Consider the following 71516-nt stretch of genomic DNA (forward strand, 5'->3'; position numbering starts at 1 on the left):
GCCTCTCAACTGCACGGTACAGTTTGGGTATGGCCTTTTGTGAAAAATAATTGCGGCCTGGTATCTTCTAGAGATGTCGCGAACCTCCGATTTTCGGTTCACGAACTTCCGCGGAAGGTTCGGTTCGCGGAAAAGTTCGCGAACCACAATAGACTTCAATGGGGAGGCGAACTTTGAAAAATAGAAAAAATTATGCTGGCCACAAAAGTGATGGAAAAGATGTTTCAAGGGGTCTAACACCTGGAGGGGGGCATGGCAGAGTGGGATACCTGCCAAAAGTCCCGGGGAAAAATCTGGATGTGACGCAAAGCAGCGTTTTAAGGGCAGAAATCACATTGACTGCTAAATTGCAGGCCTAACGTGCTTTCAAACATCTTGCATGTGTATACATCAATCAGGGAGTGTAATTAGAGTACTGCTTCACACTGACACACCAAACTCACTGTGTAACGCACCGCAAACAGCTGTTTGTGTAGTGACGGCCATGCTGGACTACTGCGCAACATGGCGAGATTGCTCTTCCTCGCTCAGTGATGTCAGGTAATGTGTGACTTCCTTCTCAACTTTCCATGGCATTGTTAAAAAGCTTACGTTTTGTTTTTAAATTACATTTTCTACTTGCTGTGTACTTGTTCAGTACCGAGAATCCTGTGGAGGCGGGCAAGTCTGCCATTGTGACCCCACGACCAGATTCAGCACATGTGCCATGCAGGGTATGTGTGTCAGCTTTCCCAAATTCAACGCAGCAATGAGATTGCTGCCGTTGTCACACACCACGTTGCCGATCTCAAGCTTGTGAGTAGGCCCATAGTGAGCAGCGCAGCAGGTGGAGTGGAGGGCCCCATGATAGGGCTAGATTGTCAGGCGAGGGGTTAATAGTAGTAGAGGGGAGGGGACGGGGCTAGCCCCCTACGGATTGCCGCGCGTAGAGCGCGGTGTAGTGGGGAAGGAGCGGCGGAAGGATAGGAGGAAGTGACATCAGCGGAGGCAGACGCGCTGGGGACACTGAGGCAGTAGGACGTGTTTTTCTCCGCTCCTCTGCTCGGAAGAAGAAAGCGCGTCATGGCGGACATAGAGGAGCTCCTGCAGAGGGTGAGGATTGAGGCAGAAACCGGGGCCCGCAGTGGGTGGCCATACAAATGTCAGCCATGGGAGCGGGACCGGCAACACGTACTAGTGAGCGGGCCACCCGCCCGCCAGACAGGTTGAGCCCCGCTGCGTCCCCGCGGCAGAGCAGGCGCGCAGGCAGCCCCATATCCACGCCGCCAGCTCCATCCTCCATACGGGTGGCCAAACAGAGTAAGGGCCGGCCCAGCGAAGTGGCAACAGGAGGCGCAGGGGACTCAGAACAGCCAGGCACGTCCAGAGAGCAGGTGGGCAGTGAACACCGCGGAGCGGGGCTGGGGGATCCGCAACAGCCCGCGCCAGCAGGCCCCAAAAAAGCAGCCCAGCCCAGGAGAAAAGATACGCAGCAGGGGCCTCATCACTCTTCCAGGCAGGGGGCTGACCTTGGGGTCGCGGCTGGGTCATCCCATGCTCAGGACAAACGCCTCGTCCAGCAAGCCAAGGCGAAAAACAGCAGAGGGAAACCGCCTCAGAAGCGCAACGCGGGCCAGCAGCCGGGCCGCAGTTCAAGCAACGCGGGGAACAACAGCTCGCGCAACTCGGGAGCGCGGAGCCAACAGTCCCCAGCCAGCAGCAGGTCGTCCAGCGCCCACAGGGGGTCGGTCACCGCCAACCCCGCCAGTGGGCCAGGAAACGCATCGCCAGACGAAGAGGAGTCTTCACAATCGGAGGAGGAGGAGGCTACGGATCAACCCAGGGAATCGGCTGGTCGGGACGGGCGTCCGGTGCAGCCAGGTGAGAGCAATTTAATTCCAGCTTTTCCTATTGTGCATGATGTGGGGGGGTACAAGGGGCCTGGTACCAACCGACCAAGTCGGAGTGGTAGCGGCACCACTGACAAGGGACAGTGCCATGTCCCCGGCCCTGTCCTTTGTCAACACACTATTGTTGGGGATTCGGGAGGCTTTGCAGGCGGGTGGCGGGCCCAGCGTTGCCCCTCCCACGTCCGCGTGGATTACACCGGCCCCGCTAGCGGGACCCCCAGGTCCACATTCCATACCGATCCTTGCCGCGGTTCCGGCGGCAGCTTCGGGGGCGTCGGCCACGCCGTCACATAGTGGGCCCATTGCCGCGACAGGCACAGAGGTTGATTCGGTGAGGTTGTCAGACTCAGCGAAGAGCGAGCTTTACCTGTGTCTTGAGGCCCCCTTAAGTACGCATCTCAAAAAGGAAGTGAAAGAAAAAATTTGGAGAGGGGAATACATCGAAATTTTTTCTTTGCTGCAGCTTTCCAAATTTAACTTGGATAAAGGAAAGCCGGACGAAAGCAAGAAGGAGGAGGAGGAGCGCAGGCGTTACAGGCTCATCCCACGAACCCACCAAAACTGGTCACAAGCTTTCGCCATATTGGCTAGTGTGATCGGGGATAAACAACCCGAGTGTTGCGCAGCGCTGTTTGGGTACCAGGACAGCATTGGGGAAGCGTTTAGGTCATACGGAGGCAACGCATGGCTTCGTTATGACGAAGAGTTTCGCCAACGTAAGGCGGTTCGCCCCGAGATTCGCTGGGATCATAAGGACGTCATCCTTTGGATGAAGCTTATGATCCCCGCGAGCAAAGGATCGCAGTCCTTTCAAGGCGGGGCCAGCAGCTCCAGCAGTTCAGGGCAGCTGGCCAGCAAACGTCCAGGGGTGTGTTGGAAATACAATGACAACACATGCAAATTCGGGAGTTCATGCCGCTTTAAACATGAATGTGGAAATTGCGGGGGCGGGCATCCAGGTTCCCGGTGCTACAAACAGAGTAAAAATAGGGGCGGCGAGTCTTCCAGTAAGAGGGAAGACCCCAGTGATTCTCAGAAAGATGGAACGGCACCTAAATAGATACCCGGATACCGACGCGGCTGAATTCTTACGCCAAGGTTTTTCGGAAGGTTTCCGGATTCCCAGTTCAGGAGCGTCTAGCTCTTTTCCTCCTTTCCGAAATCTAAAATCAGTGGCAGGCTTTACGGAATTAGTGACAGCTAAATTACAAAAAGAGGTCGGGCTGGGCCGGATGGCGGGGCCTTTTGCGTCCCCTCCTTTGGACAATTTGATTGTTTCCCCGTTAGGCATTGTCCCCAAAAAGGAGCCTGGCGCTTTTCGCCTTATTCACCATCTGTCACATCCCAGGGGAAGATCAGTTAATGATGGAATCGATCCAGGGGATGTGACAGTAGCCTACACATCTTTCGATGTGGCGGTGCGGTGGGTTAGGCGTTTGGGGCGCGGCACCTTGCTGGCAAAAACCGACGTTGAATCGGCCTTTCGGTTGCTCCCGGTTCACAGGGAAAGTTTCCATCTTTTGGGTTGCTTCTGGGAAGGCAGCTATTATATCGATTGCTGCTTACCAATGGGTTGCTCTATATCTTGCTCGTATTTCGAGAAATTTAGTTCCTTTCTGGAGTGGGTGGTTAAGGAGGAGTCCGGGGTAGGTTCAGTTATACACTACCTGGACGACTTCTTATTCATGGGCAAGAGCGACTCTCCCACGTGTGCTTACCTTTTGGCGACCATGCGTCAGACTTGTGCTAGCTTTGGGATCCCCCTAGCCGAGGACAAAACAGAAGGGCCCCAGACGGTGATCAAATTTCTGGGTATCACCATAGATTCAACGGCAATGGAATGCCGCTTACCAGAGGATAAGATTGTGGACTTGCAGAAGGTTATAGGTGAGGCGTTGATGCAAAGGAAGGTCACCCTGCGCACGCTCCAGTCACTATTAGGCAAACTAAATTTCGCGTGCAGGATTATCCCCATGGGGAGAATCCTCTGTAGAAAATTGGCAATGGCAACCGCAGGGATCTCCTCGCCTAACCATCATGTGCGTTTGAACAGTGAACACAAAGCGGATTTGAGAATGTGGCAGGTTTTCCTCGCTGAATTCAATGGGCGCTCGGTGTGGTTGGAGGAGAGCGTTCAGAACATTGATCTGGAGCTGTTCACCGACGCGTCGGGCGCCCATGGCTATGGGGCATTTTTCGCAGGAGAGTGGAGCGCAGCGGAATGGCCGGAGGACTGGAGACGGGCTGGCTTCACAAAAAATTTGTTGCTCCTAGAGCTGTTCTGTTCCCTATAGTGGTGTCAGTACAAATTTGGGGTGCCCGGTTATCTAACAAAAAGATCAAATTCAATTGTGACAATTTGGGGGTCGTAACGGCAATCAACAAAGTCTCCGCATCTTCCCCTCCGGTCATTCGGCTGCTGCGACACTTGGTGCTGACCTGCCTGCGACTTAACATGTTCTTATATGCAGTGCATCTGCCTGGAACTGAGAATGACGTAGCAGATGCGCTTTCTCGCTTTCAGTGGCAAAGATTCAGAGGCCTCGTCCCTGGTGCAGCACTATCCGGAATTCCTTGCCCCCAGGATTTGTGGGAAGTCCCGTTCGGAAAATAGAAGGATGGATGGCTCATTCTATGTCTGACGGAACTTGGTCATCATATTCGTCCGTCTGGGACCAATGGGATACGCTGTCTGCCGAAATGGGAAGCTCGACGTCGGATAGGTTGGGTCAGTTTTTTCACTTTCTTGTGCAAAATGGCGCGGCGGGGGTGTCACCCTCGGCTATATCCAAAAAGGTGTCGGCTTTGGCCTTTTTATTCAAGCTGCGAGGCGAAGTAGATATTACAAAGGATTTTCGGGTAAAATTAGCGTTGCGAGGTTTTAAAGCTAAACCAGTGAAGAGGGATGGGCGACGCCCGATTACGTTCGAGCTTCTGTCATCCCTCGTATCAGTATTACCGGAGATTTGCAGTTCGAGTTTTGAAGTTTTGCTGTTTACGGCGGCTTTTGTCCTAGCTTTTTTCGGGGCGTTTCGGGTGAGTGAGCTAGTGAGCCCCAACAAGCAGACAGCGTCGGGTATTAGGGAAGGGGAGGTCGTGTTGTCAGGTGGATCGTTGGAGATCTTTCTGCGCAGATCCAAATCGGACCAGTCCGGTAAGGGCCGGGTTATTGCGCTACAGCGCATACAGGGTTCCCCTTTGTGTCCAGTGGAGGTCATGGGCAGGTTTTCCCAGGCGCGCCCTGCGGGCGGAGGGTCGTTTCTTTGCCACTTGAACGGGGCCCCGTTGACCAAATTTCAATTCGTGGCAATTCTCCGGAAAGGCCTCGGGCGGGTGGGGGCCCCGCCGTTGGAATACGCTTCCCATTCTTTCCGAATTGGGGCCGCTACAGAAGCGGCGCGTTGGGGCTTAGATGACAGAACCATAAAGAGGATTGGGCGGTGGGAATCGGCAAGATTTCTCTCATATGTACGACCACACCTGGTTTGAGTGTGGGTCAATCCTTAACTGTGACAAGTATTGTGGTGGTGTTTGGGTGTGGGTGTTTTTCGCTTTTTGTTTTTGTTTTACAGATGAGGCTCCGCGTCTGGTGTGGATCTTGGGTCACTCATACGTGGCCCGAGGTGCCAGAAGAGCACGGGTCAGAGCGGAGGGTCGACAGCTGGGATTTCCTCGGTCACAGGCTGACATAAGATGGATTGGTGTGCCGGGAATGATGTGGTCTGGAGTGCTGCCGGAATTCCGTCGGTTCGTGGATTGGGATCGTGCCCCTGATGTCCTAGTCCTCCATGCGGGGGGAAATGATTTGGCCGCTCGGACCACGAGGCAGATCATAAAGGACATTAAAGCAGACTTTATGGCGATCCGATCGGAATTTCCGGCTACGATTATTGTATGGTCAGAGGTGATTGCTAGGAATACCTGGAGGTTGGCAAGATCGGTAGATCGGGTGAATAGGGCCAGAAGGAAATTGAACAGGGAGGTTTCCCGCTTTGTTACTAGGAACGGGGGGGGGGGGGGGTGGCGGTACGACACTTAGACCTGGAGACCGACACAGAGTCCTTTTTGGTTAGGGATGGGGTTCACCTCACGGAAATAGGGATAGATTTATGGGCATTAGCCTTGTCGGATGGCATACAGAGGGCGTTGTATTTGGGGGCCTCACAGGCGTAAGGTTTCACGCCTGTGGGGGTTGGCGGGGTGTAGGGCTCTGGAAATTGGGCACAATTAATGATGGGGGTAAGTAAAATCTCCCACTTCGGGTTTGTAGGTTGCGAAGGGTGTCTACTCAGAGAAATTTAAGGATTGTGCATGCAGCTGTCCCTGAGCCGGTCCATGCGGCGGGGGCCGGCAGATTGCAGGCTGCATTGCAGAGAAGGTTGTGGATTATGTTTGAAAATACCCCGGAGCTCTTACCCTAGCAGGTTTACAGTTCTTGTTACTTACTACACAGATTTATTGTATTAGGAATTGAGGGGCTGCTTTGGCCTTAATAAAATCCATTCTCTAAGAAGCATTCCTGTCTTTATTCTAGTACTAAGAGGTGGGGGTTTTTTAGTTGGGTAGCAAGGCTAATCTATGCACTTATCATGGGGTCAGCCATTGCTCCACCTGTTTGTTAAGAGCAGCCAGGAGAGCTGCTCCAGTGTGACTCTCCGCTTTCAGGCAAGACATGTCTAACACTGCATGACACCGTCGTACCTGGCATGCAGCATAGGCCCTGGGGTGCTGGGGCTGTGTAGCTGGAGAGGAGATCGCAGCACCAGCCAAGGAGGAGGAGGAGGATGACGACAGCGAAGCGGTGGTAGCAGGTGGAGAGGAGGTGGCTGGAGGCCTGCCTGCAAGCCGTGGAGGTGTGACAAGTCAGTCTGCTGCGCAGCCACGTACTACCTGCTTGCTGCCATCGGTCACCAGGTTGACCCAATGGGCTGTGTATGTAATGTAGTGGCCCTGCCCGTGCTTGGCAGACCAGGCATCCGTGGTCAGGTGGACCCTTGACCCAACGCTGTGTGCCAGAGATGACACCACTTGCCTCTCAACTGCACGGTACAGTTTGGGTATGGCCTTTTGTGAAAAATAATTGCGGCCTGGTATCTTCTAGAGATGTCGCGAACCTCCGATTTTCGGTTCGCAAACCGGGTTCGCGAACTTCCGCGGAAGGTTCGGTTCGTGGAAAAGTTCGCGAACCACAATAGACTTCAATGGGGAGGCGAACTTTGAAAAATAGAAAAAATTATGCTGGCCACAAAAGTGATGGAAAAGATGTTTCAAGGGGTCTAACACCTGGAGGGGGGCATGGCAGAGTGGGATACATGCCAAAAGTCCCGGGGAAAAATCTGGATGTGACGCAAAGCAGCGTTTTAAGGGCAGAAATCACATTGACTGCTAAATTGCAGGCCTAACGTGCTTTCAAACATCTTGCATGTGTATACATCAATCAGGGAGTGTAATTAGAGTACTGCTTCACACTGACACACCAAACTCACTGTGTAACGCACCGCAAACAGCTGTTTGTGTAGTGACGGCCATGCTGGATTACTGCGCAACATGGCGAGATTGCTCTTCCTCACTCAGTGATGTCAGGTAATGTGTGACTTCCTTCTCAACTTTCCATGGCATTGTTAAAAAGCTTACGTTTTGTTTTTAAATTACATTTTCTACTTGCTGTGTACTTGTTCAGTACCGAGAATCCTGTGGAGGCGGGCAAGTCTGCCATTGTGACCCCGGATAATGGCCAGGGAATGAGGGGTTTGAATCCGGTGTGGAGCTTGAGCAACGGCTACCACTACACATCCAACGAGGGCAGCGGGCAGGCATGCACGCCCGCCCGCCCCGAGGTAGTGACCAAAAATAACAATACAGGAGGAGGACTTTCGAGGCCCTGCTGTGTATTTGAAATGAATGTACTTTAAATCCTTTAACGAGAACCAGTTATGGCGGGCAAAGATGACACCACATTCCTTTCACGAGAATCATATGGAGGTGGGCAAGTCTGCCATTTGTGACCCCGGGTAATGGCCGGGGAAGAAAAACGGCTACCACTACACATCCAAGGAGGGCTGCAGGCAGGCATGCACGCCTGCCCCGAGGTAGTGACCAAAAATAACAATACAGGACTCAGGAGGACCTTTTGCGGCCCTAATTGAAATGAATTAACTTTAAATCCTTTAACGGGAATCCGTTATGGAGGGCAAGTCTGCCATTGTCACCGCGGGGAATGAAGGTTGGATTCCGGCCCGAAGTGGGAGCCTGCTGAGACCCATGCTGTAGCTGCCCTGACCGTGCTTTGCAGACCAGGCATCTGTGGTCAGATGGACCCTTGAGCCAGCGGAAGACAAACCAAGTCGAAAGCATTTGCCAAGAATGTTTTACGGAGGGCAAGTTTTTTTGCCCTTTTTTTTTACATTTTTTGAAAATGACAGATAGTTGTATTTTTAAATTGTTTGAAAGTTTACATGGTTGTATTTTTAAATTGTTTGAAAGTTTAGATAATTGTATTTTTAAATTGTTTAAAAGTGTATCCATTCTTCCTCCCCCAGCCACGAACAATACCATGAGAACGTGGAGCAGCAGAAGCCCCCTGTGACGGCTGCCGCGGTTGTTCTCCGCGGCTTGTCTTTTGAGGGGTGCTGCTTTTCCTCAGGTGTTCTTGCCAATCATAGCTGTTTGGGCCTTCTCTCCAGGTGCCTTCGTAAAGCAATTGTCCCTACGTGACAGTTGGCATTTCCACGGCTCAATTTTTGCTGGCAGAGACAACAGATGGCTTTGCTCCGATCTGAGACACACACGTTAAAAAATTTCCAAACCGCTGAGCCCCCGTGGGCTGATGGCGCTACGGTGGCATCAGCAGCTGAGGTTGAAGGGCATGCTGGCTGTCTGGCCATAGCGGGCGATACATGGCGCCGGACACTGCCCCCAGCTGTTTCTGAGGACGAGCTCCCTCTTGTATTGCGTTCCGGAGTTGGAGTCTGATCAACGTCTACCACCACACATCCAGGCAAGGAGGGAGGTAGGCAGGCATGCACGCCCGCCCCGAGGTAGTGACCAAAAATAACAATACAGGACTCAGGAGGACCTTTTGCGGCCCTAATTGAAATGAATTAACTTTAAATCCTTTAACGGGAATCCGTTATGGAGGGCAAGTCTGCCATTGTCGCCGCGGGGAATGAAGGTTGGATTCCGGCCCGAAGTGGGAGCCTGCTGAGACCCATGCTGTAGCTGCCCTGACCGTGCTTTGCAGACCAGGCATCTGTGGTCAGATGGACCCTTGAGCCAGCGGAAGACAAACCAAGTCGAAAGCATTTGCCAAGAATGTTTTACGGAGGGCAAGTTTTTTTGCCCTTTTTTTACATTTTTTGAAAATGATAGATGGTTGTATTTTTAAATTGTTTGAAAGTTTACATGGTTGTATTTTTAAATTGTTTACAAGTGTATCCATTCAAGTGCAAGTTATGCACTGACTGCCAGGTATAATGTGCAGTCACAGATGCAGTGAAAGGTATGCAGTGACTGCAAACAGCCGTTTGTGTAGTGACGGCCTTGCTGGACTGGTGCGCACCGTGACGAGAGTGCAGGTGATGGTGGCTTTTCAGCCCATATGCTCGCCCGGCTAATGTAGCTGAATGACAGAACAGTGACTGTTCAGCTGATCAAATTTGGTCTGACCACAACGAAGCAACAACCTTATTATCTTTTGTGTGCCACCCCCACCCGAGACACTCAAATAGCCGGCGGTCATTGCTTCATTGTGATGCGCAAGCCCCTTCACCGCGGCAAGGTAATGATCACGAAGGGGGATGGGCACATGTACACGCACCAGAAAAATTAGTGTAGCAGCCGCTGCTAGCAGCGGCCTTAAAAATTTAGGAATCCGCCTAGAGTCCTGGACACTGTTGGTAGTGGCGGAGAAGGCAGTCAAGCGATGCTGTGTGTGGGGACTGACTTAGTCTTCGGTCGTGCAGTAGCCCTCCGTGATCCATTCCTCATTCATTTTGATAAAGGTCAGGTACTGAACACTGTCGTGACTTAGGCGACTTCTTTTCTCAGTAACTATGCCTCCAGCTGCACTGAAGGTCCTTTCTGACAGGACGCTTGCGGCAGGGTAAGAGAGAAGTTGTATGGCAAATTGGGACAGCTCTGGCCACAGGTCAAGCCTGCGCAACCAGTAGTCCAAGAGTTCATCGTCGCTTTTCGCAGAGTCTACATCCACACTCAAGGCCAGGTAGTCGGCTACCTGCCGGTCCAGGCGTTGGTGGAGGGTGGATCTGGAAGGACTATGGCGAGGAGTTGGACTAAAGAACGTCCGCATGTCCGACATCACCCTGAGATCGCTGGAGCGTCCTGTTCTTGCCTGTGTGGACTTGGGAGGAGGAGGGTTACTGCCAGTGGTACCTTGATTGCGTTGTGCAGCCACATCACCCTTAAATGCATTGTAAAGCATCATCGACAGCTTGTTCTGCAAGTGCTGCATCCTTTCCGCCTTTTGTTGAGCTGCTAAGAGGTCCGCCACGTTGTGCCTGTACCGAGGGTCTAGTAGCGTGGCCACCCAGTACAGGTCATTCGTCTTGAGTTTTTTGATACAGGGGTCCCTCAACAGGCTGGACAACATGAAAGAGGACATCTGCACAAAGCTGGATGCAGACGTACTCTCCATCTCCTCTTGCTCTTCCTCAGTGACGGGACGCAACTCCTCTTCCTCCCCCCAGCCACGAACAATACCACGGGAACGTGGAGCAGCAGAAGCCCCCTGTGATGGCTGCCGCGGTTGTTCTCCTTCCGCCCCCTCTTCCTCCTCCACAGAAACACCTTCCTCATCATCACCATCATGAGAGTCTGACTCCTCTCCTTCCCCACACGACTCCTCTTCTTCCTCTTCCTCCCCCCTCTGTGCTGCCGCCGGTGTTGTGGAAACATCGGGTTCGTGTGTAAATGGCTCCCACGACTCCTGCTGCCCTAACTCTTCTTGTTCACGCTCCTCCACAGCTGTATCCACCACTCTACGCACGGCACGCTCCGGGAAGTAGGCGTAGGGGATCAAGTCGCTGATGGTGCCCTCATCGCGACTCACCAGTTTGGTCACCTCATCAAATGGCTTCATGACCCTGCATGCATTTCGCATCAGTGTCCAGTTGTTGGGCCACAACATCCCCATCCTCCCAGATTGTGTCCTTGTACTGTAATGATACAGGTACTGGGTGACGGCTTTCTCCTGGTCTAGCAGGCGAGAGAACATCAGCAGGGTGGAATTCCAGCGAGTCGGGCTATCGCAAATCAGGCGTCTCACCGGCAAGTTGTTTCTACGCTGAATGTCCGCAAAGCGTGCCATGGCCTTGTAAGAGCGCCTGAAATGCCCACACAACTTCCTGGCCTGCTTCAGGACGTCCTCTAAGCCTGGGTACTTGGACACAAATCTTTGCACGACCAGATTAAGCACATGTGCCATGCAGGGTATGTGTGTCAGCTTTCCCAAATTCAACGCAGCAATGAGATTGCTGCCATTGTCACACACCACGTTACCGATCTCAAGCTTGTGCGGGGTCAGCCATTGCTCCACCTGTTTGTTAAGAACAGCCAGGAGAGCTGCTCCAGTGTGACTCTCCGCTTTCAGGCAAGACATGTCTAACACTGCATGACACCGTCGCACCTGGCATGCAGCATAGGCCCTGGGGTGCTGGGGCTGTGTAGCTGGAGAGGAGATGGCGGCACCAGCCAAGGAGGAGGAGGAGGAGGAGGATGACGATAGCGAAGCGGTGATAGCAGGTGGAGAGGAGGTGGCTGGAGGCCTGCCTGCAAGCCGTGGAGGTGTGACAAGTCGGTCCTCTGCGCAGCCACGTACTCCCTGCTTGCTGCTATCGGTCACCAGGTTGATCCAATGGGCTGTGTATGTAATGTAGTGGCCCTGCCCGTGCTTGGCAGACCAGGCATCCGTGGTCAGGTGGACCCTTGACCCAACGCTGTGTGCTAGAGATGACACCACTTGCCTCTCAACTGCACGGTACAGTTTGGGTATGGCCTTTTGTGAAAAATAATTGCGGCCTGGTATCTTCCACTGCGGTGTACCAATAGCCACAAACTTACGGAAAGCCTCCGACTCCACCAGCTTGTATGGTAGTAGCTGGCGATCTAATAGTTCCGCCACGCCAGCTGTCAGACGCCGGGCAAGAGGGTGACTGGCAGACATTTGCTTCTTCCGCTCAAATACTTCCTTCACGGACAGCTGTGTACTGCTGTGGGCAGAGGAGAAGGAACCGCTCAAGGGAAGAGGCGGTGTGGAGGAGGGTGGCTGTGAAGGTGCAAGGGAGAAAGTGGATGAAGACGATGCACCTGAAGGAGGAAGAGGAGAAGGAGGGTGGCTTGTCTTTTGAGGGGTGCTGCTTTTCCTCAGGTGTTCTTGCCATAGCTGTTTGTGCCTTCTCTCCAGGTGCCTTCGTAAGGCACTTGTCCCTACGTGAGAGTTGGCCTTTCCACGGCTCAATTTTTGCTGGCAGAGACAACAGATGGCTTTGCTCCGATCTGAGACACACACGTTAAAAAATTTCCAAACCGCTGAACCCCCCTGGGGTGATGGCGCTAGGGTGGCATCAGCAGCTGACGTTGAAGGGCATGTGTGCTGGCTGGCTATAGCTGGTGATACATGGCGCCAGACACTGCCCCCAGCTGTTTTTGAGGACGAGCTCCCTCTGCTTCTATCATGGAGTCGTCTCCTCCTACTCCTCTCTGACTCCTCCTCTGAACTGTCCACCTGGTCATCTCCTCTACCGGGAACATATGTGGTATCCGTATAATCGTCATCATAATCCTCCTGGCCAGCTGCGCTTTCCTCAGACACCTCCTCAAGTGCACCAACTTCAGGTGGTCCACCATCACCCCCATCCACTATCCACCATACTATCGCCACCTAACTCAGACGTAGGAGGTGGTGTACCTGCGCCTTCTTGTTGTTGTTGCAGTAGTGGCTGGGAATCAGTGATTTCACCACCACACCCAAATAACTCCTGCGAAGTGTCAAATGCAGTGGATGTGGTGCTTGTTGTAGCGCTGGTGGCTGCGGGAGATGAGGTGTTCTATGTTAAATACTCAATCACCTCCTCACGATTTTGGGAAGTGATGGCACGTGCCTTCTTCTGAGCACTGTATTTTGGGGCAGGTCCGCACGAAATCACAGCAACACCACCTCGCACAGCCACAGACCTGCCGGTGCCTGGTGGCCTTTCTCTGGGTCTGCCTCTACCTCTTCCTCTACCTGGTTTGTCCATTTTGTCCATCTCGGGGTTATGCTAGCTATATGCAGTGAGGTGGGTTCTCACTCAACACAACAGGTAGTTAGATGCAGTGAGCTGGGTTCACTCAACACAACGCTAGGTATATGCAGTGATGAGGTGGGTTAAGTAAACACAACAGGTACTGGGTAGTTAGATGCTGTGAGCTGGGTTCACTCAACAGTAAAGGTACTTAAGATGCAGTGAGGTGGGTTCTCACTCAACACAACAGGTAGTTACATGCAGTGAGGTGGCCAGGTGGGTTCTCACTCAACACAACAGGTAGTTAGATGCAGTGAGCTGGGTTCACTCAACAGTAAAGGTACTTAAGATGCAGTGAGGTGGGTTCTCACTCAACACAACAGGTAGTTAAATGCAGCGAGGTGGCCAGGTGGGTTCACACTCAACACAACAGGTAGTTAGATGCAGTGAGCTGGGTTCACTCAACACAACGCTAGGTATATGCAGTGATGAGGTGGGTTAAGTAAACACAACAGGTACTGGGTAGTTAGATGCAGTGAGCTGGGTTCACTCAACAGTAAAGGTACTTAAGATGCAGTGAGGTGGGGTCTCACTCAACACAACAGGTAGTTACATGCAGTGAGGTGGCCAGGTGGGTTCTCACTCAACACAACAGGTAGTTAGATGCAGTGAGCTGGGTTCACTCAACACAAAGCTAGGTATATGCAGTGATGAGGTGGGTTAAGTAAACACAACAGGTACTGGGTAGTTAGATGCAGTGAGCTGGGTTCACTCAACAGTAAAGGTACTTAAGATGCAGTGAGGTGGGTTCTCACTCAACACAACAGGTACTTAGATGCAGTGAGCTGGGTTCACTCAACACAAAGCTAGGTATATGCAGTGATGAGGTGGGTTAAGTAAACACAACAGGTACTGGGTAGTTAGATGCAGTGAGCTGGGTTCACTGAAGAGTAAAGGTACTTAAGATGCAGTGAGGTGGGTTCTCACTCAACACAACAGGTAGTTAGATGCAGTGAGCTGGGTTCACTCAACAGTAAAGGTACTTAAGATACAGTGAGGTGGGTTCTCACTCAACACAACAGGTACTTAGATGCAGCGAGGTGGCCAGGTGGGTTCACACTCAACACAACAGGTAGTTAGATGCAGTGAGCTGGGTTCACTCAACACAACGCTAGGTATATGCAGTGATGAGGTGGGTTAAGTAAACACAACAGGTACTGGGTAGTTAGATGCAGTGAGCTGGGTTCACTGAAGAGTAAAGGTACTTAGGATGCAGTGAGGTGGGTTCTCACTCAACACAACAGGTAGTTAGATGCAGTGAGCTGGGTTCACTCAACACAAAGCTAGGTATATGCAGTGATGAGGTGGGTTAAGTAAACACAACAGGTACTGGGTAGTTAGATGCAGTGAGCTGGGTTCACTCAACAGTACAGGTACTTAAGATGCAGTGAGGAGGGTTCTCACTCAACACAACAGGTTTTTAGATGCAGTGAGCTGAGTTCACTCAACACAAAGCTAGGTATATGCAGTGATGAGGTGGGTTAAGTAAACACAACAGGTACTGGGTAGTTAGATGCAGTGAGCTGGGTTCACTCAACAGTAAAGGTACTTAAGATGCAGTGAGGTGGGTTCTCACTCAACACAACAGGTAGTAAGATGCAGTGAGCTGGGTTCACTCAACACAAAGCTAGGTATATGCAGTGCTGAGGTGGGTTAAGTAAACACAACAGGTACTGGGTAGTTAGATGCAGTGAGCTGGGTTCACTCAACAGTACAGGTACTTAAGATGCAGTGAGGTGGGTTCTCACTCAACACAACAGGTTTTTAGATGCAGTGAGCTGAGTTCACTCAACACAAAGCTAGGTATATGCAGTGATGAGGTGGGTTAAGTAAACACAACAGGTACTGGGTAGTTAGATGCAGTGAGCTGGGTTCACTCAACAGTAAAGGTACTTAAGATGCAGTGAGGTGGGTTCTCACTCAACACAACCGGTTTTTAGATGCAGTGAGCTGGGTTCAATGAACAGTAAAGGTACTTAAGATGCAGTGAGGTGGGTTCTCACTCAACACAACAGGTTTTTAGATGCAGTGAGCTGGGTTCACTCAACACAAAGCTAGGTATATGCAGTGATGAGGTGGGTTAAGTAAACACAACAGGTACTGGGTAGTTAGATGCAGTGAGCTGGGTTCACTGAACAGTAAAGGTACTTAAGATGCAGTGAGGTGGGTTCTCACTCAACACAACAGGTAGTTAGATGCAGTGAGCTGGGTTCACTCAACACAAAGCTAGGTATATGCAGTGATGAGGTGGGTTAAGTAAACACAACAGGTACTGGGTAGTTAGATGCAGTGAGCTGGGTTCACTCAACAGTACAGGTACTTAAGATGCAGTGAGGTGGGTTCTCACTCAACACAACAGGTTTTTAGATGCAGTGAGCTGAGTTCACTCAACACAAAGCTAGGTATATGCAGTGATGAGGTGGGTTAAGTAAACACAACAGGTACTGGGTAGTTAGATGCAGTGAGCTGGGTTCACTCAACAGTAAAGGTACTTAAGATGCAGTGAGGTGGGTTCTCACTCAACACAACAGGTAGTAAGATGCAGTGAGCTGGGTTCACTCAACACAAAGCTAGGTATATGCAGTGATGAGGTGGGTTAAGTAAACACAACAGGTACTGGGTAGTTAGATGCAGTGAGCTGGGTTCACTGAACAGTAAAGGTACTTAAGATGCAGTGAGGTGGGTTCTCACTCAACACAACAGGTAGTAAGATGCAGTGAGCTGGGTTCACTCAACAGTAAAGGTACTTAAGATGCAGTGAGGTGGGTTCTCACTCAACACAACCGGTTTTTAGATGCAGTGAGCTGGGTTCACTCAACACAAAGCTAGGTATATGCAGTAATGAGGTGGGTTAAGTAAACACAACAGGTACTGGGTAGTTAGATGCAGTGAGCTGGGTTCACTGAACAGTAAAGGTACTTAAGATGCAGTGAGGTGGGTTCTCACTCAACACAACAGGTAGTAAGATGCAGTGAGCTGGGTTCAATGAACAGTAAAGGTACTTAAGATGCAGTGAGGTGGGTTCTCACTCAACACAACAGGTTTTTAGATGCAGTGAGCTGGGTTCACTCAACACAAAGCTAGGTATATGCAGTGATGAGGTGGGTTAAGTAAACACAACAGGTACTGGGTAGTTAGATGCAGTGAGCTGGGTTCACTGAACAGTAAAGGTACTTAAGATGCAGTGAGGTGGGTTCTCACTCAACACAACAGGTAGTAAAATGCAGTGAGCTGGGTTCACTCAACAGTAAAGGTACTTAAGATGCAGTGAGGTGGGTTCTCACTCAACACAACAGGTAGTAAGATGCAGTGAGCTGCAGAGCCGGGACAAGGTCCTCCAGCACCCAAGGCTGAGACACCAAAGTGCGCCCCTCCATCCTTGCCAAACCAGCCATCACACACTGATTGCTATTAGACTAAGAGGCGCCACAGGGCCCACAACCTACCCAACACCTTAATATCTAGTCATATGGCTTGCAGTCACTGCCATGTATCCCCTTTTCTTATTTCTTTCTGCTTCAAACACAATTAGGAATGACAGCTGAATGAATTCTGCGCCCCCTCCTACACTGTGCCCTGAGGCTGGAGCCTCTTCAGCCTATGCCTCGGCCCGGCCCTGGTGAGCTGGGTTCACTCAACACAAAGCTAGGTATATGCAGTGATGAGGTGGGTTAAGTAAACACAACAGGTACTGGGTAGTTAGATGCAGTGAGCTGGGTTCACTCAACAGTAAAGGTACTTAAGATGCAGTGAGGTGGGTTCTCACTCAACACAACCGGTTTTTAGATGCAGTGAGCTGGGTTCACTCAACACAAAGCTAGGTATATGCAGTGATGAGGTGGGTTAAGTAAACACAACAGGTACTGGGTAGTTAGATGCAGTGAGCTGGGTTCACTGAACAATAAAGGTACTTAAGATGCAGTGAGGTGGGTTCTCACTCAACACAACAGGTACTAAGATGCAGTGAGCTGGGTTCACTGAACAGTAAAGGTACTTAAGATGCAGTGAGGTGGGTTCTCACTCAACACAACAGGTTTTTAGATGCAGTGAGCTGGGTTCACTCAACACAAAGCTAGGTATATGCAGTGATGAGGTGGGTTAAGTAAACACAACAGGTACTGGGTGTTATAAACTGTTCTTATCACCTTGCTTCGACACCATCGTCTCACAGACTGTGAGATCACTTGACTCTCCACACAGCAAACAGGATATAGACTTGCTCAGGCTTCTTTCAATGTTTCCGTTATTTATTCAAGTCACAGGAATACAGATAGATACATTCATCATATCCTAGCCATGCCAATCTTCATGTTGCGTTATAAGCTCATGATTAGACTCCCTCTTGAAGTCCATCAGGTACCTTCTTCCTAACTACGTTACACTAATCTACCTATGTACAGCAAACATTATATCAGATTACATAAAGGAATAACATGCTTAGAGGTCCAAGTCGGCCTTGCGAGCTAGTGCGGAAGGAAGAAGCAGAAGTGAGTTCTCCATTGCTCGCTCCAGATTTAATACCGGCTAGGAAAGAGTTAAATATGACATCATCTTCGCCACCCCCTAAATAAGTCTATTGGTGGACTCACTTGTGGTGTCATCATACACACCTACTCGATTAATAATCGATGAGGCACTTGACCCAGATGCGGGAATGTGAATGTTTAGTAAATATGGCCAATGTTTACTGTTCCTGTCCTGTAAGTGGAGGTCAGAGTAAACCGATGGCCTTCTCTTAGGAACATGTTCTCAGTATCTGCGTGTATCTTCTGCTACACGCAGACCCTGAGATGCCTCTGTCTATTTTAAAGGCATACACTGCGGACAAGCCTTTTACATAAAACTCAGGCCAAGTAACTGAGGCCTACTTAAATTATAACAATCCCCCCTAAAACGGCTTGACCCGCAGATCCCAGCGTCTGAACCTCCCAGTACCTGGTTTCTTTCTTGTATGTTTCACTTTTCGATGTTCGTGCTCACACAACTTCTCTGCTCTAGGCGGTTACCCCTGGAAGAGAGAGAGCAAGACCTCTTGGTCTTCCTGTAACCAGGCTCTCTGGGGAGGCCCTACTTCTAAGTCCCTCAATACCACATGCTCAGCATTTGCGTCACTTGCGTATCACTCACAAACTTGCATGACCACAGAAAAGTGAAACTCGTTTGGTTGTTACAAAACGGAGCAGTGCCCGGTGCCTTCTAAAAGAGCGCCTTTATACAATCAGCTCCTAGGTACTACTAAACCTATACCCGTAACCCTGTAGATCCCTTAATTTAAACTATTGGTTCCGGAGATTGTTTATGAGGCACCAATCTCTGGACCGGTTAATTTATTTTACGTAATTTTAACCCGCAACCTCACCTGGATAATGATGCCTAAAGTTGTCATCCCCATCCAGACGACCAGTGGGTGTAGAAAGAACTTTGGAACTGCAGATGCCCCGTCCGAGTGTCCCTGGAACATCACCGGAACCTTTGTCCACCAGGGCAGACTGGAACTCACCTGCTCATTTTTGTGTTCTACCTCGTTAAGATCACCTGTATCATGGTGAAATCTTACCTCTAACTTAGTGTACTGTTTGTTTAACCTTTGTAACAAAATGTGGTCGTCTTGGATCAAACCCTGTTCCCCTTCGTCCCATGTCGTGTTCTCTTTCAGGACGGGAACTACTCGTGAAACTTTGACCTTTAGAGTTCTCTTAACAATTTGAGAAACAACGTCATCCAGCCTGGATGACAGGATCCATATGGGATCTCCACTCACACAATATGTTCCCCTTGGAAACTCCCCCTTATCGGAACAATTATGAGAATATACCTTGAATGTATCACTAGACCTTATGTTAAAAAACTAAACCTTTCCTTCAGCCACCGGAACTATCGGTTGGGCTTTAGGGTGGATCTTTTGAAAGGTAGCCTCGCCTTCTGCGTTATTGAGCCTGCAGGCTTCTTCACTAAATTTGGCTTGCCCCGGCCAACGCAGATACTTCTGCAAGAATTGCCCGCATGAGGACAACTCTACTTGCTTCACCTCCCCGTCTAGCACCAAAAAAGGTTGACCTCTCAGGTCCTGGTGTAAGACACGGGTTGAGGTGGGAACTAAGGAAGTAGCGGTGCCTAAAGGAATGTTGCACCGTTTCCATTTGTTCACCCAAACATCTCGAAGCTGCCATGCAAAAGATCCTTCTCCAGAAAAATTAATATACCTCCCCTTGTCCAATCTCTCGCTGACAAAATATGTCCCCAGCTGTCCTGATTGGACCTCTTCCCCCCTTACGTCCTGAGGCACAATATGTACCTGAGGTCGGGAAGACTGTACTCTCTGCAATCTTTCGATTAAGAGTACCTCTTCACTTACCCAACTATCATGAGGATAAGCTGCTGCATATGGACTGTGTAATATCGTCCCCTGTTGTGACCCGTGTGGTGTGAATGGGGTTCCCTGTGTGGGCTTTCCCTCTCCCGGGACCGCTCTCCCCACCCTCTTTGTCACCTGGAAATGTGGCTTGATCTCGATTGTTACTTCTTGTTTCGAGAACCACCCACCCTTGGCTTTCCAGCCTTTACATGTGTATAGTTGTTTCAGAGGCACTCTCCGTTGGTAGCTCCAGAGTGTGATGTTGTCCCCTGCGTCTCTCTGGTAAGAGAATTGACGCCTCCTGCTTGTTCCTCTCCAATCTGGAACCATCTCACTCTGCATAACCAAGACAAGGTACCCCTGAATCACACACTCCACCTTTTGCATGTACCCATTATACTGCAATGTATCTTTTAACAAACCTTTGGATCGGTGCATTGATTCTGGGAGTGTGGCATTCAATAGCAGATTTACACTGCCATTAAATTCCCACTGCCCGCACACTTGACCCTTCAGACCTTTCACCCACCTTGTGCCATGAAATTTGCTTTCTCCTGGCACAAGTGCTCTTTTCCTCCGTCCCTGCATGGTCCATCTGTGCCAAGCGGAGGGAGGTGTGAAAGGATCAGTACCTTTGTCACCCAAAATTAACATGCTTGGGCCTTGCATTCTCATTAACCCCTTATTATACATGAGAATGTCCTCTCTTCGTTCTCCTAGGACGGAATGGCAACCTAGGATCACCATCAGCATGGTACACTTCATTATAAAAGCACCACCCTGGGAAAGAAAAACATTAGCACTTTGCATTATGCTTTGCTCCGACAGTTTTGTTAGTCTCTTTCCGATTTCAGGAATCTCGTGGTTTAGTCTCTTTCCAATTTCAGGAATCTCGTGTTTTAGTCTCTTTCCGATTTCAGGAATCTCGTGTTCCTCCAAGCTTAGATTGGCATCTGGAACCTTTCGCTTATCCGACTGACATCTCCATCTTTGCTGCCAGCACTGCAGCTGTCTCAATTCCATATTGCCAAACACCTGAAATCGAAATACAAACAAATCAATTCTTATTAATGATTTGGGATTCGCCCTGCGGCTTGTACTCTTTACACTTTAAATTGATCAATATATATCGTAATTGATCTCGTTGCTTTATGGTTCTCCTGAACTCTGTTTACTCCTATTGGTAGATTGGAGTTAAACTTCACCCCCCTACCTCAGTACTATCCTCAGTACTTACCTGTTTAAAATATGCTCCCGCGGACTTCACCTATGGAAGCTCGCTTCACCTTTGGAAGCTCTCACCCCATTGCAGCTCACTCCACATCCCCCCTTATCTGTCCATGCGCGGCCGTCGCATGCACAGATTACGGATGCCACACCTGTTGCTGCTTTGCAGGTGAGCCTGCAATGCTCTTACTCATTATCGCATTTACTTATCTAGAACTTCATCGCGATACCAGCTCTGCTAGAAGTTCTGTGTGTTGTACCCTCTGATCAATGTTTGCCGTGCCACCACCTAAACTACCAAAAAAACTGGCTGCCTCCCTGTAGGAAGGAGCACTTTACACTTAAACTACACAGGGTGCAGGGCTAAGCATACCAGCGTCACATGCCTGTATGCAGATCCCTGAATGCCCACTTGGTAGGTAGTCACATGGCAAACACCGTACTGATACACTGTCACTCTGTACATGGCAATTCTATCATCTGTATAATTGCCCCAAGAACTGCTGTCAGTCCCTGTTCTTTGTGCTACAATTGATAAGAGCTGGAAAAAACATATTTGACCAATCAGTGGACGAAAAAAAACGCACAAAAAAACAGCCCCAGCCCAGCATAGACCTCTCAGTCCAGCTCTGGCCCTGTCCACGACAAAACCGGAAAAAAACGTTACCGCTCTGCAGAAGCGGCGACGGAAACCCGAATTGGTCAACTCCCTTTTTTCCAACTCCTGCACCCCCTTTGATGCGCTGTCCCCCTTTCCTTCTATTGGGAACTCATGCTGCACCACCCATTAAGGTGCCTCACTTACAGGAATAATCCCATAAGCAACACAGTACAGACCCATTTCCGATCTGTACTGCTCCGTGTGTCCCTGCACCGAGCTGGGAAACACTTCCTATTCTGGCATTCCTGTCCATGGACTCTGGGAAAAACTCTGGGGAAATACTTTGAGAACCGAGACACACAGGAGAACGTCTCTGTATTTCTACCCCCCCTTCCTTTCAGCTGCTCTGCCCGGAGCCGCGAGCACAGCCTGACGTGACGTGGATCCCCCCAGCCCCTCCTCCCCCCCTGCCATGACGTGTGGGGGCCATGACTCACGGGGGCGGGCTCTCTCCACTGCCGCCATTTTGAGTCCTGGACTGCCAGCCAAGATGGCTGCTCCCATAGCAGCCTCTCGTTCCTATAGACCTAGGAGAGAGAACAAAATACAAACAAACATTTTTTTTTTTTTTATGCCTAGTCACACACAGCATCTATCCACAGTGCACAAAAATCAGCCTCAGCATTCCTTCACGTCTCAGCTGTAATCCGAACTGCAATCAGACATACGGATCCCCAGAGACGTAGGAATCTTTCTCACTCTATCACAGACATAACTAAGAACCGCCCGAGCGAGCTATACGACTCCAAACCACTGTAACTGTTTTAACTGTTAACATCCCAGCTCGAACTTCAACACAATACAGACATTGAAAAAACATGTTAGCAGCAGCACTGACTGGAAATGCGAGAAACGTGCAGAACATCTCACAAACAGAAAGACACTCGCTTTCCTCCTCTCTCCCCTCTCTCCCCCCCATCCAGCCCCAACAGACTGAAGCACCGCTGGCTTATCTCCTGCTGCGGGGGACCCCCCCCCTTTTTCCCAGCCTCTGTAGAGACGGGGAGAGAAGAGAAGAGAAAAAAAACTTCTTGCCAGCACAAACATGCCTGAGACAAATGCAGAGATAACCACTCCGTAAATATACAACACAGGAAGCTTGAATCTGAAGAGGGAGAAAAAAAAAAAAACCAAGCACATAAACCAGACTCCCCCCTCCCACCATGCATGGGAGAGATGAGAAGCCCGCAGCCACCATGCTGCACTTAACACAGAATGTACACATTAACACATTAACCTCTCCTTGTTATAATACCCAAATACAACACAGATAAGGCCATACAACAACGTAAACAAACTTGCTTGAGCAGCAGATTCTTCGCAATTCACCAGCATTCCGCAACTTTTCCCACGAAACCTCTGTGGACACCGGAACGTCAGTGGGGGGCATCCACCTTCCCCCACAGCGGATCAATCTCCAGCGGCAGTTGCGAGCAGCCGTAGCCTCGGAGAGTTCCTTCTGACCCAGGTTTTTAGGCTTGTAACTGTGTGCACATGCAGTTACAGTGTAACGTCCAAGAGTTTCGCCGCTGATTTTTCGAATCGCTGCCGTGTGCTTGACTCCCGCACACTTCCCACACCACTTATCAGTATCAGCTTGATAAGCTTTACCGTCTGCGTCCGTCTATTCCGCTTGTCTTGCTGTGGAATATCCTGAAAACTTCTTTTTCGGCCCCGGCCCGTCCACCTGTTTTGCTAAACAGGGAAGGGTTTAACGGCACCACTGTTATAAACTGTTCTTATCACCTTGCTTCGACACCATCGTCTCACAGACTGTGAGATCACTTGACTCTCCACACAGCAAACAGGATATAGACTTGCTCAGGCTTCTTTCAATGTTTCCGTTATTTATTCAAGTCACAGGAATACAGATAGATACATTCATCATATCCTAGCCATGCCAATCTTCATGTTGCGTTATAAGCTCATGATTAGACTCCCTCTTGAAGTCCATCAGGTACCTTCTTCCTAACTACGTTACACTAATCTACCTATGTACAGCAAACATTATATCAGATTACATAAAGGAATAACATGCTTAGAGGTCCAAGTCGGCCTTGCGAGCTAGTGCGGAAGGAAGAAGCAGAAGTGAGTTCTCCATTGCTCGCTCCAGATTTAATACCGGCTAGGAAAGAGTTAAATATGACATCATCTTCGCCACCCCCTAAATAAGTCTATTGGTGGACTCACTTGTGGTGTCATCATACACACCTACTCGATTAATAATCGATGAGGCACTTGACCCAGATGCGGGAATGTGAATGTTTAGTAAATATGGCCAATGTTTACTGTTCCTGTCCTGTAAGTGGAGGTCAGAGTAAACCGATGGCCTTCTCTTAGGAACATGTTCTCAGTATCTGCGTGTATCTTCTGCTACACGCAGACCCTGAGATGCCTCTGTCTATTTTAAAGGCATACACTGCGGACAAGCCTTTTACATAAAACTCAGGCCAAGTAACTGAGGCCTACTTAAATTATAACACTGGGATATATGCAGTACTGGGTAGTGCAATGTGCAGCTCCCTGTCACACACACAGGTAGTCACTGAATGTGCTGGGCTGCTGGCAGTGGCACACACACTATCAATTAGCAAGGCTGTGCATGCAACAAAAGTGTCAGTTTGACGCACAGAAAAAAAAATATGTACAGGATGAGCTCTGAAAAGAGCTGTTGCTGTTGATGGGAGCTTTAAAAGCAATAATAATCAGTCAGGAGCAAGCAAAGCAGCCTAGAACCTAACTAATCTGTCCCTAGGAGAAAAAGTCTGCAGCAGCTGTCCCTTTCCTCTCTCTATCAGGCACACATGTGAGTGTAATGGCCGCCGGACCCTGCCTTATATAAGGGGGGGTGGGGCTCCAGGGCTTAGTGTAGCCTGAATGGCTACAATGTGCCTGCTGACTGTGATGCAGAGGGTCAAAGTTGACCCTCATAGTGCATTATGGGGCGAATCAAACTTCCGCAAAAGTTCGCCTGCTGCATGCGAACGCGAACCCCCTAAGTTCGCCTGGAACCGTTCGCCGGCGAACCGTTCACTACATCTCTAGTGGTTACTATTAACTATCCCCCTCCATTGTTGGCAAAGTGGTAGAGTCACCCGCAGCACCGGCGCCCCCTCCCCCCCGCGAGCTTCAGTGGCCAGCGTGAGCGTACCTTCCCTTGTTTATTTATATGCACAATGAGCCGCTGTAATAAGAGATCCGGAAGCCTCCATTCATGAATTTCGCACCGGGCGCAGTGTCCTGTCACTCGCGCTCTCTCTCACGCTGGTCTGCCTGTGTTAGGCTAGCGTTGCCCCGGCTCCCGAAGTCACGTGAGTCAAAGGTACGCTGACACAGGCAGACCAGCGTGAGAGAGAGAGTACGAGTTACAGGACACTGCGCCCGATGCGAAATTCATGAATGGAGGCTTCCGGATCTCTTATTACAGCGGCTCATTGTGCATATAAATAAACAAGGGAAGGTACGCTGGCTGCTTTTGCTCATGGGGAGGGGGCGGCGGTGCTGCGGGTGATGTGATGTGAGTGGTGTTTTACTCTACTTCCCACAATGGAGGGAGAAAGTTAATACAACGCTGGCCACAATGGAGGGAGGAGGGGGTAAGTTAACAGCACTGGCCACAATTGGACCTGAACTCTTGCGCAAGACAGAAGGAAAACATAGATAAGTGCACCCTGCATGTATTTAGAGAGTTTTAGCCTGTTAAATTATCTCTCATTTGTGTCTATTCACAAGTTGTCATTTGATCTTTCCCGTGTCACCTGACTGCCATAGCAGAGATGGCACATAAGCACATTTGAAAGCACAGTAGGTTAACACTACGTCTGCTTCCAATAATCAGGAAGTAGAAACATTGCAGAGAGGACATTCTGAGTTCAGGTCTGCTTGAAAAGGGGAAACAGATACTTGGGGACATGGTAAGCCAAAATGATAAGGGATGCAGGGGCCTGGAGGAGTTTATGGCTGCACTTGGGTGCCAGGAGGGGTTGATGGCTACAATACTGTATGCAGCGCAGCCATTAACCCCTTCTGGTCCCCAAGTGCAGCCATTAACTTTGCTGGATAGACTTATACTTGAGTCTTTAAAAAATTCCAGTTTAAGAGAGTCAAATAATGGGGTCGACTTATATACGAGGTCGACTTGTATTTGAGTATATATGGTATCTACACACCTTTAGGCTGATATGATACTCCTACTTCCTGTCAATTTGCAACCGATATCAGCACAGCAGTGGCAGGCCCTCTAACCTGTACCCAACCTCCTATATAGCGGCTTAGATGGTTACCATATATTCCGGCGTATAAGACTTGGTGTACGACGACCCCCCCCCCCCCCCCCAACTTTTCCAGTTAAAATATAGAGTTTGAGATATACTCGCCGTATAAGACTACCCCTCTTCCAACGCACACCAAATACAAATTTTAAAAAACATCATATGCTGTTGCTATGTATGAACAGATACTGGTGCTTTACTGTATGTGGTACCCAGTATATAACAGTATTGATTGGTCAGCTCTCCTTGTCTACCTGTTTATCAGAGCGGAATGGAAGAATAGATTGCTCTGTACCCATAAAACATGCCTCTTTCATCCGTCTTACCCTCTCTTGTATCCTATTTACCTCCTCGTCGGCCTCTCAGATCTCACACATGTGCGCCTGCGCCGCTTCGGTACAGTGCTTAGCAGTGAGATCTGAGGGTCGGTAAAAGGACAGGGCGTATCACCCGGCATGTATGACACCCCGGCGTATAAGACGACCCCTGACTTTTCAGATAATTTTAAAGGGTTCAAAAGTAATCTTATACGCCGGAATATAAAGTAATCACATTGCTTCTGAAACCAGAAGAATTAGGACTTGCCTGCCAAGAAACCAAAGAATAAGAAAAGTTGTTTTGAGTAGATAGGACAGATCTATACTGCCTTAAGGTGGCCAAACATCTAGGGACTTGGCAGCCGATCGACAATCTGATTCAATAATTATCAAATCGGATGAAAATTGGTGCCGCCAAGAGGATGCCCTATTGACGATGTAACCAATTTCGGGCAGACATTGAATGGTCACATGTATCGATTGGACATGCTGCAAGATGTCCAAATAAAGTCAAAATAAACACACACACGTCATACTTGCCTCTGTGTAGTCTGCTCATCAATCACTTGCTCTTCTTTTGTGTCCTTATGGTCCACTGTGATCGCTGGAATTCTCTGTCCTCTATTTTAAAATTGGCGATGACCCTGTAACAGCTTCTGGGTCAGCACTCCATTGAGCCATAGGGAAACATGGACATTACCTTGCACATCAGTCATCCTTTCAGTTATAACTGACAGCAACTGATACAGTAAAAAAAAAAAGTAAAAAGTAAAGGTACCACACACCATACAATACAATGATCCAATATTATGGCAATTCAATAAAAACAATCAGTTGTACAAAAAAAATTGAAAGCTGTTTTTTTTATTCATTCGAGAAATCTGATCGAATTTCCTGTTTTCATTCGATAAAGGAAGACCTGCAATGTTGGATTTTTCTGATCAATTTATATGTAAATTGAATAAAGTGTGGTAGATTGACAAATTCTTGATGTATAGACCCAAGCAATTTTTTGAGTTTTCAATCATTTCAATCATTTTTTTCATAATTGGGGAAAAACTGAACATATGTGTGTACTGCATTGGTCAGATTTTTGACATGTTACAATCTGCAATTTTTGAATTGAAAAGATATTTTAAAAATTGTATGATGCGTGGCCACCTTAAAGGGGCACTACAGCGAAAAACTGTAAAATTTAAAATATGTGCAAACATATAAAAATAAGTAGTACATTTCTCCCAGAGTAAAATGAGCCATACATTACATTTCTTCTATGTTGCTGTTACTTACAGTAGGTGGTAGAAATCAGACAGAAGTGACAGGTTTTGGACTAGTCTTTATAGGGGATTCTCAGGGATATATTTATTTTCAAAAGCACTTAGTGAATGACAGTTGCTCTGTTCAACTGCCAAAAAACTGTGTAGGGAGCAGGGAAGCTGGCCAGCATCATTGTTTAAATCCTTTTTCAGGAATATCTTTATAAAGAATAAAAGCCTTGCTGAGAATCCCCTATGAAGAGATGGACTAGTCCAAAACCTTTCACTTCTGTCAGATTTCTACCACCTACTGTAAGTGACAGCAACATAGGAGAAAAGTAATGTATGGCTCATTTTACTCTGGAAAAAATGTACTTCTTATTTGTGTATGTTTGCACATATTTTAAATGTTACAGTTTTTCGCTGTAGTGCCCCTTTAAGTAGGACTTTCAGTTTTTGGAGAGACAAGTCTCACAAAATCTTGTCAGAACTAAAAAAGACTTACGGAAAGGTAAGGTAAGTATGTAATATTTGTTTGCAGGTGTATCGTGTTTACAGAATTTTAAATAATTTTACTTGGTAAAGGCTCACTTTAGCTATTGAGTTCTTCTGACCCCATTATTACAAAGATGCTTACTGTAGATTTACAAACCCATCCCTTGCCCTGAGCAAAAAATAAGAATGTTTTGTACAGATACAGACACAGCAGCATGAGGGGGACAACCTCAGAAATGATACATATTTCAAAACAAATTTGCTGCTTCTGTGTTCCTGTGCAATGTAATGGTATAAATAATGCATAATACAATCACATGCTAAAGGGGGGGGGGGGGGGAATAAATCTTTTCAGAGGAGAAAGTCAATGTGAAAATATACAATTAACCACTTTAAAGAGAACCCGAGGTGTGTTTAAAGAATGTTATCTGCATACAGAGGCTGGATCTGCCTATACAGCCCAGCCTCTGTTGCTATCCCAAACCCCACTATGGTCCCCCTGCACTCTGCAATCCCTCATAAATCACAGCCATGCTGTGAGGCTGTGTTTACATCTGTAGTGTCAGTCTCAGCTGCTCCCCCGCCTCCTGCATAGCTCCGGTCCCTGCCCCCGTCCCTTCCCTCCAATCAGCAGGGAGGGAAGGGATGCAGGCTGGGACCGGAGTTCTGCAGAAGGCGGGGAGAGCAGCAGACTGACACTATAGAGATAAACACAGCCAGCTCTGACAAGCTGTTTGTCAGCAGCGTGGCTGTGATTTATGAGGGATTGCAGAGTGCAGGGGGACCTTAGGGGGGTTTGGGATAGCAACAGAGGCTGGGCTGTATAGGCAGATCCAGCCTCTGTATGCAGATAATATTCTTTAAACCCACCTCGGGTTCTCTTTAAGGTTGTGAAATTTTCCTTAAAAGACAGTCTCTCTATGAAAAGGAATGAACTGCACTGGAATTAGGCCCCGTTTACACTTAATCAGTTGTTCTCAGTTATAACTGAAATGACAACTGATATACAAAGTAATGCCCATGTTTCCCAATGGCACAGTTCACACTTAACGCATTTTAACTGAAATCTTTTTCACAATGCACTGCTATGGAGAAGAAAAAAAATGTGTACCAACTGATTACGTGTAAACGGGGCCTAAAATGTACAAAGACTAAAGTCAAAAGCAAGGGATTCTGGGTAACAGACTACCACAAAGCTGCCTAGTCAATATGTGACCCCTCTTACATCTAGCAACTGCCTAGGTTTGCCTTGTGTTGTGGATGATCCAGCTCTAGGTTAGGTTTGGCATCAGTCAGGGAAGAAATTACAGTTGATTGGAATATGAGGTGACAGGGTGACAGGACGAGGAAGCAGCAAGGAAGAGACTGTGGCTTTGGGGAGTGAGGAGTATAAGGTTAAAAACAGCCCAGAAAAGATTAAGGTTAAGCTATGTGAGGAGAGTTCAGGGGTCTCACAAGTTCTGAAAAAACAACAAAAAAACAAGCTTTTGGCAGCTCTAGACTGTCAATATCCAAGGCCTGAAATGACTTGGTGATCAGTTATCGTCCTGAAATTGTTATGATTATTATCACTTGGGATGGAATGTAACTGTGGTGTAAGTATGGGGACAAAAGATCACCTATGTAATCACCTATGAAACTCCATATTAACTGAAAAAAATTATCTAATAATAAATTATTTATATAGCTTAAACATCCCGTTGTTTTTAAGGTAGGAACACACTAGACAGAAACGCTAGCGTTGCAGAAAACGTAGCAAAAAACGCACATAATGCAAATCAATAGGCCTCATGAAAAAAAGGCATATGCTTTGCAATGTGCGTTTTTAAAAACGCTGGTTTTGCTGCATGCTTTTTAAAAAACGCATAAAAAACGCACATACTGAAAGTCAATGGTGCTGCAGAGGTATTGCGTTTTAGTGCGTTTTTTATGCGTTTTGCTGGCGTTTAAAATACAAAACAAAACAATTTTAGGCCTCTTTCACAGTTGGTCGCAACGCAAATTACAACGCAACGCCCCGCAAAAAGTTGCAACGCAACTTAATGCCCCGTTATCGTTGCATACAGTAGAGCATACAGGCAATGAAAAGTATGTTTCCAGGTCATTACTAATAACGTGTATAATGCACAGCATGCAGCACTTTCTAATAATGCTACACGTTGCACACAAACGCAAAGTGTGCACTATGAATGTCGCACAGACTTAGTATTGCTGTGCGTTGGTCTGCGTTAAAACATTTTCAAACGTGCGACTATAACGTCGCACTGTGAAAGAGGCCTCAATAATGTATTTCCGCTTCCTGTTGACTCCCTTGTAATTTACATAACGCATGAAAAAAACGCATGCAAAATGCATACAAAACATATATGCATTTTATTGCGAACCGCAAACTCATTAAAACGCGTCTGAAATGGGAAGTTTCTGTTATTTGCATTTTGAGGTAAGCTTGTTACTGTAGCTAAAAAAACCTGTTGGCACTACACAGTTTGGCACAGGCACACAGACCACTTAAAAAAAATGAGGGGACATATAGGGCCCAAAAACGAATGCAAATTGCATGCGTTTTTGATTTATCATAGGAGAACCCTGCATGTGATTTGCAGTACAGTATGCAGGAAGAAGGAGCTTGCATTGAAAACACATCCCAGTGCAATTTTGTGTGTCCTATAGACTAAAATGATGTGCAATTTTGCATGCATTTTCTGCTATGCTTGCCTGCGATCAGTAAAGTGCTAGTGCAGTGTCACTGTATGAGGATGTTCCCACAGCATCATTACAAATTTTAAAAAATCGAAATCTTGCTACGAGTGTAGCAGTTTTTGGAGCAATTCAACTTTAACAGGAATGTAAAAAAATGCACATTTATTTAACCTCCTTGCCGTTGCAATTAGGTCGGCAAGGGGGCAGCGCAGCACTTTTAAAATTTTTATTTTTTTTAAATCATGTAGCTAGGGTAGCGCTAGCTACATGATAGCCGCTGAGCAGCGGCATCCCCCCACCCCCTCCGATCGCCACCGGCGATCTGCACAAGCAGGAAATCCCGTTCAGAACGGGATTTCCTGCTTGGCTTTCCCCGTCGCCATGGCGACGATCGCGATGACCTCACCGGGAATCCCAATCCACCCCTCAGCGCTGCCTGGCACTGATTGGCCAGGCTGCGCAAGGGGTTATGGGGGGGTGGCGTGGCACGGTGGGTAGCGGCGACGATCGAGTACTACATGCAGCTAGCAAAGTGCTAGCTGCGTGTAGGAAAAAAAAATTCAGAAAATCGGCCCAGCAGGTCCAGAGCAATCCTCAGCTCGGGATAACCGGCAAGGAGGTTAAAAAAAATTTGCTCTGGAACTTGCATTTCACAGTGTGAGTGAGGGATCACACATGTGTCTGCAGGAAACGCAGACGTTTCCCCTCAAACATTTTGCTTCATGATTTGTACATTTGTCTCGATTGAACAGGGGCATTTTTACAGAAACCAGTGATTTCATCATGCGCAGAGCTCTCCCGGCCACGGTCGCGCGGTGTAGGACACGTGCAGCCAGGCCAGCGCAGGCGCAGTGAACCCCGACTCCGGCAACCAGGAAGAGGCTTTTCAGCTCTGGAATCCTACTTTGGCCTCATGGACGTACTAGCTACGCCCAGGAGGCCATGTGCGCGTCTGTGCGCTCCCGCAGCCGATCGCGCGCTCCCGACGGCGGATTGTTAGTCCACGAATTAGTGAATCGGGCTATGGTGCCCGATCACTGATTCTTCTCCCCCGCAGAAAAAGCGACAGCTTCTCTCAGAAGCTCCGCTTTTTCTGGCTGTTGCGTCCCCCATGCGTCCCTTTAAGCGTATGTTGCGCTTAGAGTGACGTCATGTAAACAAACTCATGGCCGCCATCTTGTGGCCAAAAAGTAAAACTACAACTAAAAGTAAAAAAAATAAAACTTAACACACATTTACATTATAAAAGTAATGTTTACATCCCACCCTCCCAAAAAATACCCATATAAAATGTTTAATATAAAAAAAAAAAAACCATTACAATAATAAAAAAAAAAAAACATGTAAATATTTACCTAAGGGTCTAAACTTTTTAAATATCAATGTAAAGATGAAATATTTCTATATTTTTTTTATTCTAAATTTGTAAATAGTGATAGATGCAAAACGGAAAAAATGCACCTTTATTTCCAAATAAAAAATTGTCGCCATACATTGTGATAGGAACATAGTTTGAATGGTGTAATAACCGAGACATATGGGCAAATACAATACGTGAGTTTTAATTATGGAGGCATGTATTATTTTAAAACTATAATGGCTGAAAACTGAGAAATAATGAATTTTTTCCGTTTTTTTCTTATTCTTCCTGTTAAAATGCATTTACAGTAAAGTGGCTCTTAGCAAAATGTACCCCCAAAGAAAGCCTAATTGGTGGCAGAAAAAACAAGATATAGATCAGTTCATTGTGATAAGTAGTGATAAAGTTATAGGCTAATGAATGGGAGGTGAACATTGCTCGGATGCATAAAGTGAAAACGACTGAAGGCTGAAGTGGTTAATACCGTTTTTTTTATCACTGGTGTGTACCTGGTGCTATTTTTCCCTTTACATCCAGTGAGGCTTTGTTCACATTGCGTTCCGATCGCGGTTGCGTTTGCGTTGGGCGGTTTTTGACACTTTTTTCCCCCTTCCCGGCGATTTCTGTGAGCTGGGCGGTTTTAATAAGCGTTTTTGTAAACTCTTTTGTAGAGCGATTCCGTTTTTTCACTTCCTGACATCAGTGTTTGGCGTGCGTGTATGGAGAGGGGAATGCGCGCCGGAAGCCAGAGGAGGGACGAGCGCAGGCCACGGACAGATAATGTATCCTTTACACGGGGCACCGCTGTGGACATTTACATTTGGGAGGACAGCATTGGGGGTTTCGTTCGCCATTACCGTCGCACACCCGATTGAGCAACATCTTGCAGCATGCGCGATCGAGAATGCAACCAATTTTCGTCCCAAAATTGGTCGCATCGTCTGTTGGGTATGCACTTGGAGGCACCGATTTTCATCCAATTTGATTATTATAATCGAATTGGATAGTTGATCTGCCTCCAAGTCACCTGATGCATGAAGTATGGAGGTGATAAAATTGGCCAGTCATTGGCCAATTAAAATTGGACGTGTGTACCAGGCTTTACACATAAGAACCAACCTGCACGATACTACACAGTGCTAATTACATTTATTACACTTGATTTGCATTTTTATTTCAAAATATTCCTGGATTACTGATCAGATAATACTACTGGATGGAAGACCTGTACACTGAGAATTGGGAAGTGGGGCCGAATTGCCGCCTAGCAGGTGCACATCTGTAAATATGAGACAAATAGAAGGCCCAGTACATTGTGCCAAACTCAGATATTTGGGTTGTAGTCCCTGCAGAACACATTCCCTGCTACAGAGAGAATTACTGCATCTCTTGCAGAAGGCCTATCATGAGGCCCCATTCACACTTAGAAACGCAAAACGCCGGAGATTCTTTCCGGCGTTTTGCAGGAGTGATTTTTCGTGTTTTCACGCGGAAAAATCACTGAACACTGCGGCGATTTTGCCGCGATCACGTTTAACGCTTCTATAGCACTGAATCGCGATCACCGGGGAAATCGCCTGAAAATTGTGCAGGCGCCGCGTTTCGTGTTTTTGCCCATTTTTGGGTGATTTGTGCCGATTAGCGCAAACCGTCCAAGTACGAACGGACCCATAGGGTTTCATTGCGTTAGCGCTTTTAAAAAGCGCTAACGTTTGAGCGTTTTGCCGAAATCGTGGCAAAACTCTGTAGTGTGAATGGGGCCTTACACCTCTGAAATGTGAGAAACTTGGTAAAAGTCTGAGATTCATGAGAGTGACTCATAAGCACATGAGCAGCGAAGCAGCAGCCTGGACGTAAAATCCAGCATCTTTCCCTAATTCCATCATCAGTAGGAGACCTTAAGCAAGTCTCCCTAACACTGCTACTGCCTATAGAGCGCGTCCTAGTGGCTGCAGCTCTGGCGCTTTGAGTCCGCCAGGAGAAAAGCGTGATATAAATGTTATTTGTCTTGCCTTGTCTATCACATGATGGGCCTGCAGGCTGTTCCTAAACAAAGGAGGCGGGACCAGCAGAGGCTGACAGCTATTACTTGCAGCTGTGACTTGTGGAGCTGATGAGTTTAAATACTGCTGTATTGGGAACAGAGAGCATTGCACTGATCACTTCCAGGATGAAGGCTACTGGGTTGGGAGGCTGCCTGCTGCTGATTGCTCTCTGTCTCATATACTCTGTCCAGGCAGCCAAACGTGAGTGTTTTGGGAGCTGTGTAGTTATGTTTATGGCTTCTGGTGGCTTGTAGGGTTGCAAGGAAAATAAAACTTTATTGGGCAGTGTGGCTGACTGGAGCAGTGATTTGTATCACAGCCAGGGCTGCTGTAATGCTGCAACCTCAAGTGTTAATCTTTGTTTTAGATATTGCATGATTTTAAAAGAGAACTTGCTCCAGGTGTGCCTGTTTTTTTATGCAAATGTTTAACACTTGTGTAGTTCTTCTCTTGAAGAACTCAATGAGTAACTTAGGATGTGCCCATTGAGCTGATAGCCAGTTATTCATGTCATAAGGTGAATTAACCTCACATTTTGGCCAGTTTTACCACTTTCATGTAAGTATGAGAGTTTACATACCTGTTGGTCCTCACTACACAGAAGTGTTAAAAAAATGGACAATTGAAATTAGAAGTGTTTGCCAGGCTTTAGTTATTGGAGGGTGGGAGTGGCCATTGAATCTGCCTAAAGGTGGACACTAAGGGCCCTTTCACACCAGAGGACTTTTTCGGCGTTTTAACACCACAACCGAAGTTGGCGTTTTCTAAGGTAAAATGAAAGTCCATAAACCTTCATTTTACCTTTTACATCTAACTCGGCGTTTTGGAGCGTTGTGGTTCAACGCTCCCAGGAGCTTTTTCAGGGCTGTTTACAGCCGAAGTTGGCTGTTGGCGTTTCAATGATAGTCAATGGAAAACGCCAACTTCAGCGTTTTCAAATCGTTTTACAGCTGACTTGTTCACTTATTTTTATAGAAAACAAAAAGGACGTTTTCATATGAGCTGTAAAACGCTTTCAAAACGCTATGTATTGGCGTTAAGCAAAATGCTGACTTTCAGCCTTTTCTACCGCAGCCTCTAGTGTGAAATAGCCCTAATGGTCCAATTTCTAGTGAAAAAGTGTGTGTGTGTGTGTGTGGCACTCAGGTGGTTTCCCCACTTATTATATATTGCATTATATTTGGCCCACTTAGGACCACCAGAGAAGGTATATTAGAGCGTAAGCCCTAGATCACCACTGGGAAATAATATGGGGAGGGGGAAAAGTATTAGGTACCAGGAAACTGTATAGGAGAGGGAGGGGGGCCACTAGACACCAGGGAACCATATAGGGGAAGGATGGGGCACTATACACCAGGGAACTGCATGGGGGGGGGGGGGCAGAGGTGGCCCCTAGACATTGAGGTTGGCCCCAGAGCTCAATTTGGGCCCACTTTGTAATTGAGCTTGACACCCCTGATCTAGGGTGTACACACACACGCTGCTCCTTACAACTGCATTTACCAAAAGTGTGTCTATTCTCTTCTCCAGTCCCAACAGAAGTGATAATGGGCATCAGAAATCGCATAGCTTGAAAAGTCAACGGTAGTGATCAATATGAATTTTTCCTGGCTGAATAACTGACAATCCATCACACACTATACAAGTTGGTCTGAAATTTTTCAGCTTGTCAATCCCACAAAATTAAGAAATTGGATCAGATTTCTCATTTTTCAATAAAAAGCCTTTCGGTACAACTGATTGGGGTAAAATGAAACCGTGGCTACCTTAAAGAGGAATGTAAACCAGAATTTCTTCTTTGCTCTAAAATGTTATTTACAGCATATAATATACTAACACTATTTATTTTTTTGTTGTAAAACAGCATTCAAAGGGTTACATCACAGGGCTGACTCTTTCTCCTGCAGGGAGAACCTGCATTCGAACTGCTGTTAAGGTTATCTTGTGTACACATTCTTTACTTGATACATTTATGTAAACATTCTCTGGCTGTGCAGGACTCCAGCTGATGAGTCCTGGGGTGAAACGCAGGTCAGAAATCACTGCTGGCAGCATTCACAACAGAATGACAACAGTTATGAATAAAATGCACCAGCAGCTTTAAAAATAAATTAACTGAACTTTGGCCGTTATGTCTAAATGAATAATACTTGTGCACAAAAGCAAATATGATAATTGTATGGGTTATAAAGTAGGAAAAACACTTTTGTTGAAAATTTTGTCCGTTTTAGACCGCTTTTAGGGGGCATATGCACATCCAATTTCTCTCATCATCCTCCAGGACAGCTCCTCCTGAGATTATCATTGATCCCCCTCCCCTATGGAAACACATGCAAATGTCAATTAATTAAACAAATTGGCTCCCACTACATAGCCAGTTACCTCCAATTTTAGTATGCTTCCCTACACACTGTTCCGTGTGTGTTAAATCTGTTGGCCCTCGTGTGGAAGTGGTAAAAATGGCTAATGAAAATTGGATGCGTATGCAACTCAAATTTTGCGGTGTTTTGTCATCTTTGTGCATAGAGCCCAAAGTGATGTAGCCATTTTTGGCTGTCCTGTTTGGTTTTTGTTTTTAATTGAAAATTTGCTTTGAGCATCCACTGGAGATCGGCAATTCTCAGCTCTCTGCTATGGACCTTGGCCTGTCATTGTTGTGGACCTCCTAGCTGCTTAGTCTCCATTTAGATGCTTATGTGCTCAGCAGAAAGAAACTTTTTTTTTTTTGTTCTGTGGGGGTTTGTTAGTGTGGGGTGGTCTCCCCTTCCCCACCCCCCCCCATTGCTGAAGCGCCAACAATAGGCATGGATACATAGTTTAGGGAATTGGGCCCCAAAGCAACTTTGATTTGTTTACCTGAAGCTACTTTGACACTAAAGGTGCCCATGCATTAGAACGAGTGTGTGCAGATTCGACCAAGAGACAAATTTTATCTCTAATCGAATCTGCCCATACACTACAGGCCTATTCCAATCCAATTTCAGCATGAAATCATCAGGGAATCGGCTGAGCCGCTGTGTCCGCCCCGCTGCTACCCCCAAAATGTATAAATGTAAGTAATGTAGTGCAGATTTATACATTACCTGTTTGGTGTTGGCCTCCACGCGGTGACGTCCATCTTGCCGGGTAAGCCGCATACACGCTAGCGGCACAAAGCATCTGACGTCAGACGCTTTGTATGTCAAGGCAGTAGATTACTATAAATTTTTAATATATGGGCTTGTAACTAGCGATGGATGCAAAAATGCACCTTATTTCCAAATAAAATCTTGGCGCCATACACTGTACTGGGGATTTTTTTTTTTTTTTAAATGTTGCAATAACCGGGACAAACGGGCGAACAAAATGTGTGGCTTTTATCGACAGTAGAATGTTTTACTTTAGCACTAATAGCCAAAAACTGAAAAATATGCATTTTTTTTTTTTTTTATTCATGTTAAAATGAATTTAGGATAAAATTCTTGGCATACTGTACCTCCCAAAGAGAGCCTAATTGGTGGCGAGAAAAACAAGATGAAGATCATTCCGCTGTGATTAGTAGTAATTAAGTTATTGGTGAAAGGGAGGAGCGCTGACAGGTGAAAATTGCTCTGGTCCACAAGGGGGAAACCCTCAGTCATCAAGTGGTTAAAGGAGTACTGTAGGGGGAACTTGCATGGGGCTTCTAATGGTACCCCGCAGACGGCATGTGTTTTTTTTTTTTTTTTTTTTTCCCCCTACAGTAATCCTTTAATATTGAACATGCACTAATTGACTGGCCAGCCTAATTGTTACAGGTGAGAAATCTTGAGATTATAGGTTGTTACAGGAAAATACTCTTAAGACAGGTGCTCAATTAATGCCTCCAGTTGTGTTTTTTAATTTGGGGCTGCTGTGTAATGTTCTGAATCGGCTATCCTGATTTACAGGCTTTCAGGATGTGACAGAGTATGGAAGATCTGGCCGTGACAGTCATCACAACCAGATACATGGCTGGTCCCCTGACAGCCATTCTTGGGATGAGAAGCTCTATCCTGCCTGGACATCTGAAGATCCCAGATGGGAAAACTGCTGGAAAGGTAACATTAAGGGATCTTTTACACTGACATTATGATTTGGAACAACCGTACTGCATGCTATACTTGCAACTAGAAGGGAAAGAGGCTCTTCTGGGATTACCAAAGTAACTGCAGATTGAAGTTCTGTGGGTGCCCAGAATCAGGACAGGCAAGAAAGGCGCATATGGCTAATGGACTAAAAGTGCACACCATAGATTGAATACAAAAATACTGGCTATTGGGTGCCAAAGAAGAAATTGGGGTGCCTATTAAATAGCAGGTGCCGAGACCACGGAAACAACTCTTCATTTACAGAATAAGATTTGTGAAAAGTAGTTTACAAATTTGTTGACTTGTGTTTAAAATTCATTTTCAGAATTATAATGCGTAAACTTTTGCTTTGAAGCTTTTTTTGTATTTACCTTTTCAGAAATATGTGTAAATTGTAGTTTTCAAGGGTGTTTTTTTTTTTTTTTTTTTTTATGCATACATGTGTAAAGAGTATTCTATTACAAATTGTCAGTGTTCTGTGTGGGTAGGCATAGTTCCAGTAAATATCTTTTATTTTACTATGCTTAATACAAGTGTAAATAGTTTGTTAGACAGTATCTTGTAATTGTGTTACAATTCAACATTTATCACTTGATCTTGGATTATAACACCCATGAAAATATATTGTTATCTCTAAAGTTTGTCTATATCCCATGCCCTTTTTGCATGTATGCGCCCAGAGTATTTCTATAGCACTTCAGGCATTGTCTCTCATTGACTTAAATGGTGAGCGGGTGGAAGAAAGTACCGCAATGCTGTAAGTGTAAAAGGGGCCTAAAGTGTCCAAATCCTGTACAGAAAACCTTTGGAAGCCATATGCAGGTTAACAGCTTGTGTGTTATCTTCACTGGGAATCAGAACTGTAACTACCGCATATACTCACATATAAGCCGAGGTACCCACTTTCCCTCAGAACCAGGAAAAAGTGAGTCGCTTATAAGCCCCCTTCCCAGTAACCAGATGTATCCCCAGCACAAGTCAGCCCCCTTCCCCATAGCCATATGTACCCCAAGGGTGATACAGCTATCTCAAGACCCCACTAGATGGTGTCATAGACATCACACAGTGATTTCCACACAGGAAGAATCCCCAACCATTGCAACACTGACACGTTGCTTGCACGCTCTGCTCCACAAGCCAGGGGATACAGGTCTTGAGCAGCACACTGTTGCAGGGGATGAGGGGGGGCACAGACACTGCAGGGAGCCAGCTGCTAAGAGTAGGATCACTAGTGCAAGATCCTTACACTCCTCCTGCCAATAGCAAATCCTCCATCTGTTCTGTACCATTGACTCTCATGTAACCCAAGGCATTAGATCCTGCTTCCTCACCTCTCCACTTGAAAGTGCTAACAAACCAATAAACATTTGTGCCATGGCCCACAGCCTTTTATAGCACTTAGGCCCGGTGCACACCAAAAAATGCTAGCAGATCCGCAAAATGCTAGCAGATTTTGAAACGCTTTTTCTGTAGCGTTTCAGCTAGCATTTTGCGGTTTTGTGAAGCGTTTTTGGTGTTGTAGATTTCATGTATTGTTACTGAACAGCTACTGTAACAAAAAACGCCTGGCAAACCGCTCTGAAGTACCGTTTTTCAGAGCGGTTTGTGGTTTTCCTATACTTTGAGGCAGAAACGCATCCGCAATCCAAAATCTGCAGCAGCCCAGGAGTATGCATTTTGCAAAACTCCTCCCGCTCTGGTGTGCACCAGCCCATTGAAAAACATTACCCTAGCGGATCGCAAACCGCAGCCGAACCGCTCTGGTGTGCACTAGGCCTTTGTGCTGATTACACAAGTTCCTCAGTAAGGATTGGCACAACTGAGTAGGCCTCTTGCAATTACACATGACAATGCAGTCTGCTTGGAAAAAAGGCCTACTGTTTCTAGCAATGTACTCTTCAAGCTTTACAGCTGGTATGCAGCTCAAGCAAGGTTTTTAAAGTTAAACCTCAAAGTGCTGGTCTGTTCTAGGAGAAATCATAGAGCAGCATGTGGTGAGTTTGCTCAGGTGATAGATGTGGAAGTTTGTGATTTGCTAGTCATGATCATGTGCTAAAGCAGGACGTGATCACAGCAAGTCAGGGTCTTACAAATCCATCTGCTGATGAAACAAATCACATGCTTCTCCATAAGCTCTCCTAGATATGACCATCACTACTCACAAATCCCCCTTCCTGACTGGATAGAGGTTTCCTCCTCCTACATAGGTCGGGTCAGTGAAAAATGGCGCCCAGCACCGTTAGATAAAAATGGTGCCCCGTTCACTTACATTATCAAACGATATTTATCGTTTTAAAAGGTTAAAAAATGGCGCCGACCTTTTGAACAAAATTTATCGTTTAAAAATTTATTTATTTTTTCTTTGTCCTGCCTGAACGATGGTTATCGTTTTAACCCCTGCTTTGCTGCCGTTTGGAAAATATCTGCCCGCCAGCTTTAATGTTTAATAGCAAAGCCCCCTTAAAAGCTAAAAACACCAAATTTGCAGGGAATGTTAACCTCCTTGGCAGTAACCCCAAGTCAGGCTCGGGACGGAAATCCACAGCTTAGAGCAGTAATCCCGAGTTGGATCCATTGAATGTGTAGGGCTGCCCCAGATCTATCTAGTGGTATGATTTTTAGGGTCTGAAAGCCTGTGAAAAAATTGCACCGCTTTTGGAAAATCTGGAAATAATCATACCGCCAGGGAGGTTAAGAAGAAAATTGTGAACAAGAAATTTTTTTTTTAAAAAAGACCTTATAGTTTTTAAGAATCTATGTTGAATATTCTTCTTTTGACCGTGGGGAAAATTAACCGCCCACCGACTTTAGCGGTTAATAGCAAAGCCCCTTTAAATGTCAAACACCAAATGTGTAGGGAATAGTGGGAACACGAAGAAGAGAATTGTTCAAAAAGACCTTATAGTTTGAGAAAATCAATTTTTAAATCTTCAAAGAGGAAAATCTATTTAAATCGCGCAATGACATTTCCATGGAAACAATTCCCGCCGACTTTACCAGTTAATAGCAAAATCCCCTTAAATCCTACCAACACCAAATTTGCAGGATATGTGAAAAAGATACTGGGAAACATTATTTTTTTTTTTTTTTAAAAATTTAAAATTTTTATTAAATTTTTGGGATATGTTCAGTGTGGGAAATGTTTTGAAAAGAATTATGTGGGGTCCCCCCTCCCAAGCCTCTGTAACCCCTTGTTCCCCCATGCAGGCTGGGATAGCCAGAATGCGGAGCCCCGGCCAACTGGGGCTTCGCACCCTGAGCTATACCAGCCCGCATGGTCCATGGTATGGGGGGGGCTTCGGGGGGGGGAGGGGCGGCCGAGCCTCCCCCTCCGGAGCCCCTTGTCCAATCCATGGACAAGGGGCTCTACCCCCCCCCCCTCCGGTGCCCCAGGAGGAGGTGGGGGTGACGACTCCCTGGGGGGTTCATGGTGGCATCTGGGGGTCCCCTTTAAGAAGGGGAATTCAGATGCCTGCCCCCCTCCCAGGAGAAATGAGTATAGGGGTGCAAAGTACCCCTTACCCATTTCCATAAAGGGTTAAATGAAATAAAAAAAACGCAACAACGAGAAAAGTCCTTTAATGTGTTAAATTAACCACACTTACCTGTAAGGAAAAAAAATCCCACAACAGTATCCTCCATCTTGCGACCTTCTGATACATGTTGATTGAAGATCTCCACCGCCGCACTGCTCTCAGCTATACTTAGTATAGCTTAGAGCAAAAAAGCATCTTTAAATTTTAGCTCCAATGGTCCCCATTGGTTCCTTAACAGACCAATGGGGATCAGGAGGATCCCCATTGGTCGATAAGGAACCAATGGGGAGCCTTGGAGCCAAAGTTTAAAGATGCTTTTTGTTCTCAGCTATACTAAGTATAGCTGAGAGTGCATCTATACAGACGCATTACTGCTGGCTGCCGCTGCTCTTCCTGCCTCTCTCAAACCTGTCACCCTCACCCATGCTGGCACCTAGGGTGCATTGGGTGCCAGCATGGGTGAGGGTGACAGGTGGGGGGAGGCAGGGAGGGCAGCAGCAGCCAGTGGTAATGCGTCTGTATAGACGCACTCAGCTATACTTAGTATAGCTGAGAGCAGTGCGGCGGGTGTGGCATCGGGGCGGCGGAGATCTTCAATCAAGATGTATCAGAAGGTCGCAAGATGGAGGATACTGTCGTGGGATTTTTTTTTTTTCTTACAGGTAAGTGTGGTTAATTTAAAACATTAAAGGACTTTTCTCGTTGTTGCGTCTTTTTATTTCATTTAACCCTTTGTGGAAATGGGTAAGTGGTACTTTGTACCCCTATACTCCTCCTGGGAGGGGGGTGGGCATCTGGGGGTCCCCTTCTTACAGGGGACTCCCAGATGCCACCATGAACCCCCCCCCCCCGGGAGTCGTCGCCTCCACCTGTGGCAAGGGAGGCGCGGAAGAGCCCCTTGTCCATGGATTGGACAAGGGGCTCCGGAGGGAGAGGCTTGGCCGCCCCCCCCCCCCCCCATACCATGGACCATGCGGGCTGGTATAGCTCAGGGTGCGAAGCCCCAGTCGGCCGGGGCTCCGCATTCTGGCTATCCCAGCCTGCATGGGGGACAAGGGGTTACAGAGGCTCGGGAGGGGGGGACCCCATTTTTTTTTCTCAAAAAAATTCCCACTCTGAACATATCCCAAAAAATTAAATTTAAAAATAAACTTTTTCAATTTTTTAAAAAAATTTCCAAGTATCTTTTTAACATATCCTGCAAATTTGGTGTTAGGATTTAAGGGGACTTGGCTATTAACTGCTAAAGTCAGCGGGAATTGCTTCCACGGAAATGTCATTGCGCAATTTAAATAGATTTTCCTCTTTGAAGATTTAAAATCGATTTTCTCAAACTATAAGGTCTTTTTGAACAATTTTCTCTTCTTCGTGTTCCCACTATTAACATTCCCTACACATTTGGTGTTTCTGACATTTTAAAGGGGCTTTGCTATTAAAGTCGGTGGGCGTTTAATTTTCCCACGGTCAGAAGAATATTCAACATCGATTTTCTCAAACTATAAGGTCTTTTTGAAGAGAGAATTTTCCCTCTTGTTCACAATTTTCTTCTTAACATTCCCTGCAAATTTGGGGTTTTTTAGCTTTTTAAGGGGGCTTGGCTATTAAACATTAAAGCCGGCGGGCAGAAATATTCCAAACTGCAGCAAAGCAGGGGTTAAAACGATAAATATTGTTCAGGTAAGACAAAAGTTTTTTTAATACGATAAATTTCATTCAAAAGGTCTGCACTATTTTAACCTTTAAAACGATAAATATCATTTTAAACATATCGGGCAGAAGGGGGTGCCATTTTTCACTAGATGTGTCATAGCTGTGGATGCCCTTGATTTCACTAGAACTACTTCCTGTGATGTGAGCTATTCTACATTAACTGGTTAAAAGAACCCCGCTTTGCACAGGTTGCAAAATCTAATTCCCTGCACCCCTTCCCACCGCAAGCCAAAAATCTTTAGTTTTTTTGTTTTGTGCATCTTTGTACCTGTTCTAGAACTTTAATGACCTTCCTATAGTGTGGTGCCCAAAACTGTATCCCACAATCCAGATCCCCCCCCCATTCCAGAATGTTTTTGCATGGGCTTCTTAATCACTATTTCAAAATTCTTATCAAACTCTGATCCAGCATATGCCATTTTATTGAATATGGTGCTTGACTTTACAAAGGATAACTATAACCACCCTGGGGGCGAGATACTCGCCTAAGTTCTTCCTGGTCCTCTCTGCATTGCCCTGTTCCACCACCAGGCCCCCCATTTCAGAATCCGAATAGCATGTTGTAAGTACATCAAAGTGTACAAAACTGCTTGTCTTGGGGGGGGGGGGGGGGGGGGGGGTAGTATGGAGCTGCTTGTCTTTGAAAGTACTCAACACTGAGCACTTTCAAGCAGATACAAAGATGCAGTGGGTGATTTGAACAGAGAACCCAGAGAGTAACAAGAAGGCTCTACAGGGATCCGGAGCCTTCCCTCTTGGGTAATCTATCTACAATATTAAACTTCATCTACCATGTCACTGCAAAGATGGCAACATTACACTGTACTCCATCCACTAGGTCAGTAATAAACTGTATGCAAGCCAGAATCTGTATCACATTGGCCACCAAATTACATGTAGCTTGGACTACCCAAATGCAGTTCCTGTCAATTTTGATTGGCCCAGTTTCAAGCTGCATACAAGCCAGAATTTGCATCTCTGCCAATCTTTACTGATGCTCCAAGACTGGTTGAAAATATAAGCACAGACTTTAACTTGCTGAAGTATAGTCTATTGAGTACTTAAACTTGTATGATCAGTGTTTGTATGTGGTTCTCTCCTTGGCCTAATGCATAGGCGTATAGCACTAATACTAGGGTGGGTTCCAGTAGCTGGCTTTTCTGGCACTGTAGGCCTGTTCATAGTGGAATTTGGGGTTTTGGCTTCCTTAGGTTATATTGCTGGTATGTAAAGCTTCCAAATGGCAGCTGGTGCTGTTACCTGATGGTGATGGCATCACTGTTCCAAAAACTGTTAAAACTGCTCAACCAATGGATTACTGTTCTAGCTTACTTTTCAAGTGGACTTCAAACTGGAGCATTTTTACTGGGGGGGGGGGGGGTTAAGTGACGCAGGAGTCGCCCTTTGGGAAAATCTGCAGTTTTGTCGAAGATGCATGGAGGAATGTATGCAATGATTGTCTCTGTGGGGCTTCTGCTTAGTGTTTGCATTTATTTATTTTTTGATCAAAATCTCTGGAGTTCATGCAAAATGTTATGCAGGTACATGCAGTTTGAAAATGGACCAATCAATTTAAACCTGGGTTTCAACTGGTCCATTTTCAAACTGCATAAATTTGCATCAACTTGGAGCATTTGCGTGTCTTTGCTCATCCCTAGGAAGTCTAGCAATTTAACTTTGGTTCCATCTGAGAGTGACAATTCTTCCTTGTTTTCTCTTTCTAGGAGGCAAAGTAGTAGCCCATTTGACCAGTGACAGTCCTGCACTGATAGGGTCAAATGTTACATTTGTTGTGACTCTTCAGTTTCCCAGATGTCAAAAAGAGAATGAGGATGGCGATATTGTTTATGAAAAATGTGGAAATGGTAAATATTAACATAGCAGTATATATTAAATAAAAACAGTATAGTTAACTTTCCCTAACAAGTCTACTTGTTTCAGCTACCTCTGGTTATCAAGATCAGTATGTGTACAACTGGACCAAATGGGTAGACTACTGTAGTGAAGGGAACTGCAGTTTTGCCAACACTTTTCCTGATGGACGACCTTTTCCTCACCACCATGACTGGAGACGCCATAACTACATCTACATCTTCCAAACATTAGGTTGGTACATGAATGACTTGTTAATTCTCCTAATGGCCTGCACTGTGGATGAGCAGTAGATTCCTAACTGCATCTCCAAACATCCTAAAGGGCTTGGCGAACTGAAGTGAGGGGTATATGGAGGCTGCCATATTTTAAGTAATACCAGTTGCCTGGCAGCCCTGTTGGTCTATTTGGCTGCAGAAGTATCTGAATCGCACTAGAAACAGGCATGCAGCTCATCTTGTCCGACAACTGTCAAATCTGACATCTGATCGGCCGCCTGCTTGTTCAGTGTATGGCTAAAAGTATTAGAGGCAGAGGATCCACAGGATAGCTAGGCCTTGCTTAAAAGGAAATATGGCAGCCTCCATATACCTCACTTCAGTTGTCCATTAAGTCTCCGCCTATGCTTTAACACATCTTGTGATCTCTTCACCATTCATACTGTGTATAGTCCTTTTGTGGTGACACAATTTTATTTCTGAGGGGATGTGGCCTAGGAGTTGGTCATTGAAGACTGACCAGGAAGTAGTGTATTTGGTATATAATGGTGCTGGTACAGCCACTTATTTGTGCAAACCAGATATTGGAACCAACACTTTGGCTTGTGTACTCTTTGTGGGCTATATATTCAGTACAGAAGCTCCTGCATCTGGTATGTTGTGCCACTCTAGGTTTAGTTCATTTTTTTTAATGTATTTTTTTTTTTTTTTTTTTTAATCCCCAGGCCAGTACTACCAGACAACTGGCAAATCTTCAGCTTTCTTGTCAATAAATACAACAAACATCACAGCTGGTGCCCAGATGATTGAGGTAAAAGTGTTCAGAAGAGGCTATCGAAGACACAACCCTGTTGCTAAAGCCAGTGGCATGTACATTGTAACTGGTAAGTTGGAGATTCAAACTATGTGTAAGACTTGTCAACGGCTCTAGCTTTCCCCTGGGCCTTACAGGTCTTTGTTCCTCTATCCTGGTCTGGATGTACAGCCAGCAACATCCTTCAGAGGATCATTAAATCAGTGGAGAGGATAACTATATTCTGTACACATGAGTGGGATAAATCCAGCTATATGTGTACTTATCTGATTTAAAACGTTAAAGGGAACCTGTACTGAGTAAAATTATTTAAAATAAACACATGAGGTAACTTCAAATGAACATTAAATAGTTACCTTGCCGTCAGTTCATCCCAGAAGCTCACCATTTTCTTCTGACAATGATCCCTTCCAGTTCTGACAACATGTTGTCAGAACTGAAATATATCAGTTGCTGTCAGTTATAGCTGAGTGGACAACTGATGTGCCCGGTAATGATCATGTTTCCCTATGGCTCACGTGTACGATGTTACAGTTCTGTGCTGACCAGAAAGCGGTTATGGGGTAATGGCCATTTTCAAAATGGACGGAGAATTCCCTTGATCACAGCTGACAAATGGGATGCAGGAGAGGAGAAAGAGATTGAGTAGACTACACGGGAGGTAAGTATGACTTGTGTATGCTTATTTTGACTTTTAATTTTCAGTTCAGGTTTTCTTTAAGTACAAAAATAGTACACTAGGAGCACATAAGTATTCACGATCTATGGCGACCTGGAGGTGGAATAGTAATTAACGCCGCCTGGACTTGAGCAGGGTGAGCCCAGCTTTACTCTAGATCCAAATCTCCTGGTGGCTGAATAGGCGTGCTCAAGGCCAGCATAGTATTAGTAAGGCATAAACTGCAGTTACGTCATCTTAACTTTTTCGTAACCCATCTGCAATGATGAAGCTGCAAAAACTTTAACCACCCAATAGCAGAGAATTTTAGGTTCCAGTCAATTCCATGGACTAACAGATTCACAGCATTCTTGTCTCTTGTGTTTCTTGTTTCAGATGAAATTCCTTTTTATGTGGACATATCCCAGAAGAATGACAAGAATGCCTCTGACAACATCTTCATCAAGGATTCTCCAATCCAGTTTGATGTACAAATCCATGATCCAAGCCACTATCTCGATCAGTCTATATTGTCATTTACCTGGAACTACAGTGATGGCAATGGCTCCTTTGTTTCAAATAGCCCAGTTTCCACTCATAATTACACCATGCTAGGGAACTTCAGTCTGAACTTGACAATTAAGGCAGCTATCCCTGGGCCCTGTAAACCAGTTCCACCAACTTCCCTTCCAACAACTCCTGCAGCTACTACACACATGGCAACCACAGAACTGCCTACCGCCACGCCTTCACACACCACCAGTAAGTTCTAATATAGGAAATGGTCTGTGTGGGTTACTTACAAAGGCTTCACCTGGGCAGCATTCTTTCCACAGCCTATCCATGCATAAACTTGGGGAAAGGATGATGGGCATAGGAGGTGATCTGGAGTGCTGCCATAGGTGGCAATGTTAGTATTAGCAGCTATAAACAGTAATTTGGGTGCCTGATGTTTAAAGCCACTAATTGCAGCTTAACATTTGGCAGCATGTGTAGTCCTTGGCATTAGAGGACCTGAACTCTTGCACTGCACAGAGGGAAATGAGAGAAATGCACCCTGTGTATTTGGAGTAATATTCCCCCTCATTTGTGTCTAATCTCACAAGTTGTAATTTGATCTGCCCCCTGTCACATGACACTGCCACGGCAGATAAGATCATTTGAAAGTGCAGGATGTTAACAATATGTCTGCTTTCACGTATCCTGAAGGGCATTCTGAGTTCAGGTCTGCTTTAAGGTTAAGCACTGGGGGTTAAACATTGGTAGAGGGAGGGGTTTGTGAGTAGGAGTCTAGATCACAGTAAAGATTAGATATTTTACTTTAACTAAATGGTATAAAATGCCTGATGGGCTTCTATACATCCTGGTGTAAATTATGGATGTTGAAGAGGTGGTGGGGGGGAAAAGGCACATTATGCACTTGGTGTGGGAGTGTCCTAAAATGTTTGACTTTTTTTTTTTTTTTTTTTTTTGGGGGGGGGAGATAAAGTATTCATTAGTTCTGGAAGGATAATTGGTTCTTCTACTGTTTGGGAACCATCTAGTGGTGGTGCACGATGCATTGTAATCTATTAGTAGTTATAAGAGATCAATTGTTAGCTAAAAGATTGATTCCGGTTAAGTGGAGAGGTCTGGATCCTCCATCCCTTAGAGAATGGACAGGCAAAGCTAATATTTTGAAGGATGCTGAGAATCTGATGGCTCTTCAGCAGGATAAATGGGGGGGGGGGGGGGGGGGGGGGTAAATGGGAGTGATGGTTTAAGTTATGAGACTCATCAGAGTACAGAATTGAGGATGTAGGGGAGGAGTCTCTTGCTGGGGAATTGTGATTTGTTGTTAAGAAGGTACATTGCAATTTGTGGGCTGGGATGTTTCTCCTTGGGAGGATTTTATTGTACAAGATGGAACAGATTTTATTTCTTTGGGGGGGAGGGGAAGAAGGCTGTTGTGAATACTGTGTTTGTATGTGAATGCGGTTTCTTCAATAAATTATAGATAGACATCTTACTATCATAATTAAGTAGTAAAATAGTTTCTACTAGCAGCAAAAAATTTTTTTAACGTGTGCAATAAATGGTACCAAATTTAGGTGTCCAATACAAGCAAAAGCATAGTTTATCAAACTCTGAAATGGACCACAATGTCATATAAAAACAATTTGGGGGCATACATCTAGCAATTTGGTGCGATTGACCCACCAATTTGAATTTTTCTCAAATTGAGTTCCAGTGTGTGTGATCAGCCATAACTGACATCTGGGTGAATCGGGCAGATTTATTGATCAAGCAGGATGGAAGCCTATCAGCTGACTGTAAAGGAATCTGCTCCTGTTCACTTTTTTATTTTTATTGTTTTAAGTCTACAAAATGGAGTTTGGATTAAGGGCATGGAAGCACAACCTTGATCTGATTAATTTAGTGACGTGAATCACATAGGATATTTCTTGTGTGGGCCACTAGTCAATCAATCTTCAAACACTAGTTGGTTGCTCATTAGTGATTTGCTTGGTCGATCAATGCAAATTTGCGATGTATGATTCTCTCATGTTAGGGTAGCCAATCACCTTCAATTTGTTACCTGCTGTGTTTAGAATGTCTACTGTAAACTTCAAGACCTTTAATACTTCAGGCGCTTGAAGTTGCCATAGTAGAAACTTCTTACAAATGGAAAATTGAGGATAATCTAATGTACACAGGGCCACATTTACCATAAGGCACATGCCTACAGATGCCTGATGATGGAAATGCAGCACCCTTCCCAAGTGCCTCCCTCCTTCCTTCCCTATACAGAGTCCTAAGCCGAGCGTAAATGACGTTACTCACCCAGCTCTTGGAAATCCACAGAGATCTCCCTTTTGGTCAGGGGCACCTCCTAGCTAATTAATACAAATGGGCACCTGTAGCTACCTACGTCAGGCAGGGGAAGTGACAGCTGGCCCAGTCAGCACATTTGTGGTGTAGGTCATTGTCAGCCCATGGAGGGCAAAGTCTAAGGTGCCAAGACATCTATGCCTATAGGCTCCAGTGATGTAAATATGGGCCTGAACATACAGTTGCAGCCAGCAATTTGATGTACCACTCTTAGCCCTGTTTTTAGCTGCCTAACTGCTCCACGCCGATTGGCATAAGCAGCCCCAGGACCACTCCACGCAGATTGGCATGGCTGGGAATGGAGATTGCAGGGGATCACTCACGCTCTGTCAGTCTCCCAGCGAAACCGCCGTCTAATAACTCTGCACTGTGGACAGCCACGTGACACTGCTGTCCCCTCTGTAGGCAGGGAAGCTATCCACTGCCACCAACAGTTAAGCCTGTTCACTAGGGGGATTTTAAGGCTGCGGTCCTCAAGAGGTTAAAGACTTGAAATAAGCTTTGGCAAATGTAGCTTGCTGCTAGGGATATGCAGTATTTATCCATTTTCTCTTCCATAGGTAACTCTACTAAATTGCTACCATTAGAAACTGAAACTCTGCCAGTAACTACAGAAGAGCAGAATGTTACCACTACAGAGCACACCACTACATTGCCTACAACTGCCATGTTCACAACTCCTGCTTCTGGCTGCTTTATCAACAGATATGGGTACTACAACAACAAGATAACAGTTGTAGGTGGGTGACCTTTTTTACTTTTTGACTCTTTCACTTGTCTAGAAAATTTGAGGCTAAACTTTTTTTTTTTGGTCTTGTAGATGGCATCCTTCGAGTCAACATTGTTGAAACCACCAATGTTCAAGTGTCTTCTCAGGCTGCAAGTTCTCTAATTGATTTTGTAGTGTCTTGTGAGGGGAGGTGAGTGGCTTTCTCCCCCTTTCCACCCCATTAAGTTGTTGTCAGACTTATTTGTGCCTTGACAATACGGAGTGGTGACCAAATGGTCTTAATGACAATTTGTCTTTCCCCTCTAGCCTACCCACCGATGCCTGCACAACTGTTTCAGATGCCTCATGCATGATTCCTCAGAACATGGTCTGTGATCAGATTCCACCTTCTGACCAGTGTCTGCTAACTTTACGAAGAGGTTTTACAGAGCCAGGTTCTTACTGTGTCAATATTACACTGAGTGATGGTGCAAGTCTTGCTCTTGCAAGTACCCTTGTGTCTGTCCCGGGTAAGTGGAGGTTTTACATTTATGGTCTAAATGGATTAGTAATGCTTGTAAATCGCTATCTCTCCATGTTAAAAGTATTGCAGTACCGTAGATGTTTACCACTATAGTGGTAGTTGTATGTTTTAGTGGTAAATGGGCCATCTTGGTGGGAGGGAGTTATTGTCAACAGTTTACAAGTTCTGGGCAGTGTTCAGTGGGTGAAGAGTTGCAGGGATAGAAAAGTCTGGCTGCACATTATGCATAGCATATAGGCAGAGTGCTTCATGGTTGGCATGCATTTTGCAGTAACTCACTCATTGGGATGCCTTGCGCCCTCAGACTACGCTAGATGCACAAAAAATGTGCAAAGGTTTTGCATTGCAGTGACCTGCATTAGTGTTGCAATACCCCACTGTAAATGGGCCTCTAAAAATGGGGAAAAAAGGTGCCTTGTTCGCTTCAAAGTGTAATAGAGACCTTTATTCTACTTTCTAGGTCTGCCCAACCAGACATTTCAGGCAGATTAGGACTCCTTTTATTGCGCACATATCAGCAGAGAACACATAGGCTTTTGGGGGGGGAAGGGGGGAGATGATTGGACCCTAATGGCCCATACTCACGGGCTACAATTGTTGCCACGGCACACGTGTTGCGGCGACAGGTCGCCCGTGAGTATGCACCGTTGAACTGCTCAATCGCCTGCCGACAGTTGCCGCTGCAACTGTCGCTAGTCCGCGGACTAGCGACAGCAACCTCCATTGAGGAATACGGAGCTTCCGGCGGGGGGAATAGGAACGTCGGCGACAGCTTCCGTCGCGCCGCTGGTCCTTCTTCCGCATGTGTACGCGGAGGGACCTGGCGAGGGGCTGTTGCCCACACGCTCACGTGTGCTGGCAACAGGCCCAAAAAGTTGCCTGTGAGTATGGGCCATAAGCATCTGTGGCTTCTGTAAACTCTGAAGCAATTGTCACCTCCTTTCCCAGGATAAAGGGCAGCAAGAAGAGGGGAGACATGGCAGCTTCTATAGCTGGGAGGTATGAAGAGGGGGAGGAGTATTGGCATCAGTTAGCTATTAAAACACATTGACCCTACATGTGGATTTATTCTGACAGTGTGGATGATCCCCAAACTTTGTGAAATATGCTTCCCATTTTGTACAGTATAAATTTTAGGGTTTAAAAAAAAAAAATGCGACTGTTTTTATTTACAAAATAAACGGGAGTTGACGTCTTTCCAGTGTTTAGAGATAGCCAGCGAGTGGCTGTTAATAGTTCAGCAAATGTTGGATGAGAACCAACAGGCAAATCCAAGGGGGTGCTTTGGGATGACATGTGAATGTTCCTTAACAGTAGCAAAGCTCTGTATAACAGGGTAAGTCCAGAATAAGTGTTTGTATAGAATGATCCCTGACACTGCAGTTTCTCCAGTATGCTGGGAATAGCTGGAATCTATTTATGGGGGGTTAACTGGGGTCTTGTAACAAATAAGACTTTGTAGATGTTCATTCACTTGGCCACAGATTTGAGTTGAAGCTGCATTCCTCCAGATTTTAGACTAGTCCCTTGAGGTAACAGAAACAAAAGCATTGTCTCAGCACTTCATATTTGTGTTGGAATTCTGGAGCAGACCTAGGAGTTAAACCAATAAAATTGCATAGTTATGAGATCTGTTTGAAGAGGACCTTCCTCCCAAATTACCCCAGTTGGACCTTCTAAAAAAAAAATATGCCAGACCTGGAGAAGACTAGAAAGTTGCAGATATGAAAATACTGCAAATAGTACATGTAATGCTGTTTGTGCCTTTACAGTGAGTATAGTTTTAGCTAGGAGTCCAAAGATCAGATTCCTTTGACACCAGATAACTAGGGTGGGCGCAAATGCAGGGTTGTCAAAAATTTGTAATCGGACTGGAAATGGTGACATTTGTGTTCTATATCCTATCTATCGCCCTGGCAGTGTACTCCTGTCCCTATAGGAGAGCACTGGGGTGGGAAGTTCTCAATGCATGAAATTCAATTTGTGCCCATTGTGCATCGGGACTCTTTCATGGCAGGCAATCTTCTGGCTTGCAATATAATGGTTACCATATACAGATTTGGGGCAGGCCACCAATGCTGACTAATTTTGGTATTGTAGATGTAGATATAAATTTATTTTTGTTTAGGCCCTGGATCAAACAAGACTCTTTCTGCTACCCTAACAATATTTGGACTGGTGGTTCTTGCTGCTGCAGTGGTTGGAGTCATTTTGTACAAGTAAGAATTTTTTTTTTCCTGCCTACTGTAGTGCTGTGGATTATATTCCTATAATAGAATGTCCTGTTGTGCCCTGTGTTGCAAGAAAAGGCTATACATAAAATTTTGAAAGTAGGTGGTGGGTAACAGTGCTAGGTGATTGGGAGTATTGAAGGAAAATACATGGAGCTGTGTTTGGAAACATGTAAGGGGTTCCATATTTTTTTGAAAGGCCAGCTCCAGTGGAACTATCATGATGTTGTAGTGAATACCCACAGTGACCTACAACCATCTTACCACAAATGGTGGGATTTGGGTATAGGTACTCCGACTACATCTTTACAACTAATTTCTCCAATATCTTTAGTGGGCACTATCTCATGGGAAGAACACTCACTCAAATGTCGTCTAATCACTGGCGTACCTACCGGGGATGCGATTTCGTTAGCCGCAGGGGGCCCGGTCCCGCTCTGGGGTCCGCTCACTGTGCGCAGGGGGAGCGCTGCCGCCCTATTCTGGACCCCCCCCCAGCAAGGTGCTCAACTGGCCGCAGCGTCTAATAGACGCTGCGCCAGTTCATGCCCCGCTCCAGCAGCCTGCATATTCCTCCGGCAGGCAGAGCAGGGCTACGGCAAGATGGCTGCCGAAGCCCTGCACTGGAGACTATTTGTCTCCAGTACAGGGCTTCGGCAGCCATCTTGTCGTAGCCCTGCACTCTGCCTGTCAGCGCGGGAGATGTGCTGCACTGCACAGGAGGATCGTCGCTGGAGGAGCTGCGCACCAGAGGCCGGGAGAGACTCCTGACAGGTAAGTGAATTGTGTTTTTTTTTTTTTTTTTTTTTTTTTTTTTTTTCCCCCTGGTGACTGCTGCCCACATTGCGATTGTCTGACTGAATGCTGTCCACGTATGATTTTCTGGTGACCGCTGCCCACATTATGATTTTCTGGCCCACATTACAATTGTCTGGTGAAATGCTGCCCACTTTACAATTTTTTTTACAATGAAACGCTGCCCCATTATGATTATTTGGCCCGTGGGGGGGGGGGGGGGGGGAGCACCCGGGGGGGGGGGAGCACCCATCCAAATATTCGCAGGGGGGCCCAGTGATTTCTAGTTACGCCCCTGCATCTAATCCCTGAGTCGTTTATTTTTTTTTTAATGGTGAAAACTAAGTAGACTTGGTCAATTCTTTTTACGAGAGCCTCATTCAGCACCCACCCAATCTGCCTGGAAACTGTGGCCACAGAACACCTATGGAGGGGTGAACCTTTATATTAAAGGGTAAATGGTTAGTTGCTCTCGGCTGCAGGAGCTGCTACCCCATTACACCTCTGTCCCACAATCTAAAACCCAACTGCACCAGAGCCCACAAATTAAACCCAAATGCCTAGTGCATATGTACAACACAAGTCATTTACACTACAGGACAACTGAAGCAAGAGGAGGCTGCCATATTTTCTTAATAAATACCAGTTGCTTGGCTATCCAATTGATCCTCTTATACCGCCGTAGCCCCTAAACAAGCATGCAGCAGATTCGTTTCTGGCACTTTTTGACAGATTTAGCTGCATGCTCATTTCTGGTGGTGGTCAGCCACTACTGCAGCCAAGTAGATTAGCTGGGCTGCTAGGCAACTGTTATTGTTTAAAAGGAAATATGGCAGTCTAGATAATCTTCCCACTTCAGTTGTCCTTTTAAAAAAAAGTTTTTGACAGAGCGTCACTAAATTGATTTCATTTTTCCTCAGAAAATACAGGCAGTACCGCCCCATTGGGAGTGCAGCAGATGACAATGGAAGTCGGATCAGTGTGTACTTCAGTCAAGTCAAAGATGTGCTCTTCCGTGGGAATCATGAGCATGATCCTCTGCTGAAAAGCAAAGCTGGTGTAATTTAGTCTTTTGTAAATGTACTTGAAATTCTGCAAAGCTGGTATAACCTAGTCCTGTGTAAATATACTTGAATCTCTGCTGCTTTCAAAGTTTGTTTTATACCAGGTAAAATAAACCTAATTCCTTTAAAAATGTGGGTGTTTTTATCCCTCCCATCCCTGATTTAGTGTCACATTCATGCAAAATTATGTAAACTTGTATGAATTTGAACTTTTTTTTTTTTTACAAGCTACATACATATTTGCATGACCTTGGAAATGTTTGTTTTTAATTGCCCCTAATCAGTAAGATGACAGGATTTTGAAGCAAGTATTGACATGACAGTCCTAGTTAATCTTCTAACTGCTCCAGGTCTAACCTACTGTGTTGAAAAGCTCATACTGTATTTGTATTGGCTTGGCAGTCATAAGGACTACTGGAGTGGGAGGCTGCCATATTTCCTTTTATGCAATACCATTTGCCTGACAGCCCTGCTGATCTATTTGACTGCAGTAGTGTCTGAACCACACCAGAAACCAGCATGCAGCTATCCGTCTCAGATCTGACCATATCAAACCTGTTCTGCTACATGCTTGTTCAGGGTCTATGGCTAATGGTATTAGGCTGGGAACACACTTAGCAGAAATGCTAGTGTTTCATAAAATGCAGCGTTTCTGCATATGTTACTCAATGGGCCACCTAAAAGCATGGGTATGTCTTTTGTAATATGAATCTTTCAAAAACACATAATGAAAGTCAATGGTGATGCAATATAATTTCCACTTCCTGTTTTGCATGAACATGGAAGTGTAGGAAAAGGGCAAACTCGTGTAGAATGCAACCTTTTCCACACTGCCAAGTGTGCACCCAGCCTCAGCAAAGGATCGGCCAGGGTTTTTTTTTTTTTTTTTTTTTTTGGGGGGGGGGAGTTTTTATATCTGAGGAAAGTACCTTTAACAGATACATCCAGGCAAAACAAAAATCACTTGGGGCTTCCTCCAGCCCCTGGCAGCCGTCCTGTGCCCTCGGCTCCTGGTCTTGTCCGCTGCAGATGCCAGGTCGGCATTTCCATAAACATCGTCAAGGAGTTTTGAATCAGGATGATACCATTTATTGGCTAACTTAGAGATGGATAAACAGTGAGCTTTTGGCTTATAAAAAGCCTTTGTCGGACTGGTTCCTGACAAATACTGAAAAAACACAGCTTGTATACACTGACATACAGAGGAGAAACATTCTTTAGCAAACATAAATGTAATTAGATTCCTCAACTGTTACTGAGGAGGCTTTCCCAGGCATCCTGGCTAAATTAATAAAATCAACAGTTCCCTGACCATGACATGAAGTAGACTCTGGTGATTGGGGAGACATTGTACATTTCTAGTTCAAATTGTAACTGGGATGGTTACATGCACCATTAATTCTAATGATATAATTGTGGCATTTAAAACAAACCAGCAAATTGAATAGTGATAGTAAACACCATCTTACACAGCATATGGCACACAAAATGAATATAAAGATGGAAAATTAAAAATTGTGGCATTTAACCACTTGCCGACCGCCCACAGCCAATGGCGGCAAGTACTGGGCCTAAACGACTGCAATACGCCCATCGGTGGTAGGCGGAGATCGCATCAATGATGTGATCTGATGCTGGACACTGGCCCCGCCCACTCTGTGCTGTAACCCGCTGGCCAATTAGCAGCGCCAGCGGGTTTCAAACAGGCGCGATTGGCCAATCACAAGCACATAATACACTTTGTTGTTGTAACAAAGTGTATTATGCTGGCTGCCTCCTCCGCTGATGGTCACTCGTCGTGCAACCATCAGAGGACAAAGTAACACTTTCGCACACCCGGACCCCCGATCGCCCAGCCCTCAGAACCCCCGCTCACCCCAGCACACCAGTTTGCGCCCAATCACCCCCATAAAAACCCATCAATCACTCCCAGTCACTATCTAGCGACGCTATCCCCTAGATTAGGTCCCTAACTGCCCCCTAGGGTCCCCTGACCGCCCCCCCTGTATACAGCTGCCTTGCCCACTGATCACCCATCTATCACCCCTTACCACCCATCAGAGCAGACCCTAAACTGTCCCTTGGGGGCACATGATCACTCACCCAGACCCTCAGATTGCCCTCTGACCCCCCTTCTGATAACCTCCCCAGTGCATTGTTTACATCTATTCCCCCCTGTAATCCCTCACTGATCTCCCATCGTCACCCCCTGTGTCTGCCACCCATCAGATCAGGACCCAGTCTCCCCCATGTGGGCACCTAATCAACCCCCCACACCCTCAGATCGCCCTCAGACCCCCCCCCCCCAAATCACCTTCCCAGTGCATTGTGTTTGTGCTGACATTGTGTTTGTGCTGACATTGTGTTTGTGCTGACATTGTGTTTGTGCTGACATTGTGTTTGTGCTGACATTGTGTTTGTGCTGACATTGTGTTTGTGCTGACATTGTGTTTGTGCTGACATTGTGTTTGTGCTGACATTGTGTTTGTGCGTGCTGACATTGTGTTTGTGCGTGCTGACATTGTGTTTGTGCGTGCTGACATTGTGTTTGTGCGTGCTGACATTGTGTTTGTGCGTGCTGACAGTGTGTGTGTGTGTGTGTGTGGGCTGACAGTGTGTGCGTGTGTGTGCGCGCAGGCAGACAGTGTGTGCGTGTGTGTGCGCAGGCAGACAGTGTGTGTGTGTGCGCGTGCAGGCAGACAGTGTGTGTGTGCGCGTGCAGGCTGACAGTGTGTGTGTGCGCGTGCGTGCAGGCTGACTGTGTGTGTGTGTGTGTAGGCTGACAGTGTGTGTGTGTGTGTGTGCGCAGGCTGACAGTGTGTGTGTGTGCAGGCTGACAGTGTGTGTGTGTGCGCGCGTGCAGGCTGACAGTGTGTGTGTGTGTGCGCGCGCGTGCAGACAGTGTGTGTGTGTGTGTGTGTGTGTGTGTGTGTGTGTGCGCGTGCAGACAGTGTGTGTGTGCGCGTGCAGGCAGACAGTGTGTGTGTGCGCGTGCAGGCAGACAGTGTGTGTGTGTGTGTGTGTGTGTGTGCGCGTGCAGGCAGACAGTGTGTGTGTGTGTGTGTGCGCGTGCAGGCAGACAGTGTGTGTGTGTGTGTGTGTGTGCGCACGTGCAGGCAGACAGTGTGTGTGTGTGTGTGTGTGTGTGTGCGCGCGCGTGCAGGCAGACAGTGTGTGTGTGCGCGCGTGCAGGCAGACAGTGTGTGTGTGTGCGCGTGCAGGCTGACAGTGTGTGTGTGTGCGCGCGTGCAGGCTGACAGTGTGTGTGTGTGCGCGCGCGTGCAGGCTGACAGTGTGTGTGTGCGCGCGCGTGCAGGCTGACAGTGTGTGTGTGTGTGCGCGCGTGCAGGCTGACAGTGTGTGTGTGTGCGCGCGTGCAGGCTGACAGTGTGTGTGTGTGTGTGTGTGTGCGCGCGCGCGCGTGCAGGCTGACAGTGTGTGTGTGTGCGCGTGCAGGCTGACAGTGTGTGTGTGTGCGCGTGCAGGCTGACAGTGTGTGTGTGTGTGTGTGTGCAGGCTGACTGTGTGTGTGTGTGTGTGTGTGCAGGCTGACTGTGTGTGTGTGTGTGTGTGTGTGCAGGCTGACTGTGTGTGTGTGTGTGTGTGTGTGCAGGCTGACTGTGTGTGTGTGTGTGTGTGTGCAGGCTGACTGTGTGTGTGTGTGTGTGTGTGCAGGCTGACTGTGTGTGTGTGTGTATGTGTGTGTGTGCAGGCTGACTGTGTGTGTGTGTGTGTGTGTGTGTGCAGGCTGACTGTGTGTGTGTGTGCAGGCTGACTGTGTGTGTGTGTGCAGGCTGACTGTGTGTGTGTGTGTGTGCAGGCTGACTGTGTGTGTGTGTGTGCAGGCTGACTGTGTGTGTGTGTAGGCTGACTGTGTGTGTGTGTGTGTGTGTGTGTGTGTGTGTGTGTGTGTGTGCAGGCTGACTGTGTGTGTGTGTGTGCAGGCTGACTGTGTGTGTGTGTGTGTGTGTGTGTGTGTGTGCGCAGGCTGACTGTGTGTGTGTGTGCAGGCTGACTGTGTGTGTGTGTGTGTGTGTGTGTGTGTGTGCGCAGGCTGACTGAGTGTGTGTGTGCAGGCTGACTGAGTGTGTGCAGGCTGACTGTGTGTGTGCAGGCTGACTGTGTGTGTGCAGGCTGACTGTGTGTGTGTAGGCTGACTGTGTGTGTGTGTGTGTGTGTGTGCAGGCTGACTGTGTGTGTGTGTGTGTGTGTGCAGGCTGACTGTGTGTGTGTGTGTGTGTGTGTGCAGGCTGACTGTGTGTGTGTGTGTGTGTGTGTGTGCAGGCTGACTGTGTGTGTGTGTGTGTGTGTGTGTGTGTGCAGGCTGACTGTGTGTGTGTGTGTGTGTGTGTGTGTGTGTGCAGGCTGACTGAGTGTGTGTGTGTGTGTGTGTGTGTGTGTGCAGGCGTGCAGGCTGACTGAGTGTGTGTGTGTGTGCAGGCTGACTGAGTGTGTGTGTGTGTGTGTGCAGGCTGACTGAGTGTGTGTGTGTGTGTGTGCAGGCTGACTGTGTGTGTGTGTGTGTGTGTGTGTGTGTGTGTGTGTGTGCAGGCTGACTGTGTGTGTGTGTGCAGGCTGACTGTGTGTGTGTGTGTGTGTGTGTGCAGGCTGACTGTGTGTGTGTGTGTGTGCAGGCTGACTGTGTGTGTGTGTGTGTGTGTGTGTGCAGGCTGACTGTGTGTGTGTGTGTGTGTGTGTGTGTGCAGGCTGACTGTGTGTGTGTGTGTGTGTGTGCAGGCTGACTGTGTGTGTGTGTGTGTGTGTGTGTGCAGGCTGACTGTGTGTGTGTGTGTGTGTGTGTGTGTGTGCAGGCTGACTGTGTGTGTGTGTGTGTGTGTGTGTGTGCAGGCTGACTGTGTGTGTGTGTGTGTGTGTGCAGGCTGACTGTGTGTGTGTGTGTGTGTGTGCAGGCTGACTGTGTGTGTGTGTGTGTGCAGGCTGACTGTGTGTGTGTGTGTGTGGGCTGACAGTGTGTGTGTGTGTGTGTGTGTGTGTGTGTGTGTGTGGGCTGACAGTGTGTGTGTGTGTGTGTGTGTGTGTGTGTGTGTGTGTGCAGGCTGACTGTGTGTGTGTGCAGGCTGACTGTGTGTGTGTGTGTGCAGGCTGACTGTGTGTGTGTGTGTGTGCAGGCTGACTGTGTGTGTGTGTGTGCAGGCTGACTGTGTGTGTGTGTGTGTGTGTGTGTGTGTGTGTGTGTGTGTGTGTGTGTGTGTGTGTGTGTGTGTGCAGGCTGACTGTGTGTGTGCAGGCTGACTGTGTGTGTGCAGGCTGACTGTGTGTGTGTGTGTGTGCGCAGGCTGACTGAGTGTGTGTGTGCAGGCTGACTGAGTGTGTGTGTGTAGGCTGACTGTGTGTGTGCAGGCTGACTGTGTGTGTGTGTGCAGGCTGACTGTGTGTGTGTGTGCAGGCTGACTGTGTGTGTGTGTGTGCAGGCTGACTGTGTGTGTGTGTGTGCAGGCTGACTGTGTGTGTGTGTGTGTGTGTGTGCAGGCTGACTGTGTGTGTGTGTGTGTGTGTGTGCAGGCTGACTGTGTGTGTGTGTGTGTGTGTGTGTGTGTGTGTGTAGGCTGACTGTGTGTGTGTGTGTGCAGGCTGACTGAGTGTGTGTGTGTGTGTGTGTGTGTGTGTGTGTGTGTGTGTGTGTGTGTGTGTGTGTGTGTGTGCAGGCTGACTGAGTGTGTGTGTGCAGGCTGACTGTGTGTGTGTGTGTGTGTGTGTGTGTGTGTGTGTGTGTGTGCGCAGGCTGACTGTGTGTGTGTGTGCAGGCTGACTGTGTGTGTGTGTGTGTGTGTGTGTGTGTGTGTGTGTGTGTGCAGGCTGACTGTGTGTGTGTGTGCAGGCTGACTGTGTGTGTGTGTGCAGGCTGACTGTGTGTGTGTGTGTGCAGGCTGACTGTGTGTGTGTGTGTGCAGGCTGACTGTGTGTGTGTGTGTGCAGGCTGACTGTGTGTGTGTGTGTGTGTGTGTGCAGGCTGACTGTGTGTGTGTGTGTGTGTGCAGGCTGACTGTGTGTGTGTGTGTGTGTGTGTGTGTGTGTGTGCAGGCTGACTGAGTGTGTGTGTGTGTGTGTGTGTGCAGGCTGACTGTGTGTGTGTGTGTGTGTGTGTGTGTGTGCAGGCTGACTGAGTGTGTGTGTGTGTGCAGGCTGACTGAGTGTGTGTGTGTGTGCAGGCTGACTGAGTGTGTGTGTGTGTGTGCGCAGGCTGACTGTGTGTGTGTGTGTGTGTGTGTGCAGGCTGACTGTGTGTGTGTGTGTGTGTGTGCAGGCTGACTGTGTGTGTGTGTGTGTGTGTGTGTGCAGGCTGACTGAGTGTGTGTGTGTGTGCAGGCTGACTGAGTGTGTGTGTGTGTGTGCAGGCTGACTGAGTGTGTGTGTGTGTGTGTGCAGGCTGACTGTGTGTGTGTGTGTGTGTGAGTGTGTGTGTGTGCAGGCTGACAGTGTGTGTGTGTGTGTGTGTGTGTGCAGGCTGACAGTGTGTGTGTGTGTGTGTGTGTGTGTGTGCTGACAGTGTGTGTGTGTGTGTGGGCTGACAGTGTGTGTGTGTGTGGGCTGACAGTGTGTGTGTGTGTGTGTGTGTGTGTGTGTGTGGGCTGACAGTGTGTGTGTGTGTGTGTGTGGGCTGACTGTGTGTGTGTGTGTGTGTGTGGGCTGACTGTGTGTGTGTGTGTGTGGGCTGACTGTGTGTGTGTGTGGGCTGACTGTGTGTGTGTGTGTGTGTGGGCTGACTGTGTGTGTGTGTGTGTGGGCTGACTGTGTGTGTGTGTGTGTGTGTGTGGGCTGACTGTGTGTGTGTGTGTGTGTGTGTGGGCTGACTGTGTGTGTGTGTGTGTGTGTGTGTGTGTGTGTGTGTGTGTGTGGGTGGGCTGACTGTGTGTGTGTGTGTGTGTGTGTGTGTGTGTGTGTGGGCTGACTGTGTGTGTGTGTGTGTGTGTGTGTGTGTGTGCAGGCTGACACTGTGTGTGTGTGTGCAGGCTGACTGTGTGTGTGTGTGTGTGTGCAGGCTGACTGTGTGTGTGTGTGTGTGTGTGTGTGTGTGTGCAGGCTGACTGTGTGTGTGTGTGTGCAGGCTGACTGAGTGTGTGTGTGTGTGTGTGTGTGTGCAGGCTGACTGAGTGTGTGTGTGTGTGTGCAGGCTGACTGAGTGTGTGTGTGTGTGTGTGTGTGTGTGTGTGCAGGCTGACTGTGTGTGTGTGTGTGTGTGTGTGTGTGTGTGTGTGTGTGTGTGTGTGTGTGTGTGTGTGCAGGCTGACTGTGTGTGTGTGTGTGTGTGTGTGTGTGTGTGTGTGTGTGCAGGCTGACTGTGTGTGTGTGTGTGTGTGTGTGTGGGCTGACAGTGTGTGTGTGTGGGCTGACAGTGTGTGTGTGTGTGTGGGCTGACAGTGTGTGTGTGTGTGTGGGCTGACAGTGTGTGTGTGTGGGCTGACAGTGTGTGTGTGTGTGTGGGCTGACAGTGTGTGTGTGTGTGGGCTGACAGTGTGTGTGTGTGTGTGTGTGTGTGTGTGTGTGTGTGTGTGGGCTGACAGTGTGTGTGTGTGTGTGTGTGTGTGGGCTGACAGTGTGTGTGTGTGTGTGTGTGTGTAGGCTGACAGTGTGTGTGTGTGTGTGTGTGTGTGTGTGTGTGTGTGTGTGTAGGCTGACAGTGTGTGTGTGTGTGTGTGTGTGTGTAGGCTGACAGTGTGTGTGTGTGTGTGTAGGCTGACAGTGTGTGTGTGTGTAGGCTGACAGTGTGTGTGTGTGTGTGTGTGTAGGCTGACAGTGTGTGTGTGTGTGTGTGTGTGTGTAGGCTGACAGTGTGTGTGTGTGTGTGTGTGTGTGTGTGTGTGTGTGTGTGTGTGTAGGCTGACAGTGTGTGTGTGTGTGTGTGTGTGTGTGTGTGTAGGCTGACAGTGTGTGTGTGTGTGTGTGTAGGCTGACAGTGTGTGTGTGTGTGTGTGTGTGTGTGTGTGTGTGTGTGTGTAGGCTGACAGTGTGTGTGTGTGTGTGTAGGCTGACAGTGTGTGTGTGTGTGTGTAGGCTGACAGTGTGTGTGTGTGTAGGCTGACAGTGTGTGTGTGTGTGTGTGTGTAGGCTGACAGTGTGTGTGTGTGTGTGTGTGTAGGCTGACAGTGTGTGTGTGTGTGTGTAGGCTGACAGTGTGTGTGTGTGTGTGTAGGCTGACTGTGTGTGTGTGTGTGTGTGTGTGTAGGCTGACTGTGTGTGTGTGTGTGTGTGTGTGTAGGCTGACAGTGTGTGTGTGTGTGTAGGCTGACAGTGTGTGTGTGTGTGTGTGTAGGCTGACTGTGTGTGTGTGTGTAGGCTGACTGTGTGTGTGTGTAGGCTGACAGTGTGTGTGTGTGTGTGTGTAGGCTGACAGTGTGTGTGTGTGTGTGTGTGTGTAGGCTGACAGTGTGTGTGTGTGTGTGTGTGTGTGTGTGTGTGTGTGTGTGTGTGTGTGTGTGTGGGCTGACAGTGTGTGTGTGTGTGTGTGTAGGCTGACAGTGTGTGTGTGTGTGTGTGTAGGCTGACAGTGTGTGTAGGCTGACAGTGTGTGTGTGTGTGTGTGTGTGTAGGCTGACAGTGTGTGTGTGTGTGTGTAGGCTGACAGTGTGTGTGTGTGTGTGTGTGTGTGTAGGCTGACAGTGTGTGTGTGTGTGTGTGTGTGTAGGCTGACAGTGTGTGTGTGTGTGTGTGTAGGCTGACAGTGTGTGTGTGTGTGTGTGTGTGTGTGTAGGCTGACAGTGTGTGTGTGTGTGTGTGTGTAGGCTGACAGTGTGTGTGTGTGTGTGTGTGTGTGTGTGTGTGTGTGTAGGCTGACAGTGTGTGTGTGTGTGTGTGTGTAGGCTGACAGTGTGTGTGTGTGTGTGTGTGTAGGCTGACAGTGTGTGTGTGTGTGTGTGTGTAGGCTGACAGTGTGTGTGTGTGTGTGTGTAGGCTGACAGTGTGTGTGTGTGTGTGTGTGTAGGCTGACAGTGTGTGTGTGTGTGTAGGCTGACAGTGTGTGTGTGTGTGCAGGCTGACAGTGTGTGTGTGTGTGTGTGTGTGTGTGTGTGTAGGCTGACAGTGTGTGTGTGTGTGTGTGTGTAGGCTGACAGTGTGTGTGTGTGTGTGTGTAGGCTGACAGTGTGTGTGTGTGTGTGTAGGCTGACAGTGTGTGTGTGTGTGTGTGTGTGTGTGTAGGCTGACAGTGTGTGTGTGTGTGTGTGTGTGTGTGTGCAGGCTGACTGTGTGTGTGTGTGTGTGTGCAGGCTGACTGTGTGTGTGTGTGTGTGTGTGTGTGTGTGCAGGCTGACTGTGTGTGTGTGTGTGTGTGTGTGTGTGTGTGTGTGCAGGCTGACTATGTGTGTGTGTGTGTGTGTGTAGGCTGACAGTGTGTGTGTGTGTAGGCTGACAGAGTGTGTGTGTGTGTGTGTGTGTGTGTGTGTAGGCTGACAGTGTGTGTGTGTGTGTAGGCTGACAGTGTGTGTGTGTGTGTAGGCTGACAGTGTGTGTGTGTGTGTGTGTGTAGGCTGACAGTGTGTGTGTGTGTAGGCTGACTGTGTGTGTGTGTGTGTGTAGGCTGACTGTGTGTGTGTGTGTGTGTAGGCTGACAGTGTGTGTGTGTGTGTGTGTGTAGGCTGACAGTGTGTGTGTGTGTGTGTGTGTGTGTAGGCTGACAGTGTGTGTGTGTGTGTAGGCTGACAGTGTGTGTGTGTGTGTAGGCTGACAGTGTGTGTGTGTAGGCTGACAGTGTGTGTGTGTGTGTAGGCTGACAGTGTGTGTGTGTGTGTAGGCTGACAGTGTGTGTGTGTGTGTGTAGGCTGACAGTGTGTGTGTGTGTGTGTGTGTGTGTGCAGGCTGACTATGTGTGTGTGTGTGTGTGTGTGTGTGTGTGTAGGCTGACAGTGTGTGTGTGTGTGTGTGTGTAGGCTGACAGTGTGTGTGTGTGTAGGCTGACAGTGTGTGTGTGTGTGTGTGTGTGTGTGTGTGTAGGCTGACAGTGTGTGTGTGTGTGTGTAGGCTGACAGTGTGTGTGTGTGTGTGTGTGTGTGTAGGCTGACAGTGTGTGTGTGTAGGCTGACAGTGTGTGTGTGTGTGTAGGCTGACAGTGTGTGTGTGTGTGTGTAGGCTGACAGTGTGTGTGTGTGTGTGTGTGTGTGTGTGTAGGCTGACAGTGTGTGTGTGTGTGTGTGTGTGTGTAGGCTGACAGTGTGTGTGTGTGTGTGTGTGTGTGTGTGTGTAGGCTGACAGTGTGTGTGTGTGTGTGTGTGTGTAGGCTGACAGTGTGTGTGTGTGTGTGTGTAGGCTGACAGTGTGTGTAGGCTGACAGTGTGTGTGTGTGTGTGTGTGTGTGTGTGTGTGTAGGCTGACTATGTGTGTGTGTGTGTACGTGTGTGTGTGCAGGCTGACTATGTGTGTGTGTGTGTGTGTGTGTGTGTGTGTGTGTGGGCTGACAGTGTGTGTGTGTGGGCTGACAGTGTGTGTGTGTGTGTGTGTGTGTGTGGGCTGACAGTGTGTGTGTGTGTGTGTGTGTGTGTGTGTGTAGGCTGACTGTGTGTGTGTGTGTGTGTGTGTGTGTGTGTGTGTGCAGGCTGACTGTGTGTGTGTGTGTGTGTGTGTGTGTGTGCAGGCTGACTGTGTGTGTGTGTGTGTGTGCAGGCTGACTGTGTGTGTGTGTGTGTGTGTGTGTGTGTGTGTGTGTGCAGGCTGACTGTGTGTGTGTGTGTGTGTGTGTGTGTGTGTGTGTGTGTGTGTGTGTGTGTGTGTGTGTGTGTGTGTGCAGGCTGACTGTGTGTGTGTGTGTGTGTGTGTGTGTGTGCAGGCTGACTGTGTGTGTGTGTGTGTGTGTGTGTGTGTGTGCAGGCTGACTGTGTGTGTGTGTGTGTGTGTGTGCAGGCTGACTGTGTGTGTGTGTGTGTGTGTGTGTGTGTGTGTGTGTGTGTGTGCAGGCTGACTGTGTGTGTGTGTGTGTGTGCAGGCTGACTGTGTGTGTGTGTGTGTGTGTGCAGGCTGACTGTGTGTGTGTGTGTGTGTGTGTGTGCAGGCTGACTGTGTGTGTGTGTGTGCAGGCTGACTGTGTGTGTGTGTGTGTGTGTGTGCAGGCTGACTGTGTGTGTGTGTGTGTGTGTGTGCGCGCGCGCGCGTGCAGGCTGACAGTGTGTGTGTGTGCGCGCGTGCAGGCTGACAGTGTGTGTGCGCGCTGTAATTGTATTTGATTGTCCCGTGATAGGCCAGTTAGCTAGGCCTCATTGTAAGTGTCAGTTAGTGCTCAGCCCACTGCACCACAGTCACTATTTAGTGTCATCACTGTCGCTAATCAACATTGGTACTATATAGTCTCCTGTAAGTGATCATTACTGATCGCAGTCAGATCTATATTAGGGTCACTAGGATCCACATAAAAACGCAGTGTTTGCCTAATCGCTCGCCTGCACTTGCATCCAGCCTGCCCCACCGCAGTGACAGTTTTTTTTTCTGATCACTGCAAAAAACACTGTACAATAGTTGTGGTACTGTAAACATCAGTTTTGATTTTTGTTTGTTTTTCTGGGTAGTCTCAGAGGAATACCCCCTAAATTTAGAAGTCCACCATGGCAAAGGGGTATTCTGATAATGAGGTTATCAGGTACATGGCCCAGTCGGATGAGGATGATTGGGATGCCTCATTCGACGAATCTTCTGGGTTAGAGTTTGAACCTGAATTAAGCAGTGGCTCACTAACCGATAGTGATGACGAGGTTGAGGTCCTGGCTAGAGCCAGGCGTACCACACCCCATGTTGTTGGACTGCAGGTGGCGCAGGATCAGCCTCAAGGGCAGCAGAGTGGTGTTAGTGCTGGTCTGAGATTTCATGGTGGGGCAGGCACCAGCAGCACAACCTCTCCTGGACCTAGCACCAGTACTTCCGTAGACCCTGATGAAGTGGCGAGCACCAGCATGGAAGTTGAAACTTGTTCGGTGGCACGTGCAGTAAGATCCCAGTTGCAGCCACCAAGAAGATGGGCCCGTACTACCCCCTAGTCTACCAGAGGTGCTGGCAAATCCCAATTGGCAATCCCCTGGTTCCGCCGCAACTGTACCTCCCCCCCCCCCCCCAAAAAAAAAACACCCCAAAACACATTATATTACTGAGTACGGTGATACCACTTGGCACTTTTTTGCACCCTAACTGCGCTAAGGGGCCCAAAGTCCAATGAGTACCTTTAGGATTTCAAGGGTCATTTTGAGACATTTGGGTTTAGAGCCCCTAAAATCCCAGGGCAGTATAGGAACCCCACAAATGACCCCATTTTAGAAAGACACCCCAAGGTATTCTGTTAGGAGTAGGGTGAGTTCATAGATTTTATTTTTTTTGTAACAAGTTAGTGGAAAATGACACTTTGTGAAAGAAAAACTATAAAAATCAATTTCCGCTAACTTGTGACCAAAAATCAAATATTCTATGTACTCCCCATACTCCTAACAGAATGCCTTGGGGTGTCTTCTTTCTTAAATGGGGTCACTTGTGGGGTTCCTATACTGCCCCGGCATTTTAGGGGCCCTAAACCCAAATGTCTCAAAATGACCCTTGAAATCCTAAAGGTACTCATTGGACTTTGGGCCCCTTAGTGCAGTTAGGGTGTAAAAAAGTGCCACACATGTGGTATCACCGTACTCAGGAGAAGTAGTATAATGTGTTTTGGGGTGTATTTGTACACATACCCATGCTGGGTGGGAGAAATCTCTCTAAATGGACTATTGTGTGTAATAAATTAAATAAATAAATAGTCATTTACAGAGATTTCTCCCACCCAGCATGGGTATGTGTAAAAATACCCAAAACACATTATACTACTTCTTCTGAGTACAGTGATACCACGTGTGGCACTTTTTTGCACCCTAACTGCACTAAGGGGCCCAAAGTCCAATGAGCACCTTTAGGCTTTACAGGGGTGTTTACAATTTAGCACCCCCAAAATGCCAGGACAGTAAACACACCCCACAAATGACCCCATTTTGGAAAGTAGACACTTCAAGGTATTCAGAGAGGGCCATGGTGAATCCGTGGTAGATTTCATTTTTTTTTTTGTCAGTGTCATTTTCCGCTAACTTGTGACAAATAGAAGATTTTATGAACTCATCATGCCTCTCAGTGAATACTTTAAGATGTCTTCTTTCCAAAATGGGGTCATTCGGGGGGTATTTATACTATCCTGGAATTTTAGCACCTCATGAAACATGACAGGTGGTCAGAGATGCTTCAGAATGGGAAAATTCACTTTTTGCACCATAGTTTGTAAATGCTATAACTTTTACCTAAACCAATAAATATACACTGAATAGTTTTTTTTTTATCAAAGACATGTAGCACAATAAATTAGGACAAAAATGTATACAGAAATTTTACTTTATTTGAAAAATGTCAGCACAGAAAGTTAAATTTTTTTTTTACAAAATTCATGGTTTTTTTTTTTGATGAATATAATAAAAACTAAAACCCGCACAAGCAATCAAATGGCACTAAAAGAAAGCTGTATTAGTGACAAAAGGAGGTAAAATTCATTTAGGTGGTAGGTTGTACGACCGAACAATAAACCGTGAAAGCTGCAGTAGTATGAATGGGAAAAAAGTGCCTGGTCCTTAAGGGGTAGAAAACAGAAAATTGTATACTCACCTAACGGAAATGTTCCTTTCCATAGCAGCATACATATGGGTTAAGTCCAATGATTTGAGAAAGGCACTCCACAGGGTTCAAACTTGTGTTTGTTTATTGAGCAAAAGACACATACATGTTACGGGTCACCTGACCCTTCCTCAAGTGTACCACCCACACAATCCACTTCCCCTTATATAGGACCGCCCTAAACAGGAAGTCCCACCCTAGTGCAACCATTATCATTACTACATATACAATAATTTCTTATTTCCTATACAGGGTAGACGGTATAGTAGTGCCCTGTATAGGAAATAAGAAATTATTGTATATGTAGTAATGATAATGGTTGCACTAGGGTGGGACTTCCTGTTTAGGGCGGTCCTATATAAGGGGAAGTGGATTGTGTGGGTGGTACACTTGAGGAAGGGTCAGGTGACCCGTAACATGTATGTGTCTTTTGCTCAATAAGCAAACGCAAGTTTGAACCCTGTGGAGTGCCTTTCTCAAATCATTGGAGTTTACAGTAATTGCAGGAGTGGTGGACCTGCTGGGAAAGAGCACCGGCTCTAGCTACCTAATCAGGTGAGCGCTAACTGAACCCCAAGGATACGATTGGATTACATATGGGTTAAGCCCCACCCCAACCAATTAACAGGGCCTTAGCTATAAACGAAAGTGACACCTAGTGAGCAGCATTCTCATTAACTAGCCGAACCGGAGAACAGCAAAAAGTCAACAAAAGGAAAGGGAGGGAAATCCCTATGCTGCCATGGATGCACATGGAAAGGAAAATTACCGTTAGGTGAGTATACAATTTTCCCTTTTCCATATGCCTCCATGGCAGCATACATATGGGATCTAACTAGCAGAAAAAAGTAAGGGTGGGACAAGACTTGCTGACCAAAAACAATTTCAATTAGGGCTTTAACAGATTCAGAAATAACTTCCTTTCTAAATTAAACTGAAGCGGAGGCTGCTGGATTCAGGGCCGGGCCAAGGCAGAGGCTGAAGAGGCTCCAGCCTCAGGGCGCAGTGTTGGAGGGGGCGCACAATTCATTCAGCTGTCATTCCTACTTGTGTTTGAAGCACAAAGAAATAATAAAAGGACATACATAGCAGTGACTGCAAGCCAGATTACTAGAGATTAAGGTGTTGGGAGGATTGGGGGTCCTGGGGCGCCTCTTAGTCTAATAGCAATCAGTGTGTGACGACGGGGGTGGGGGGGGGGCGCACTTTGGTGTCTCAGCCTTGGGTGCTGAAGGACCTTGTCCCGGCTCTGGCTGGATTGACTCTGAAATGGGCAATGAAAGTATGGACAGAGGACCATTGGCAGCCTGGTGAATCTTTGCCTGTATAGCGAAGGTGGCACAGGGGACAACTGAGAAGAGTGCACTGTGATGCCACCCAGAGGGACAAGGTCAAAAAACCCTGATAATAGGCTAGCCTTAATAAAAGGCTTTGTTGATTCATTTGAGCCATGAAGAGAACTTTTGAGTTTGATGTTAGCTGGCTCTTTCTCAGACCTGATGGAATTATGAAGAGCTGTTCTAATTTCCTGAAGCTCCCTTGTTACATTCACATAGGCTCTAAGTGTTCTTGCAACATCTAGAACATGCAAATCAGAGGAATTTGTATCCATAAAAGATGGCACTGTCCGGTTCTGATTAAAGGGAAGCCCAGAAGTGAAGTGCTGTAGTGGTCTTAAAACTACTGAGTAGAATATCAAAAATGAGCCCCTAGATCCTGGAGCTCGGAAACTCTTCTGTCTGAAGAGATAGCGACTAGAGGCATAGTTCTTAAGGTTAAGTCTCATCTCCTGCAGTCTTCCACTGGGTCAAAAAGAGGTTTTACTAGGTAACTGAGAATCTGCGCAGTTCCCACTTTGGAAAAAGGTTGCAATTAGGATGCTTGTTTTTGGTGGCAGCCTTCATAAATTGCACTATTAGAGGGTGAGAGACCCAGCAGTGATCCGTCAAAGCAGAGATAGCAGAAACCTGCACTTTGAGAGTGCGAGCCAATTTTTTTTCTAGGCCAATCTGGAGGAAGCTAAGAATATGTTGTGCTGGTGGAGCCATTGGATCAAAATTATTTACCAGAGCAATTGTGAAAAAATATTTTCCAGTTTGTGGCAGTTTTCCCTGCTTTTAGCAGTGTGTTTATCAATGATTCTGAGTTTACCAGGTCTCTAAGCTTCCTCCCACAATCCTTAAGCCATTAAATTAAGGGATTGAGGAGACAGATGATAAATTGAGTCCTGGGACAGGGGGTTTGGTCTGACTGGAAGAGGAATAGGAGGTTCCAACTTCAGACTCCAAATTAGAGGGACTCATGGCTGGCATGGCCAAAATGGACCCACCTCCAGGAGTACCACTTGTTCTAGGAGGAGTTTCCTTTAGAATTATGAAGATAAGTGGAGTTGGAGGAAAAAAACAGAGACCATTCAGAAATTTCAGGTGTTGCCAGAGCACTCTGAGCCCTTGAATGTGGGGGTGAATCTCCTCAAGCTGGCATTTAGTTGATGTAGGTTGCCATCAGGTCCACCTACCCAATCATCACAGATCACTCTGGATATATTTTATTGAGTGGCCACAAGCTATTGCCTCAGTCCCCTTGATTGAGAAAATCTGCCGCAGAGTTCTGAGGCCCTATGAGATAAACTGCCATGATGCTGCAGAGATTGCTCTCTGCATTGGAGATAAATATTGCTGACCTCTAACATGAGGAACAGACTCCTTGTGTCCCTCTGCTACCTGATATCAAAGACTGACGTCTCATCCCAGTGATGGCTGAAGGTCTGAAGCACCATATAAGCCACCCTGAGTTTGAGTATATTTGCAGTGATCGATCAGCTTTGTTTTGACTATTTTACTTAGGCTAATACGACCTGTAGACATGTCAAACCATGCTTGCATCTTTACGAGTTATGGGTGAACGATTGGT

General features: G+C 47.0%; 1 protein-coding gene across 1 annotated transcript; it reads left to right on the plus strand.

The window, feature by feature from the left end:
- Nucleotides 1-3619: 3619 nt before the first annotated feature.
- Nucleotides 3620-55076, plus strand: LOC137543732 (protein QNR-71-like). Its single transcript, XM_068264864.1, has 13 exons — nucleotides 3620-3776; nucleotides 5462-5590; nucleotides 33976-34077; nucleotides 37785-37934; nucleotides 44935-45075; nucleotides 45152-45316; nucleotides 46026-46184; nucleotides 47169-47534; nucleotides 50204-50383; nucleotides 50464-50563; nucleotides 50680-50882; nucleotides 53025-53115; nucleotides 54843-55076. Exons 1-13 carry the CDS (start codon nucleotides 3620-3622, stop codon nucleotides 54988-54990), a joined length of 2091 nt encoding a protein of 696 aa, XP_068120965.1. The 3' UTR covers nucleotides 54991-55076.
- The last annotated feature ends 16440 nt before the right edge of the window (nucleotides 55077-71516 follow it).

This window comes from Hyperolius riggenbachi, unplaced genomic scaffold (genome assembly GCF_040937935.1).
Source record: "Hyperolius riggenbachi isolate aHypRig1 unplaced genomic scaffold, aHypRig1.pri scaffold_193, whole genome shotgun sequence".
Classification (NCBI taxonomy): domain Eukaryota; kingdom Metazoa; phylum Chordata; class Amphibia; order Anura; family Hyperoliidae; genus Hyperolius; species Hyperolius riggenbachi.

What these genes read in the sequence shown, in the direction of transcription:
- LOC137543732 (XM_068264864.1), top strand. Translation starts at nt 3,620, where the DNA reads ATGCGTCAGACTTGTGCTAGCTTTGGGATCCCCCTAGCCGAGGACAAA. An exon ending in GGACTTGCAGAAGGTTATAG is followed by an intron (nt 3,777 to 5,461) that starts GTGAGGCGTTGA and finishes TTTGTTTTACAG; the next exon opens with ATGAGGCTCCGCGTCTGGTG. An exon ending in CTCTGTCCAGGCAGCCAAAC is followed by an intron (nt 34,078 to 37,784) that starts GTGAGTGTTTTG and finishes CCTGATTTACAG; the next exon opens with GCTTTCAGGATGTGACAGAG.